Raw genomic sequence first — 72089 nt, 5'->3', positions numbered from 1 at the left:
AAACTACACTTGACCTTCTAGAACCCGTTGTCATTATATACTGTGCCAGGTGGTATGTATCTTTATTATTTGATCATCAAGGATTTTTGACTTCAGCTTTAAATAGATTGAATTAAAGGAAAATGTATTTTATGATTGCCAAGTTTTCAGGGACTATTATATTTTCATAACCATGCATTAAAGTCATATTTTCACTGTCCTTCCCCAGTTTGTCCAGCAAACAGAGCACAAAATTTGCCCTTAATCCTGACAAGAACAGATATCAATTCAGATATTATTTATGTCACCCTTCCTTTTGGAAGAAAAATACACTTGTATTTTGAAAATGGTATCAAATATCAACTCTAATGGAACCAGATGTCAAGTTTAGTTAATATTTGACATCAAGAAGCATTTTTACCTGAATTTTATGAGAGCTAATTTTAATGTTGGTATTTTTAATATCCTAGCAAATATTTGTGCTTGAAGATTTGTCAGAGCTTTACATCTAGATACCTCTTCTGTCTTTAGTTTTGGAATTGGAACATTTCCTGAATAAGTGATATTTCTCTCATCTGTAATTCATAATTACCATCCCAGGAGAGGTGTTCTAAATTTATGACCAGCATCCCAAGTGCACATGCATACTTGGTGAGAAACAGAGAAACCTCGAAGAGGAATGGCAGACCCTGCAGATTAGCACTATGCAGGCTATGGCTGAACCACGTCCACCAACTGTTCACCACGCCCCAGGGCTGCATCTCCCAGAAACAGGGCACACTACCACTTCCACTATATTCTGCCCCAGAATTACAAAATAACCTACCCATTAGATCTGGCCTAGGAAGAATGCCTATAAACTGTACATATAATTCAGCACATTAGTCCTAAATATTATAGGACCAATTTTCATTCATTTAATCCAACAAAGAGCCACAATGTAAATGATTCTGTTTGAGAGTCTCTTCTCTAGATAATAAATTCTTGAGGCCAAAGACATGGTATCTTTCACATTGTCTCTCTACAGCCTGGCACAGAGAGTAGGAGTTCAGGAAGTATTTGTTCTCTCAATTATGCCTGGCCACCTCATGTAGGAACTGAGAGACTCACTACCTACCTAATGTACTCTACTGCCTTCTCAGAAACCACACTTGCTCTTCCAGGCAAGCCAGAGACTCTTTTTTCTGTACCTGCTTAGGTATCCAAACAGATTTCCTTTTACAGTAGATTATCCCCTTGCTTTCTTATCCAACCTGTTCAATTGATTTGGGCCTTTCAATGTTCTGGTAAAAGATGAAGATAGAGGACTTAATCTGTCTTCTGACCTCTGGACTTGTTCCCTGAAAGTCAAGCCAAACAAGGGATTTAGCAATCGCCGAGCACACTCCCATCTCTGCAGAAACGTTCTGTGCTCTTCTGCTTACAGCTTCCAGAATCTTTGTGTTGCTCTGGCCATTGGCCAAACTTCAGCAAAGTGTAAAGGAAAAATAATTGCATAATCTACAAATTCTTCAGGATATGTGTAGGAAGCCTCTGCATAGTAAGCAGATGCCTAGTATCTATTAGCCAGTTACAATTTCTTGTCCTCGGTAGAATTTTTTTTTAATACATGAATTCTTTAAAGTTCTTCGCTGTCAAGCATTTAATGGAAGAGGATATATAAGTTAAAATTGAACAGGCACCATTGACAAGTTACCCTAAAGTGAGGCTTGCTTTCCAGAGTGGTTTCATTCAGATAGAGGGTTTGGCAATAGAGGGGGCACTGCTCAGCTCTACCCCAACTCAGGCACACTGTGCTAATGCTGTTGCAGTGTCTCCAGGCTACAGGACCCCTGGAGCTATATACTTGCTGCAAGTACCAGAAGTTTCTCAGAACACAGAAATCTGGACGTTGGTAGCCGAGAGTTGCTCAGGGCTCCACTGCAGGACTTGGAGAACATTTACCTTCTTCTTTCCTTGTTCTCATTTTAGCATCCAAACCCTTCTCCTCCACCCCAAAGTACAAACTCTACACCCCAAAGGGCATTGATGAACAGCCATGCAGAAGAACCCCACACAAACTTATAAACTAATGAGTGCAAGGGCAGGGAAAGATATTTCTTCTTCAAACATACCCTTATATAAGAACATATGGTAGCCCCTTCCCAATCCATCTTCCCTCATGGTCAGAAAAATCATCTACAGTCATCTCTCATAGGAAGACTAGCTGTAGGCAGATTCATTATGAGGAATGATGTAAGGGGGATTGTTTTGTTCAGTTCTTAGTTGAAAAATGGGCCTTTTCTGATGTTAATCTGCTCAGTAGGGACTTCTGAAAATACAGCAAAACCTTCAAGTGACAGTTAAACTAATGTATCTTTGCTTGACTTAAGTCAAAGCACATACATTGCTGAGAGCTATAGCTCCAGTGCCGAATCTGTTTCTGGAAGCCCCTCATCAAGCAACTACAGAAAGTACCAGGCATGCTTCCTTCGATGACCTCACTGGTACCCGTAGGAGAAAAAGTCTCCTGGAATAAAGCCAGACACAATTTTTATATCTATACCATTGTGGAATGTTCCCAGTGGACGAGACAACTGAGTACTCTAGGCCCCTACAACTTGAGTGCTGTTGGCACAGAATGTGGACTTAAGCTCCTGACGATGTTTAAAAAGAAAAGAATAACAAAGCAGAAAAAAAAAGCATTTAAAGGCTACAAGAACTCAGAAGACTCAAAATTTAGTAAGCTCAGGATAGGGAAGTGTGACATGAGATCATGCTGCAGGATAAACAGCTAAGCCAAACAATCCATTAGACAGAAATTAAAAAGTAAGAAAAATCCCAGAAGTCCAAAAGAAAGATAGAATTAAATATATGTCACCAAATATTTAGGAGAAAAAGTTTATTTTTTTCATGAAAAAATTTTGTATGTTACCCTCAAATAAACTTTATTTTATTTACAACTTATTTTCTAAATATACCAAACTTGTTATTTTTATGACCAAATGAATTGTTAACCACAATTCAGTTAGTTAGACTAGGGGTTGGCAAACTACTCCTGAAAAGAGCTACCTAAACCTAAAAGAGTAAATATTTTAGGTTTTACGGACACACTGTCTCTATTTCAACCACACAACTCTGTTATTTTGGCACAGTAGCATCCATAGACATTTGTAAGCAAATGGCATGGCTGTGTTCCGGTAAAACTTTATTTACAAAAACAGATAACAGACTCTTTGGGCCTGTGGGCTACTGTTTATGGACCCTTGAGTTAGAACAATAATTCAGACCTGTACAAATAACACCAGAAAGTATATATTTAAATTGTTTTCAGTATTCACATATCTCTAAATATCCTTACTTCCTCTTTTTTTTTCCTTTGAGTATAGGTGACACATTGTTATGTTAGTTTCAGGTGTGCAACATACTGATTCTATGAGTTCATACATTATGTTTTGCTCACCACAAGTATAGCTACTCTCTATCACCATGCAATGCTGTTACAGGATCAGTGACTAAATTCATAATATCCTGCCTTTTATTCCCATGAATTATTCACTTCATAACTGGAAGCCTGTGTCTCCCACTCCCCTTCACCCATTTTGCCCATCCTCTCACTCACTTCCCTATAGAAACCATCAGTATGTTCTCTGTATTGTAGGTCTGATTCTGCTTTTTTTTTAATTTTTTTTAACGTTTATTTATTTTTGAGACAGAGAGAGACAGAGCATAAATGGGGGAGGGGCAGAGAGAGAGGGAGACACAGAATCTGAAACAGGCTCCAGGCTCTGAGCTGTCAGCACAGAGCCCAACTCAGGGCTTGAACTCACGGACTGTGAGATCATGACCTGAGCCGAAGTCGGACGCTTAACCGACTGAGCCACCCAGGCGCCCCGATTCTGCTTTTTTTAGATCCAAATATGACTGGAGTCATAGAGTATTTGTCTTTCTCAGTCTGACTTATCTCAATTAGAATACCCTCTACGTCCATACAGTTGTTCCTAATGGCACGATCTCATCTTTTTCCATGGCTGTGTAATATTCCATTGTATATGTATACCACATTTTCCTTATCTAGTCTATCAGTGGACACTGAGATTGCTTCCATATCTTGGCTATTGTAAATAATACTGCAGTAAGCATAGGGGTGCAGTGTCTTTGGTATCAGAGTAATGATGGTCTTGTAAAATGTATTTTGGGGATTTCCTTACTCTTACTTTTTTGGAATACTTTGAGAAGAATAAATATTAACTCTTCTTTAAAAGTTTGCTACAATTAACTTGTGAATCCATCTGATCCTGAACTTTTTGGGGGGTATTTTTTGGATAACTGATTCAATACCATTACTAGTAATCAATCTATTCAAGTTTCTATTTCTTCCTCATTCATTTTAGAAGATGGTATGGTTCTAGGAATGTGTCCATTTCTTCTAGGCTAGCTAATTTGTTGCGTGTCATTTTTCCTAGTATTCTCCTATGATCTTTTGTATTTTTGTGGTGTCAGTTGTTACTTCTCTCTCATTACTGATTTTATTTATTTGGGTCCTTTCTCTTTTTTTCTTGGTGAGTCTTGCTAAGGGTTTATCTATTTATCTTTTCAAAGAACCAGCTCTTGGTTTCATTGATCTATTGCTTTTTTAGTCTCCAATTCATTCATTTCTTCTCTGATTTTTATTATTTTCTTCCTTCTACTTGCCTTGGGTTTTCATCTTTTTTTAGTTCCTTTAGGTATAAACCTAGATGGTTTAGGCTTTTCCTTGTTTCTTAAGGTAGGCCTGTATAACCGTATGTTTCTCTCTTAGAATTGTTTTTACTGAGTCCCAAAGATTTTGGACCACTGTGTTTTCATTTCCATTTGTTTCCATTTGGTTTTTTTGGTTTTGGGGTTTTGTTTGTTTTTATTTCTTCTTGATTGCTTCATTGCTCCATTTGTTGTTTTTTTACAATTTATTTTTTTTAAGGTTTACTCATTTCTCAGAGACAGAGAGACAGAGCATGAGCGGGGGAGGGGCAGAGAGAGAGAGGGAGACACAGAATCTGAAATAGGTTCCAGGCTCTGAGCTGGCAGCACAGAGCCCAATGCGGGGCTTGAACTCATGGACCTGATCATGACCTGAGCTGAAGTTGGATGCTTAACTAACTGAGCCACCTAGGTGCCCCTGCATTGGTCCACTTGTAGTTTAATATCATGTTTACCCTTCATGTGTTTGCATTTTTTCCTTTTTTTTTTTTCCTTTTACCAGCTAAATAATTTAATTCAAGTTAACATATAGTATTCAAGCTAGTTAAATTAATTGACATATTTAACTTAAGGTTAAATTCAAGTTAGTTAACATATAGTGTAGTATTGGTTTAATGAGTAGAATTTAGTGATGAGTCACTATCACTTACATATAACACCCAGTGATCAACAAGTGCCCTCTTTAATGCCCATCACCCATTTAGCCCATCCCCCCCACTAGTACCCCTCCAGCAACCTTGTTTGTTCTCTATATTCAAGAGTCTCTTCTTATTTGCTTCCCTCTGTTTTTATCTTATTTTTCCTTTTCTTCCCCTATGTTAGTGAAATCATATGATATTTGTCTTTTTTTCTGACTTATTTCACTTAGCATAATGCACTCTAGTGCCATCTAGTTTTTCTTGTGATTGATTTCTAATTTCGTATCATTATGGTCAGAAAAGATGTATTATTTCAATCTTAAATTTCTAGAGGCTTGTTTTGTGGCTTAACATGTGATCTGCTCTGGAGAATGTCCCATATGCACTTGAAAAGAACGGGGTTCTGTTGTGTTTGGATGGAATGTTCTGAATATATATGGTATATCCAATTAGTTTTATGTGTCATTCAAAGACACTGTTTCCTTGTTGACTTTCTACCTGAATGATAGAAATTATCTATCCATTGATGTCAGCAGGGTGTTATAGTCCCCCGCTCTTACTGTACTGTCAACAGTTTCTCTCTTCATCTCCATTAATATTTGCTTTATGTATTTAAAAGGTGCCAGTGCTGGGTGCGTAGACATTTAAAATTGTTATATTCTCCTGTTGAATTGATTTCCTTTATCATTATGAAATACCCTTTTTTGTCCCTTGTTACAATCTTTGTTTTAAAGTGTATTTTTTTATCTGATATAAGTATTGCTACCCCAAATTTATTTTTGCTTCCATTTTCATGGTAAATATTTTCCATACTTTCATTTTTAGTGTGTATGTGTCTTTAGGTCTGAAGTGAGTCTCCTGTAGGCAGGATATAAATGGGCCTTATATTTTTATTCATTCCACCAACCCATGTTTGTTGATTGGAGCATTTAGACCACTTACATTTAAAGTAATCATTGATAGATATGTACTTATTTGCATTTTTTTTCTGGTGGTTTTTGTAGTTCCTCTCTGTTCCTTTACTCTTCTTTGAGTTGGATGAATTTCTGTAGTGTTATGTTTGGCTTTTGTTCTCTTTATTTTTTTGTATCAATTATACATTTTGCATTTTTGGATACCATGAGATTTATAGATAACATCCTAAGTAAACAGCAGTCTTTATTAAGTTGATGGTCACTGATCATTTAAGTTAAAATACATTAAAAAAAACTTCCTTTTTTTTTGACTATCTCCTCCACATTTTATGTATATGCTGTCATACTTTATATTTTTATTCATCATTTTCTTACATTTATTTATGGTCATTTCTTTTCCACTTATAGAAGTGAATTTAACATTTCTTTTAAGACTGGTTTAGTGGTGATTGTCTCCTTTAACTTTTGTTTATCTGAGCAACTCTCTCTCCTTCAAATCTGAATGATAACCTTGCTTGGTATTCTTGATTGTGGGTTTTTTCTTTCAGCACTTTGAGTATATCATGCCACTGCATTCCAGCTTTCAAAGCTTCTGCTAAAAATTCAGCTAATTACCTTCTAGGTTTTGTCTAGTAGGTAACTTTTTGCTTCTCTATTGCTGCTTGTAATATTCTCTCTTTAACCTTTGACAGGATGTGTCATGGTGTGGACCTCCTCAGGTTCATATTGTTTGGAACTCTTTGTGCTTTTTGGAACTGGACATCTATTTCCTTCTCTAGGGAAGTTTTCAGCTATCATTTCTTCAAATAATTTTATTACCCCTTTCACTCTTCCTCTGAGACCCATACAATGTCAATGTTTGATGTTGTTCAAGAGATCTATCTTCATTTTTTTATGTTTATTTTGAGTGAGAGAGAGGGTGTGTGTGTGTGAGCAGGGGAGGGACACAGAGAGAGAGAGAGAGAGGGAGACACAGAATCTGAAGCATCTCCAGGCTCTGAGCTGTCAGCACAGAGCCTGACTTGGGGCTTGAACTCACAAACCATGAGATCATGACCTGAGCCGGAGTCAGATGCTCACCTGACTGAGCCACCCAGGTGCCCCTATCTTCATTTTTAAAAATTCTTTTCTTTTTGCTCCTCAGCTTGTGTGCTTTCCTTTACGTTGTCTTCCAGATTGCTGATACATTCTGCATCCTCTAATCTACTGTTGGTTTCCTCTAGTAGGTTTTTCATTTCAGTATTGTATTCTTCAACTCTGATTTGATCTTTTTAGTATTTCATCCTCTTTATTGAAGGTCTCACTGAGTTCTTCTACTCTTCTTTTCATCCCATTAAGTGTCTTTATGATCATTACTTTAAATTTTTATAAAGCATATTGCTTATCACCATTTCATTTAGTCATTTTTTAGAAGTTTTTTTCTTATTCCTGGTTTTGGAATATGTATCTCTGTTGCATTTTGTCTCTTTGTGTTTTTTTCTATGGATTAGGCAACAAAATAATTCTCCTAAATTTATTTTTTTAATATGAAATTTATTGTCAAATTGGCTTCCATACAACACCCAGTCCTCATCCCAAAAGATGCCCTCTTCAATGCCCATCACCTACCTCCCCTCCCTCCCACCCCCCATCAACCCTCAGTTTGTTCTCAGTTTTTAAGAGTCTCTTATGCTTTGGCTCTCTCCCACTCTAACCTCTTTTTTTTTTCCTTCCCCTCCCCCTAATTCTCCTAAGTTTAAAGGAATGGTCTTGTGTTTGGCCATTCCCCATGTAGACTGTGTATGTTTAGTGACTTTTCCTTGCTAGCTGGAGTTGTGGCTGGTGTGGGCTGCAGGTCTTGGGGACTTACAGGTAATGGGCACCATGTCAGGACAGCTAAAGCTGAATTCAATGCAGGCTATGGTGTCCCAGGGTTCTATGTATTGAGGGCATCTTAGCAGGACAGATGAAGCTGAAATAAGTGCAAACTGGGGTGTCCTAGGGTGCTCTGTGGAGGAGGTGCCTTGACAGGGTAGCTGATGCTGAGGCAGTGTGTGGGCTGGGAGGTTCCTGAACATTCTGTGTTGAGGGTTCCCTGGCAGTATAGTTGAACCTAAAGTGGGTGCTACCTGGGGGGACCCAGTGGTCTGCAGAGGGTGGGTATAGCTGAAGTGGGTATAAACTAGGGGTATAGATGGCTCTCCACACAGAGGGTGCCCTTAAAGGGTGACTGGAGCCAACATGGGCACAAGTCAGAAGGTCCTAGGGCACTCTGCACTCTGTGCAACTAAAACTAACATGGGTACGGTCTGGTATGAATTGTGGGCTCTCAACACAAAATGTGCCTGGCAAGAGAGCTCAAATAGTTGCTAGCCAGGTTGCTCTTGGTATCTTTCCTCTGAGGGTGACATGGAGGGACAGGTCAAGCTGTACTGGGCACAAGCCATGGCATCCTAAGGTGCTCAGTACAGGGAGTGCCTGCTGTGGTGGCCACACAGGGCATGTCAAAGCAGGAATACTGGACCCAAAACATGTCAGGTGGGAGGTTCCAGAGTGCTGTGCATAATGGGTGCCTTAGCAAGCCATTGGAAGTCAAAGTGATGTGGGCCTGGAGCGTTCCACTATGCTTTGCACCTGTGTCACCTTGGCACAAAGGCTGGGGCTGTAGTGAACACTAATTAAGGGTGTCCTGGTGTGTACCACCCTGTGGACACCTGGATAAGATGACTGAGACTGTTATGGGTCTAGGGCTCACTGAGGCAGCTGTCCAGTTCAGATACCCAGCCTGTACAGTAGTCTCTACTTCCAATGTGAGGGAAGGTGGGGAGCACAGACCATGTCGGTCAGCCCCTTCTACCCAGAAAGCTTTCCAGGAGCTCCTCCGCCTCTTTGGCAGTTGGGTTCTTTTATATGTTAGTTGTTCTTGTAAACCAAGACCTTTTAAAGAAAAAAAAAAAAGCAAAAAAAAAAAGTGGTTTTTTTCTGTGCCACAGAGTAACCAGGGCTGGTGTGGGTTTATAGACCCAGACAGAGCTCACTTAGGCAGCAAGCTCTTTATGGCATCTGGATCCCCCCATGTGCTTTTAAGGTGGAGGGGGAATGTAAACCCTGTTTTTCTCCAGTCCTTCTGACCCAGAGAGTGTTCCTACAGTTCCTCCAACATTTGGCAGAGTTATGGTGCTGGCTCTTTTATAAGTTAATTGCTCTTTTAAACCATGGCTGTTTTTCTGTGCCCAAGGACAGAGGAATCTATTCCCTATCCCTCAGTACTACACCCCCCACCCACCCCCGCATCCCATTGTGATTCACAGAGATATATGCCATCCACTTTGTGGTCCTCGAGTCAAGAGACCAGCAAGCAAGGAAAGAGTGAGTGATAGATAGATAGGGATGATAGACTGTGATTGTCATTAGGAGATAGAACTGCTGCCACACAGTAGGGACAGATATCTGACACCCAGGTAATCCACCGATGTATGTCCAAATCCTCCTTGCCCAGCATTAACAGTAAATAGACTGTTACAGCAACCATGTCATGAGACAGGTATGGTCAGAGGCTCATACCTCTCAGGGATAAAGGTCTGTGTCACCCTACTGGGTATGTCACCTAGGAGAGGTGAGGTCGTAGCCAAACAAAGGAAAGGGGAATAAGTGAGAGAGGTGGAGGTGGAGAGTATCAGTACAGCCTGAATCTAGCTGTAGCAGCAGGAGATTAAGTTTTTCTGAGTACCCACTCCTTCTAAGTTTTCTCAGAGAAACTGATGTACCAGAATCATAGAGGAGCAGTTCTCAGATGGGGTGACCTTATATACAAAACAAGTGGATATGAGAAACGTAAGAAGGAGGCTTTAGCGGATGCTGTAGTATGCCACCCAGACTCTATCTTCAGAACCAGTGTTCATGTTGCCAGCTATTAAAAGTATTGACAGCTGATGGCTCACAGCTGAGTTCAGTAATTGTTATCAATTCAAGGCAGCAAGTGGCCTTACCCAAGATTACATCCCCTCTTTCAGAGCAGTCCACATCCAATGGCTAGTTGATGTAGGGGACATAGGCCTTGTCCCCTTGCCTTATGTGAAGTCTCAATGGCCATCCCGATTCCAAAGCTCTCCATGGGGTCACCTAAGGTCTCTATTGCAGCTCAGCTGCCACTGTGCCCAATTCTGTTCCCACCCATCCCTAGTGGACCTTCCTGGGAGCACTCTTCAACAAACTTCTTACAGAAACATTTCCACTCAGAGTTCTTTCCCAGGGAATCCACCATAAGTCAGCAAATGTATGTGGTGATAATTCATGTGACACTCTGTTTTTACAGGAAATGAGGGGATAACAATTTCTACCTCATCACATTGTTTTAAGAAGTCAAGAAGCAAAATTAGTGAAAGAGCTGTGCAAACTTTAAGGTGCAGTATAAGTTTAACATGGCATTATAATAATTAGTATCTGTGCCTGGGTGGCTCATTTGGTTAAGCATCTGATTCCTGATTTCGACACAGGTCATGATCTCACGGTTCATGGGATGGAGCCCTATGTTGGGCTCCACACTGGGCATGGAGCCTGCTTAAGATTCTCTCTCACCCTGTCTTAGAAAATAACATAATAGTAATAAGTATAATTAGTACTTCTTGGTCTCAGGATGTCTTCACCAAAAAGAGATTAGTGGTCTTGCCATGCTTGTCCTCAAGAAAGAAATTTTTAACATAACATTAGTGAATACCTTGTAGCCTGACATTCTGACCTTGGCCTCTAAATCCAGACAAACCTTTATCTCTATTTTATTGAATAAAGATACTAGTGATTGGAGACTATCACATGATGCTTTTTATCTCTGAAACATTTTATGTTAGAATTAATGAAAGAGCTACTTTAAATTTTATTAGCCATGGATTTTTGTCATGGATCACTTCTATGTCTATGTTGTATAAAGAAATTGGTTAAGGTATTTCTAAAACTTGTTGACATGTAGAATCTGACTCTTCTGAAACATGTTAGAGTCATGAATGTCCGTGGTTTTCTGCATCATATCATACAGTGATCCTCAGTCTACTGACAGCATGAACAGTGCTGCATTTTGTAAGAAAATTCACAGAGAACAAAAGACACACGGTTTCTAGTTCTGCAGACCTAGCTTACTTTTAATTTAAAAGTTAACTTAAAAGTGTTGGGAATGATGCTAAATCTGTCTGATATGCCTCCTTTCTCACCACCTCCACAACTATTTGCTTCATGGGAGTTAAAAATCCCACTATCCCGTCTGGGATTTTCTTCCCTAAACTTGGCACCCATTCTGCAAGTTTTCAACCTGGCACTGTTGATGTTTATGACCAGACAATGAAAACTGTCATAAGATTCCATCAATTTGAAGATGCAGCATGATGTCTAAGAAAATAAAATGTAAAATAACGTTTGCCTCAGAATCAATGAAATAGAATAATCTCCCTAAAGCTGTTTCCTTTCATCTTATGTAAAAAGATAATGGTACCTGCCTCATATGTATGTTGTAAGGGCTAAATAAGATAGAGAGGGTGGTTAGCATGTCTGGAATATAGGGAGCATTTAATAAGTGATATTTGCTATTACTGTTGTTAAAAAGTATTAGTTAACTTCAGCTGAAAGATGCTTGTCCATCAGTACCATGTATTGGTAAACTGATGATGAATAGCTGAAAATTGTTACCTAATGACTGATTTTTATCTCTCTTATGAGTTCTTGGGATCTGCTTTCTCTAATTTGGTTTCATCCCTAATATAACACTCTTCCCCTACCAGTCCTGAAATTCTTACCATTCTAAGGAAAACAATGAAAATAAGGGACTGAGTCTAGAAGACCAACACACAGGTGCCCACCAGAGCTCTCTCATTAGCTAATAAGATCAATATTCTCCTAGAGGATTAAGGGAAATTCAAAATAAGAACATGTGTTTTTTCTGAGAGCTGAATTTAAATTTCTGTACCATTACACATAAAATTTTCATATCAAAGATAGAGCCTTGAAGAATGTTCAAATCATATTACATGACCCCATTATTGATTTAAAAAATATAGTTGTGGGGGTACCCCACAACTGACAGTGTGGGTCAGTCAATTGAGCATCTGACTCTTGATTTTGGCTCAGGTCATGAGCTGATGGTTTGTGGAATCAGGTACTGCGTTGGGCTCCACACTGACAGCAGGGAGCCTGCTTGGGATTCTCTCCCTACCTCTCTTCCCTCTCTCTCTCAAAATGAATAAAAAATATAGTTACCAAATATGTATGTATTCCAAATAAGAGGAGAAAAAGCTCTTGCCATCACTGTTTCAACTCTATACCTACCTCCATGACCAGTGATATTCCTATTATTTACAGAAGCCAGAAAATTGTGGGTTTTATTCTGTCTGATTATAACTCCAAAGCCTCTTTCTTCCTTATACATTTCCTATCCTTCCTGTCAAAGATTGTAAAGCTTCCAGCAATCATTTTTAAATACCTCAATTTTACAAATAATCAGGGCTACATATCAGGAAATACAAACACTAAGAAATACCATCTCTTTCCAGATTCAGAACAAAGCACATACAAAATCCAAATTTTATATTTCACAAATAGGATTTTGTAGGTGACCATACATACCAAACACTACATGGAATATCAGATTCATTTGCCATATACAGGATGACACCTGTTGTCAATTAGATGCACAAGATTTCATGTCCTAGTCATGTATATGAGCTGTGATCACAAAATTCTGAGACAGATTCCATAAAACATACATGAAAATAGGAACATACGTGCACAAATATGAATATATTTACAGTAGCTTGGATCCAAATTCCACGTTTGCTTATTACCAAAATGGCATAAGACATATTGTGAGAGTTGCTTCCTCTCCCTTATCCTGTCACCTATCATAGAACCATGTAACATCTTCCTATTGTCATATTCTGTTCTATTTCTGCACACAATTAAAAAGGAAGGAAGTCATGAGTTGGAATATGTCAGAAGTAGTTTGGTTAATACTTGATATTTACCAAATCTGTAATATTAGAGACCATGTAAAAGGCCCAATCAGTGCCTAAATGGTACTGGAAATAGCCTACAAAGTCAGTGATACTGACTCCATGACATTCATTTTATGCTCAAAAAATGACTTTGTCTGAATAAATTCCACATGCAATGTAAGGGCCTGGCTGGTGAAGCAGGCTCAAGCTTACAGAACCAGCTCTGCAAATAGGCCTCTCAAGAAATTGGCTCACCAGTAATAGATGGCTAAAATTGGTCTGAAGGGCTGGCCTTTAAATACCCAGAGAGAGAAAATGAAACTTGAATTACCCAGTTAGTCTCAAAGAAAAAGGGGAAAAAACTGTGAATTATGATATTACTCATAGAAAAGCACATTAGTCAGGAGGGTGACCCAGAAGAGGTGCAGTCCTGAAACATGGAGAGCACAATTCGCTCTCCTTCCTGAGAAGGAAAAGGGTCATTTTAAAGGCAGATGCTGCTACTGCAGCCAGATGGAGATTAGCATGCTAGATGGAAAAGGGGGAAATCAAGCAGAGCTTTACTGGCATTTGAAATTACTTCTATTACAAAGTGCCCATTTCTCTCACTGGCCCTGACTTATACAGGTCTGATCCATTCATTTACATTCAGATTTAGAAACTTAAATTTGGATGAGGTCACCAAAAGAGAGCTATAAGGAAATGGGACCATCTTATTGCAATTCTCTAAAAATTAAACAAAAATGATAATATTTGAAGAATGTAAACCATTTTTTCAGAGTGCTTTGGCCATAAAGGATATCATTTTGCCCTGAGTTGTTGCTTAAAAGCATGTTACTCATATACTACTACCTTTAATCCTTGAAAGTGATTCTCTTTAAGACAAGCTTTATTTTAAAGAAACACTCTTCATCTCCCTGGATATCCATAAAGAAGAGTTTTATCCAAGTTTGCACTTTCCCAGCCTTATCTGTCTGTGTGAAGAGTTAATGATAGGTATTCTTTCTCTCAGTGTCTCCACAGGGCTTCATTATGTTGTTCTCAGCATCAGGGAAGTGGGGCATAGTCTGCAGTAATTAATAGTTCCACACCCAGGGCTAGATAAAGGGTCACAATTCTTGGTGGCTCCATTGTCTTGATGCTTGTTGTCTTACATGTCCAATATCTGAACAAAGGTTTCAAATCTATTGGAAAGAAATGCAGGAGGAATGCAACAGATCCATTTTGGTTATTTTGGATAGTTGATAAAGCCCTCCCACCACCTAAGTGGAAAGTCAGGGGAGAAGCTTGACAGCTTTCAGATTCCACATGATGTGCTGATTCTGCATCCGTTAGTACTGCAGATGCACAGAAGGAGGAAAACCCCATCTTGCCCTGTACAACTTGGAAGGGCATTTGAAATGTCATTGGGAGAAAATGCTTAGAGAAACAAACTAACCAAAGAACACCTCTCAGAAAGCCCAGCACTCTTTACAAAGAAAGGGGCTAACAACAAGTCCTAAGGGCTCCAGAGACCTGGCAGACAACATACCCAGGGGAATGTGGACTGGCCATGATACAGTTAAGAGGGTTGGGGATAGTGGCAAATGGAGATCCCATGCTCTATCGACAGGGACCTCTATTTGGCCAAGCCAATAGTTGCCATCAACAGCGTTATGGATATTCTGCCTTTTTCAGAGATGCCAGACATGAAAAGGTGTGTGTGTGTTGACAATGAATCCAGACAATATTGCACAGGCCAAATAAAAATATCTGTGCCCCAACCTAGCCTATCAGCCTCTAGTTTGTAACCACAGGAGTTTCTAAAAAGATATGTATACAAAAGATGGATTATAGTAGGAAAGAAAAATACAGACAGTTGCTATCATAGATATGTCATCTATTTCTCCAGGCTCACAAAGATGGGCATATTTATTGAGATATTTGCTAGCTGCCATATCAGGTGAGGCTTGAAATCTTTGTGACTTAACACAATGAAATGACATAAAATAAAAACAACACAATTATTTCTTGCTCACCTTACAGTTCAATTTGGTGTTCTGTGTGTGGGAGGGAGGGTGCTCTCTAGTAGGCATCTTTTGGAAGGCCTGCTGTCTTCACCACATGATTGTCTAGGTTGCCCTGAGGAGAGGGGCTGAGAGCTTGTCTCCATTCAACCAGTCAGAAAGGGAAGAGGGATTGATCTTGAAAGGAAGTTTCTATAGGCCACTCATAGAAGTGATATACATTACTTCCATCTATTTTCCATTGGCCAGAATTAAGTCCCACGACTCCACCTAAATGCAAGTATAATGGATATATCTCAAAAAATAAAGAGGAAACTGGTTTGAAGAATATATATCTGCCACTACTAGTAGCAAACTGGGTTTTCTCTCTCTCTCATCCCTATTTGTTGCTGTGAACCTTCGCTCAGAATATTACCCACTTCTGGGAGTTTTATCTTTCCATAATTACAAATAATTATCTAAATTATCGAAGTCTATTGTGCTCTGACATCCCTTCCTTCACATTCATGATTATGATTTAAAACTTCCTAAGAATATTCAGGCTTCCTTTGCTCCAAAGCATGGCATTCTGACTCCATCAACTTTTCCAGTCCTGGGCCATGTGTAACAAGCAGATGGTACCTCATGGTCACCCTAGCACAATGTCAATTCAGGTGTTCTGGACTTACTAATGAATACCTCATTAACCTGAGGCTGATTTTTCACTACAGCTGGAAGCCTTAGAGGTAGAAGCTTTAGGCAATTCATCCCATGGCATTGTCTTCTGCTCTGTGGTCCTCCACTTTATCCACACAGAGTGACAGCAATTACCTTCCAGAGTTGATACTATAGGAATCTGCCTAGAACCATGGCTTCTTAAGACTGGGGCACCCTGAACGCCCCATTGCTAGGACTGTTGGGCTCATAGCTGCTCCTTTCTCCAGCAATCACCCTCAATAAAGGAAGGTGCCTCACCCCAAATTAAACCCCCTCTCTGTAGTATGCATAAATGACTGATTACGCAATATGCAGAGTGCAAGGGCCCAGCCCCTTTGCCTCAATCTGGGAGGCTCTAGCAGGAAAACTATCCCAGCTCTAGAGCCTCCCCAAAGGCTCAGACAAGGACTTCAAGGCAACTTCATTACAGCCCAATTTCCCCTGCTGCCCAATCCTACCTCCATTACCCCCTCACAGGAGTGTTTCTGAAAGCACTTTTCAGCAAACCTCCTGCAATCCAATCTCAAGAGTTCTTTACCAGGGAACCTGACCTAAGACAAAAGATGATACGAAATGAGGATTCAGCATGAATGTGATAATACCTTACCTTGACAATATTTGATTCCTCTTGTCATTCGGTTCAATTCATATAAATATGAATCAATGGGTAAATGTGTGTGTGTACAGTGTACTGATTATTTCGTATAGCAAGGCACCTTTCTAAATGCTTTTCTTATACTAACTCCTTTAATATTCAAAACAACACTATGAATGTGGTGCTATTATTATCCCTATTTCTGAATAAGGAAACTGAGTTAATTACCCATATCATGAAGCAATAATTGAAAGAGCCAGGATTTAAACCTGACCCAAAAGACTCACACAAGCATGTAAAAACACTGAGGGGCTAGAATAAGGGCCAAGTGAGTGTGCTGCTTTGTGGGGCAGCATCACAGCTTCTGGGTGATTAAAAGTTCTGTACATCTCTTTATTTCTGCTTTGTCCTCTAGATTCCCAAAGGAGTCCTGATGTGGACAGGCAAAGCTTTCCATTAATGTAAAATTATGCATTTCACTTCTGAAGCCAGTACCACTAATCCTATCTCCCTTGCTGACATTTGGTTTATGAATTGTTATGCTGGGTGATGCTTGATCCTGGGACATAAGAAAAGGTCTCTGGGGGCTTCTAGAAAGCATTTGTTGATAATAAAAAGACAAATGAAGAAAAGGAGTCTTTTCATCTGGATGTTGTTTTGTGATATGATCTGGCAACCAGAACAACAAGGAGCCACCTGTGATCATAAGGAATGACAGCTTCAGGATAAAACCCAACAGGCTAAAGGGAGCAGAGAGTCAAGGTAGAAAGAATGTCGGCCTCTGGCATCTTGTTTAGATGGTAACTTAACTGATTACAGATTCATCATTACCTGAAGACTTAATCTTATGTGAAATAATAAAGTTATGTATTGTTTTAGTTGGAATCCATGTTGGAGATGGAAGGGTTGCTTGTAGCCAAAAACATTCTAACTGTAGAAACCCTGTAAGGCTTAAATAAGAATATTTGAGGATTAATAAAATGAACAAATATCAAAAATATACAGTAATAAATACATGACAATAAATGAGTTGGGAATGAAAACTAGTAGAAAAGACTAAGAAAGTAGGATAAATGATGAGACAGAAAGAAAAAGTTCAAATATCACAGTACTAAAGAATGCAATGAATTTTGCAAATCTTTATCGAATATTGAAACTGCCCCATCACAAAATTAAATAGCATAGTAGAAAGTAATTTATTTCCAAGATCCTTTTATCATTTGCATATCTTTGTAATCTTGATCCTTCAAGAAATATCCTGCTTAAATTTACAGAACATGTTTTGTGTACCAATAGTTTTATATTTATTGTCTCACTTGGCATTGTTTGCCCCACTTTTTAAAAGAGATCACTGTGGGTTAGAGAGGCCATAGTTGGGTGGATATGACTCTTCAATTTACTGGTAACAGAAACCCAACTTGAACACAAGAAGACTGACTTAAAATAGATTCCCTTATCTCAAAGAAAGAAATTGTCCTGCACAAGAGATGTGAATACAAAGTACTCATACTATCCAATGCAATTATAAATAAAGATTACCAAAGGAAACTTTAGAAGTAGTGGAGAGGGAACAATCACCCTGGATCTTAACATCTATTCATTAAGTAGGGTATAAATGATCTGCATGCACCAAGGTGAAAGTTCCAGTACTGAGGAGGCTTGCTCCCATAATGCTCTATATGGTCATAACGCCAGTGGTCAGGGAACATCTATGTGACTACGTAACATTGGGAGATTGGGGTCACAGAAATGGCCTTGTTAGAAAGCAAGAGACTCTGAGTTCAGATGGGCATGCTCTCCTGTTATGGTAACTCAACCCTTCTAAGCCAGCTTTCAGCTATGCAATTAAAATGGGGGATAAATGCATATCCAGAGCCATCGAGGTTTAATGTGTTGGCAGAAATGTGGGTGGGTATTGAGAATAAACTAAGAGCGGGTCTTTAGTCTATCCATCATCTCTTGTTACTCTCTCTGGGCCTAGTTTATAACAAATGTGTACCTTTTACATCTCCATCCACAACGGCAAAAAACATGGCTGCCTTCAGCTCCTGAGTATACATGTTATGGTCCAGCCATCTGGAGAAAGACTAAACCTACTGCAAATATCTGAAAGAAGACAAACAAATTTATGGGCCAGGATAGCATCTATTGATCCTGTGAACTATGGTAAGGAAATTGGGTCATATCAAATGTATATGGGGCATCTGTTACAATCTTGGGAATAGGTGCTAGACAAATAATCCAATATGCTTCTACTACAGACAGACTGAATAATTTGCAAGTGGTAAATGTTAGAACCCAGGTTTGAAATTCAGTCTTATAACTCAAAGCTCTGTGATATTCACTAGTGTTAAAAGATGAATGAACTGAACTTGGAAACAGCCCACCAAATTATTCATATGCCCTTTTGGGTGTTTATAAATCCTCAGAAATATTTGCCTTTTAAAGTTTTTTAGCCAAGACGTTATCTATACTTGCTGCAAAAACTATTTTGAGGTTGTCATTCATAGGAAAACTCTGAATTCGCCTCCTCCCCTGCACACACCAAATTACACCTATTAGAACTATTCCTACTGAAGAAGTGAGGGCTAAGCAGTTACTGAACAACCAAATATTGACAGCAAGAGAGATGTAGACATGGTAAGGAAGGGAACTGTATCCCCATTACTAACAGCAGTGGGGAGAGATAGTACTAAAGGACCAGAAACAAATCTTTCCATCCTTGGGCACAGAAAAACATCCACAGTTCAAAAGAACAACTAGTATATAAAAAAGACAACACTGGAACTCTACCAAGTGGCAGAAAAAAACTGTGGGAAAGCTATCCAGATGAAATTACATGGTTTACATTCCCACTCCACCTTAAAAGCCTAGACTGAAGCAGGGACACCATTACAGGTGAGTCTTGTTATCTTAGTGAGCTTGCAACTTCAGCAAGCCCAGGGTTCACAAGCTCACAACCCTAGTTGTGCTGGGGCACAGGAAAAAAAAAGGCCAGGGTTTAAAAGAAAATAAGCTCTCCCCTTCCACTTTAAAATCCCAAATGGAAGTAGGATCCAGTTTATAGTAAGCTTGCAACCTCAGTGATCCCAGGGTCTACAAGCCCAAACCAGCCACCCTGTGATGCCAGGACACAAAAAACAAGCCACAGTCTTGAGTTTTTTTCTAATTTTTTTCTTATTTTATATTTTTCACTTTGTTTTTCTATTCTTGTTCTTTTTATTTTCAAAGCCATGGTTTAAAAGAGTAACAAGCATATACAGCCACAGTTCCAGCCAGCAAAAGTCACAAAACATCCACAGTCTGCATAGGAGACACCATACACAAGACCATTTCTCCAAGTTTAAGTAGCCTTTTAGCCTGATCCATAGAAACAAAAACAGAAAGTCAAGCAAAAGGATGAGACAGAGCAATATGTTCCAAAAGAAATAACAAGAAAAAAACGCAGAAAAATAACTAAATGAAACAGAGATAAGCAATATGTGTGATAAGGAATTTAATGAACATAAAGATACTCACTGGGCTAGAGAAAAGAGTGGAAGAATTCAGGCCTTCAATAAGATATGGAAAATATTAAAAATTACCAGAGTTAAATAATACAATAACAAATTAAAAATTCACTAGAGGGAACCAACAGTAGATTAGAGGATGCAGAAGAACTTATCAGTGATCTAGAGGACAGGATAATGGAAGGCACATAAGCTGAAAAGAGAAAAGAATTTTTTAAATGAGGATAGACTAGGATATCGTTTGGACAAACATCAAGTGAACATTATTTGCATTATATGGGTCCCAGAAGAAGAGAGAAAGTTGTAGAAAAATTATTTGAAGAAATAATAACTGAAAACTTCCCTAACCTAGGGATGGAAATAGACATTCAAGTCCCAGAATCACAAAGAGTTCCAAACAAGATGAATCCAAGAGGTCCACACCATGGCACATAATAATTAACATTTCAAAGGTTAAAAATAAACAGAGACCTTAAGAAATGCAGGAGAGAAACAAAAAGTTACCTACAAAGGAAACCTTATAAGGTTAGCAGCTGGTTTTTCACCAGAAACTTGCCAGGCCAAAAAGCAGTGGCATGATATATTCAAAGTGCTGAAAGGAAAAAACATACAACAAGAATACTCCACACAGCAAGATTATCATTCAGATTTGAAAGAGATAAAAAATGTTTCCAAAAAATAAAGAAGTTATCATCACTAAAAGAAATTCCTTTAACATTTCTTATAAGTCAATTTAAGTGGAAAATAGACATAATTAGACATAAGAAATCTATGAATAAAAATATGTAAAATGACAACGTATACATAAAATGTGAAGAAGGGAGTAAAAAGGGAAGAAAAAGGGAAAAAGAAGATTATTTTCCCTTTTCCAGTTTTCTTTTTATAAGAATGTATTTGAACTTAAAATACCATAAATTAATAGGGAAATTTATTTACTTAAGATGTTATTTATGAATGTCTTGGTAACCACAAATCAAAAACCTGAGATAACCACACACAAAAACTAAAAAACCCAAACAAAACACAATAGATACTCATCAATCACAAAGAAAGAGAACAAGAGAAGTAACAAAGAAGAACTACAAAAGCAACCAGAAAACAAATTTTAAAAACGGCAATAAGTGTGTACCTATAAATAATTACTTTAAATGGCCTGAATGCTCCAATCAAAAGACAGAATGGCAGAATAGATAACATCCATATATATGGTGCCTACAGGATATTCACCACAGATCTAAAGACTTAAGCGCTAAAGACACATACACACACATTTACATGCACGCACACACGCACACACAAAGGATGTGTTTCCTGAAATCCATTGAATTCTGCTTAATACATCAACTAAAACTTGAATGCACAATAGTTGTCCAGCTAATGAGTTTTCTGGTGAATCACAAAGAGTTTCAAGCAGGCTCATGTTCCTTTCTAACTACCAGTCTTGGATTCGTAAAATGAAGGAATTACTCTTTCTTATTCCTTAGTTCCTTGCCATTCAGAGTTGTGTACATTGTTATAGATTAGAGCTTCGTACCTTAGATTTGAAAAGTATTTTTATACACTACCTCTTTCATATAGAAGGCAGAGATTATCATCCTAAGAAATGAGTTACTGGTATTTTTCTGCAAAACTGTTACATGTTGGAACAATCTGTTACACCTCTATTTATAGAAATAAACTTTGCAGATAAAGCAAAAAAGGAAAAATTAAAAAAAGTGAACAGATGAAGAAACAATGACCATGCAAATGAAAGCAAAAAATAAACTGGTATAGCAATACTTAGACAAAAGAGACTTTAAAACAAAGACTGTATATAATAAGAGACAAGGAAGAGCATTACATAATAATACAGGGACCAATCCAACAAAAAGATATAACAATCATAAATGTCTATGCACCCAACATTAGAGCAACTAAATATATAAAGCAAATACTAATTGACATAAAGAGAGAAATTGATGGAAATACAATAGAAGGAGACTTTAACAATCAACTTATATCAATGGAGAGATCATCCAGACAGAAAACCAATAAGAAAACAATGTCTTTGGCACATTGGAGCAGATGGACATAACCAATATACATAGAGCATTGTACTTCAAAAACAATAAAATACACACTTTTTTCCAGTGTACATTGAACATTCTCCAGGATAGATCACATATCAGGCCATAAAACAAGCCTCATAAATTTAAGAGTATTGAAATCAGACCATGCATTTTTTGGACCACAAAAATGGAAAAAGGAAAACGACAAATACATGAGACATAAATAACATAATCCTAAACAACCAATGGAGTCAATGAAGCAATCAAAGAATAAATTTTAAAAAAATGGAGGCAAATGAAAACTAAAGGGCAACAGCCCCAAATCTCTAGAACATGGCAAAAGCATTTCTAAGAAAGAATATAGCAACACAAGCCAAACTCAAGAAATGAAACTTGAACAAAGCCCAAGAAGAGTAGAAGGAAGGAAATGATAAATTATGTAGAAATTTTAAAAACAAATATAAAAAAATCAATGAAACCAAGAGCTGGTTCTTTAAAAACATTTTTAAAAATTCTTATCCAGACTCATTGAGAAAAAAAGGACCCAAATAAATAAAATCAGAAATGAGTGAGAAATAACAACTGATACCATAAAAATACAAAGGACTATAAAATAACATTATGAAAAATTATATGCTCACAAACTGAACAAAATAGAAGAAATGGATAAATTCCTAGAAACCTACAGTCTTACAAAACTGAACCAGGAAGAAATAGAAAACCCTAACAGACTGATTACAAGTAAGAAAATTTAATTGGCAATCAAAAACTAACAAAAAAATAAAAATCCAGGACCAGATGGAGTCACAGGTGAATTCTACCAGACATTTAAAGAACAGTTAATACCTATTCTCCTCAAACTATGACAAATAAGAAAACTTCCAAATACATTATATGAGGCAAGCTTACCCTGATACCAAAATCAAAGACACCACACATACATACACACACACAAACTACAGACCAATATTCCAGATAAACATAGTGCAAAAAACCTCAAGAAAATATTATCAAACCACATAAAACAGTACATTAAAAAGATCATTCATCACAATCAAGTGGCATTTATTCCTGGGGTGCAAGGATGGTTCAATATGCCCATATCAAACAACATCATACACCACATCAACAAAATGAAAGATAAAAATCATATGTATCTTAACACTTGCAAAAAAGCATTTGACAAGATTCAACATCCATTCATAATAAAAACTCTCAACAAAATGGGGTTAAAGGGAACATATCTTCATAATAAAGGCTATATATGAAAAAAAGAAAACAGCAAATATCATACTTAATGGTAAAAAACCAAGAACTTTCCCTCTAAGGTCCAGAATGTGACAAATATGTCCACTCTCACCACTTTTATTCAACGTAGTATTGGAAGTCCTAGACACAGAAGACCAGAAAAAGCAACACAAGACATCCACGTCAGTAAAAAAGAAGATACACTGTCACTATTTGCAGCGGACGTGGTATTATACATAGAAAATCCTGAAGACTTTGCCAAAAAAATACTAAAAGAATTCAGAGGATGCATAATTCATACACAGAAATTGGTAGCATTTCTATACACTAATAATGAAGTTGAGAAAGAGAAAGACAATACCATTTACAATTGCACCAAAAACAATAAAATACCTAGGAATAAAAATGAGAGGGATAAGATCTGTACTTTAAAAACCATAAAACACTGATGAAAGAAATTGAAGATGACACGAACAAACGGAAAGATAATCCATGTTCATGGATTAGAAGAATAGTGTGAAAATGTCCATATTATCCAAAGCAATCTACAGATTCAACGCAATCACTATCAAAATACCAACAGCATGTTTTATAACACTAAAACAAATCACACTAAAATTTGTATGGAACAGAAGCCACAAAATAGCCAAAGCAGTCCTGAGAAAGGAGACTAAATCTGGATCTATCACAATTCCAGATTTCAAAATACACTACAAAGCTACTGTAATCAAAAAATATGATACTGGCACAAAAACAGACACATCAATGGAATAGAATGGAAACCCTAGAAATGAACCCACATTTATATGGTCAATATATGACAAAGGAAGCAAGAATATATAATGGCTGAGTAATATTCCATTAGGGATAAACACCTCTTTTTTTTAACCAATTAATCCACCAAAGGACACATAGGTTGCTTCCTTAATTTGGCTATTATAAATAAGGCTGTAATAAACAGAAGTCTGCATATATATTTTCCAATTTATTTGCTGTTGGTAAATTCCCAATAGTGAAATTACTGGATCATATGTTAATTCTAGTTTTAATTTTTTGAGGACATCCATTATGTATTCCACAGTGGCTGTATCAATTTGCATCCCCATCAGCAATTCACGAAAGCTCCCTTTTCTCTACCACCCCCGGCCCCGTGAATGTTTGTTTCTTTTTTTTTTTTTTGATGATAGTTATTTTGACAGATGTGAGATGATATCTCCTTGTGGTTTTTAAGTGCATTCTCTTGATGATTAATGATGAGCATCTTTTCAAGTGTTTGTTGGTCATCGGTATGTTTTTGGAAAAATGGCTATTCAGGTCCTCTGCCCAATTTGTCAGATTATTTCCTTTGTTGGTGTTGAGTCCTGTAAGTTCTTCATGTATTTTGGGTATTAACCCCTTATTGTATATATCATTTGTAAATATCTTCTCCCATCCAATAGTTGGCCTTTTCATTTGTTGATGGTTTCGTTTGATGTGTAAAACCTTTTTATTTTGGTACAGTCCCACTACATTATTTTTCCTTTTGTTTCTCTCGTCTGAGACATATCTAGAAAAATGTAGATCCAAAATCAACACCCAAAAAACAAGTAATCCAGTGAAGAAATGGGCAAAAGGCATGAATAGACACTTCTCCAAAGTAGACATCCAGATGGCCAACTGACACATGAAAAAATGCTCAACATCATTCATCATCAGGGAAATACAAATCAAAACCACAGTGAGATCCCACCTCACACCTGTCAGAATGGCTAACATTAACAACTCAGTAACAAGAGATGTTGGCAAGGATGTGGAGAAAAAGGAATCCTCTTTCACTGCTGGTGGGAATGCAAACTGGCACAGCCATTCTGGAAAACAGTATGGAGATTCCTCAAAAAATTAAAAATACAGTTACCCTATGACACAGCAATTGCACTGCTAGGTGTTTTTCCAACAGATACCAAAATGCTGATTTGAAGGGGCACATGCACCCCCATGTTTTTAGCAGTAATATCAACAATAGACAAATTATGGAAAGAGCCCAAGTGTCCATCGACTGACAAATGGATAAAGAAGATGTGGTATATATGTACAATGGAATACTTGGTAGTGAAAAAGAATGAAGTCTTGCCATTTGCAACAACGTGGATAAAATTAGAGTGTATTATGCTAAGCAAAATAAGTAAGAGAAAGATAAATATCATGATTTCACTCGTATGTGGAATTTGAGAAACGCAACAGATGTACATAGGAGAAGGAAAGCAAAAATAAGATAACAACAGAGAGGGAGGAAAACCAGAAGACACTCTGAGGGTTGTTGGAGGGGAGGTGCGTGGGGGAATGGAACAAATGGGTGATGGGCATTAAGGAGGGCACTTGTTGGGATGAGCACTGGATTGTATATGTAAGTGATGAATCACTAATTTCTACTCCTGAAACCATTATTACACTATATTTTAACTAACTTGGATTTAAATAAAATTTTTAAAAAAGCAGAAAGAAAATTGTGGGTAGGCCAATGTAAAAAAAAAATACGGCCTAGGCTTTATTCTAGGAGTTTTATGGTTTCAGGTATCCCATTTAGGTCTTTAATCCATTCTGTTTATTTTTGTATATGGTGTTAGAAAGTAGTCCAGTGTTCCCAGAACTGATTTATTGAAGAGACTGTCTTTTCCCCATTGTATATTCTTGGCACTTTTTTTGATGAATTAATTGACTGCATAACCATAGCTTTACTTATGAGCTCTATTCCATTCAATTGACCTATGTGTCTGTTTTTTTCCTAGGACCATACTATCTTAATTATTACAGCTTTGTATTGTATCTTGACATCTAGGATTGATTCCTCAAACCGTGATTGCTTTGGCTACTGGGGATGTTTTTTTTTCCAAAAAATTTTTAGATTATTTGTTCCAGTCTTGTGAAAAATGTTGTGGGTAATTTGATAATGATCTCACTGAATCTGTAGAAGGCTTTGGGTGGTAGGGACATTTTAACAATATTAACCCTTTTGGCCTTTTGGCCATTGGCTCATGGCCAATCCATGAACATGTATTTCCTTTCCAGTTGTTTTGTCATCTCCAATGAGTTTCATTGATGTTTTATACTTTTCAGAGTACAGGTTTCACGTCCTTGGTCTTATTTATTCTTGGTATTTTATTCTTCTTGGTACAATTTAAAATGGAATTATTTTTTAATTTCTCTATTATTTCATTATTAGTATGTCAAAATACAACAGTTTTCTGTATATTAATTTTGTATACTGCAACGTTACTAAATTCATTTATCACTTCTATTAGTTTTTTGGTGGTCTTAAAGGTTTTCTATATATAATAGCATGTCATCTGATAATAGTGACAGTTTTAATTCTTTCATAGCATTTTGGATACCTTTTGTTTTTCTTGTCTAATTGTTGCGGCCAAGACTTCCAGTAGTATGTTGAATAAAAGTGGTGAGAGTGGACATCCTTATCTTATTCTTATTTTAATATTTATTTTGAGAGAGAGAGAGAAAGCATGAGCAGGGGAGACAGAGAAGCCCCAGCAGGTTCCACACACTGTCAGTGCAGAGCCCGACTTGGGGCTCCGTCCCACAAACCATGAAACCAAGAGTCAGACACTTACCCAACTGAGCCACCCAGGCACCTCATTTTATTCTTGACCTGAGAAGAAAAGCTGTCAGTTTTTCACCATTGACTATAATTTTAGCTATGGGTTTTTCATATACTGCCTTTATTATGTTGAGGTATGTTCCATGTACAACTAGTTGTTGAGAACTTCTATCATAAATGAATGTTATCATAAATGATTTTCCTGCATCTATTGAAAGAATTATATGATTTTTATCCTTAAGTTTATTAATGTGATATATTAATTGATTTGACAATATTCAACCAGTATTTCATCTCTGGAATTAATCTCACTTGATTGTATGAATGATTTCTTTAAAATATTATATGAGGTTTATTAATATTTTGTTGAAAATTTTTGCATCTATGTTCATCACAAATATTGTTTTATAATTTTCTTTTTTGTACTGTCTTTGGTTTGGTATCGGGTTAATGCTGCCCTCATAGAATGAATTTAGAAGCTTTACTTCCTCTTCTATTTTTTGTAATAGTTTTAGGAGAATAATTATTAACTCTACTTTAAATGTTTGCGGGTATTCATCTCTGAAGCAACCTAGCCCTGGACTTTTGTTTGTTGGGACAAATTAAATGAATTGAATTGAATTAGTATTTATTAGCCTGTTCAAATTTTCTGTTTCTTCACGATTCAGTTTTAAAAGGTTATAGTTCTAGGAATTTGTCCATTTCTTCTTGAATGTCCAATTTGTTGGCATATAACTTTTTAATAATATTCCTATAATCCTTTGTATTTTTATGGTACTATCTGTTGTTTCTCCTACTTCATTATGATTTTGAGTACTCTTTTTTTTCTTAATGAGTGTGGATAAAGATTTATCAATTTTATCTTTTCAAAGAACTACCTCCTGGTTTCATTGATCTATTGGGATTTTTTTGGTTTGTTTTTTTGTTTAGTCTCTGTTTTGTTTCTGCCCTTATCTTTATTATTTTCTTTTATCTATTAGCTCTGGGCTTTGTTCTTTTTCTAACTCCTTCAGTTGTAAGGCTTTGTTGTTTGAGATTTTTCTTATTTCTTGAAGTAGGTCTGGACTATTATAAACTTTCCTTTTAGACCTATTTTTCTGAATTCCAAAGAGTTTGGACCATTCCGTTTACATTTTCATTTATCTCCAAGTATTTTTTGATTTCTTCAATTTCTTGGTTTATCCATTCATTATTTAGTAACATATTATTTAGCCTCCATGTATTTGTGTTCTTCCCCAGATTGTTTTTCTTGTAATTAAAGATTAGTTTCATGTGCCTACTGGCAATCTGGATGTCTTCTTTAGAGAAGTGTCTATTCATGTTTTCTGACCATTTCTTCAACTGATGAGTGGATAAAGAAATTGTGGTTTATATACACAATGGAATACTACGTGGCAATGAGAAAGAATGAAAAATGGCCTTTTGTAGCATGTGGATGGAACTGGAGAGTGTGATGCTAAGTGAAATAAGTCATACAGAGAAAGACAGATACCATATGTTTTCACTCTTATGTGGATCCTGAGAAGCTTAACAGAAGACCATGGGGGAGGGGGAGGAAAGAAAAAAAAATTAGAGAGGGAGCCAAACCATAAGAAACTCTTAAAACCTGAGAACAAACTGAGGGTTGATGGGGGGTGGGAGGGAGGAGAGGGTTGGTGATGGGTATTGAGGAGGGCACCTGTTGGGATAAGTACTGGGTGTTTAATGGAAACCAATTTGACAATAAATTTCATATTAAGAAAGAAAGAAAGAAAGAAAGAAAGAAAGAAAGAAAGAAAGAAAGAGAAAGAAAAATTAAAAAAAATATTTTAAATTAGTTTCATACTTTTGTAGTCACAGAAAATGCTTGATAAGAAATTTAAGACTGAAATCATAAGGCTTCTGTTGTGGCCTAAAATGCAATCTATCTTAGAGAATGTTCCATATGCACTTGAAAAGAATGTGTATTCTGTTTTGGCTGGAATGTTCTGCATATATCTGTTGGGTCCATCTGGTCCAATGTGTCATTCAAAGCCACTGTTTCCTTATTGATTTTCTGCCTGGATAATCAACCCATTGATGTAAGTTGGGTCTTTCAGTTTCCTGCTATTATTGTATTACTGTCTATTTCTCCCTTTCTGTCCATTAATAATCACTTTATACATTTAGGTGGTTCCATGTTGGGTGCATAGGTATTTATAGTTGTTATATGCTCTTGTTCAATTGTTCCCTTTATCATTATGTAGTGCCCTTATTTTTTATCTCTTTCTACAGTCTTTGTTTTAAGGTCTATTTTGTCTGGTATAAGTTTTGTCATCACAGCTTTTTGTTCTTTTTGGTCTCCATTTGCATGGTATATGTATTTTCCTCTCTTCACTTCCAGTAAACATGTGTTTTAGGACTACAGTGAGTCTCCTGTAGGTAGCTTATAGATGGGTCTTATTTTTTATCCATTCATTAACCTTACATATTTTGATTGGAACATTTAGTTCATTTACATTTAAATGGTGATTAATAGGTATGTATTTATTGCCATTTTGTTACTTGTTTTCTGGTGGTTGTAGTTCTTCTCTTTCTTGTTCTCTTGCTCTCTTCCTTTGTGGTTTGATGACTTTCTTTAGTGTTGTGCTTGGATCCCTTTCTCTTTATTTTTTTGTATCTGTTATAGGTTTTTGATGTGTGGTTACAATTAAGTTGATATATAACAGTTTATGTGTAGCAGTCTATATTAAGTTGATGGTCAATTAACTTTAAACACATTCTAAAAGCATGAAATTTTTTATCCCCCCCAAGTTCCATTTTAGGTATATGAAGTCATACTTTATACCTTTTGTGTATCCCTTGACTATTTTTTGTAGATATAATTTATTTAACTGCTTTTGTGCTTTCACTGCTTTTTGTGTTTTATAAGTGATTAATTTACCATTTTTATTATATATTTACCTGTGAAATTTTTCCTTTTAATAATTTTCTTACCTTTAGTTTTAGACTTTTTTTTACACTCAAAGAATTCCCTTTAATACTCTAACAAGGCTGTCTTAGAATGGTGATGCACTCCCTTAGCTTTTTTTTTTGTCTGGGAAACTCTCCTTCTATTGTGAATGATAACCTTGCTGAGAAGAGCATTCTTAGTTGCAGGGTTTTTCCTTTCAGCACTTTGAATACATCACACCACTTCCTTCAGGCCTCCAAAGTCGCTGCTAAAAAAAAATCAGGTGATAGCCATCTAGAGTTTCTCTTGTATGTAACTCTTTTCCTTTTTCTTACTGTCTTAAAATTCCTCTCTGTATCATTACTGTTTGTCATTTCAATTGTGTCTTAGTGTGGACATCCTTGGATTAATTTTCTTAGGGACTCTCTATGCTTCCTGGATCAGGATGTCTTTTTCTTTCCCGAGACTAGAGACAGTTTTTGCCCCTTCTCTCCCTCTCTTCTTCTGGGATTCCTATAATGTGAACATTATTATTTGATGATGTTGCTGGGTTCCCTTATTGTTTATAATTCTTTGGTCTTTTGCTGTTTAGCTTGGTTACTTTCCATTATTCTGTCTTCCTGATCATGGCCCTGTTCTGCCTCCTCTAATCTATTATTGATTCCGTCCAGTGTATTTTTTAAGTTTATTTATTTTGAGATATAGAGAGTGCAAGCAAGAGAGGGGCAGAGAGAGAGAAGCCCATGTAGGCTCTGTGCTGTCAGTGGGGAGTGGATTATTGAAAATAAATTCAAAGCATACAGAGACAATATAATCACCAAGATTTAACCAATGAATACAGGGATCACAGGAGATCATACAACTTGCACAATTATCAAATTCTCCTATTTTTCAAGTAATGATTAAATGCTAATAAAAATGGTAGGAACGGCATTTCCGCAAACCATTTGTTAAACAATTTCAATGTGCATTGCTAGCTAGTATCCCACATAAACACAAAAAAGTTAAGGTACTTATTTCAACAAATCTTCACAGAGACTGATTTTCAGTGTTTTAAAAATATTTGCAGGACTTTTGGGAAGATGCAGAGTAGGGGGACCCTAAGCTCACCTTGACCCATGGACACACCAAGATAACAGCTATATCAGTACAATTTACCCAGAAAACAACCTGAAGACTGGCCAGACTTACACAGTAAATCATAGAGAGGAGGCCACACTGGAAAGGGTAGGAGGGACAGAAACATGATACAGAACCCAACATCAACACTAAACACAAACAGAAGGGATACCACAACTACAGAGAAGCAAGAGGAACAGACCCCACACCAGGGACATGAGTTCCAAACTTTGGTTTTGAAAACTGGTAAGACTTACCTTTGTGAGTTTTTTACAATCAGTGGGGCTTCATTTCTGGTATTTTAAAAATCAGTGGGCTTAGTTCTGGGAGAGCTGGGGTATAAGTAGGAAATGGAGTCTCCACCCGTAAAGAGCCAGCATAACAAATAACCCAGCCAAGACACAGCATAAAAGTGGCAGTTTAAAAAGCACCTGGGTATAAACAAAGGAGATTTATTTACTAATCTTAGAATATGCATTGGAGGTGTTGGATCTTTAGGAGACTTCTCCAAGACCAAAAGAGCTGGAATTACCCATTCCCACCCCACCCTCCAAACAGTCTAGATAGCTGAACACTTGTGGGAATCAGCGTAACACTCCCCACCTATCTTGCTAGCACAATATGCCCTACCGCATCCAACCCCCATCAGGCCAAGGTGGCTCCTGATCTGACATCCCATGCAAACAACTCTGGCAGGGAACAGCACCACTCCAAAGTGACTTCTGGCCTTGGGAAAGGGGAAAATAACCACACACACAATAGTGTACCCCCAGTCTCAGTAGTCAAACCTTATAGCTGGCAACATAGAGAGAGCACCCTGCCTATCAGTGTGCCCAGCAAGGACAGCTTCTCAGGGAACAAGTTAGGGAGAGCACCCTGCAGTTTGGTGTGACTGAAGCCCCAGCAGAGAGATTCAGGGCAGGCATTTGGTCTGACTGCTGACAAGGCCCATCTATAAGCACCTCAAACATGCCCCAAGTAGCACAGGGACCAAACCCTGCCCAGCATGCCCACAACAGGTAAAGTGGGCTATTTCAGCTGACTATATTGAAAGCAATCAAGGCTTAGCCATACAAGTAAGGTACATGCAGCCCACTTAGGAGATACCCCTGAAGCATCTGGTTCTGGTGAACAGGAAACTTTGTGCTATAGGACACCACAGGACCTCTTCTTCATAAGACCACTACTTTCAAGATCAGATGTAGCCGACTTTCTTAATAGAAACAGTTAGACAAAGAGGAGACAAGAATATGTTCCAAATGAAAGAACAGAACAAGGGTACAGAAAAAGAGCTAAGATAAGCAATAAGCCTGATAGAGAATTCAAAGTAATAGTCATAAAGATGTTTATTGGACTTGAGAGTGGAGAATCTCAGTGACACCTTCATCAAAGACATAGGAAATATTAAAAAGAGCCAATCAGAGATGAAGAACTCAATAACTGAAATAAAAATACGATAGAATCCATAGCAGAACATATCAGTGACCTAGAAGACAGGGTAATGGAAAGTAACCAAGCTAAGCAACAAAAAGTCCAAAGAATAATTAAAAACAAGAATTTCTTGATGAATGAAATTGAATATGACAAAAACAAATGTAAAGATACCCCATGATCATGAATTGGAAGAACAAATGTTGTTAAAATGTCTATAATACCCAAAGAAATCTACAGGTTTAATGCAATCCCTATCAAAATACCATCAGCATTTTTCACAGAGCTAGAACAAATAATCCTAAAATTTGTATGAAACCAAAAAAAGACCCTGAGTAGCCAAAGCAATCTTGAAAAAGGAGAACAAAACTGGAGGCATCATCAAAACAATATGGTACTGGCACAAAAATAGACACATAGATCAATGGAACACAATAGAAAGCCCAGAAATAAAGCCATGCTTATATGGTCAATTAATCTATGATAAAGGAGGCAAGATTACACAATGGGAGAGTCTTTTCAACAAATGGTGCTGGGAAAACTGGACCGCTTTCTTACCCTATACACAAAAATAAACTCAAAGACTTAAATGTGAGACTTGAAACCATAAAAATCCTGGAGGAAAACATATGCAATAAGTATTTTGACGTGGCCTTAACAACATTTTTTTTAACGTTTATTTATTTTTGAGACAGAGAGAGACAGAGCATGAACAGGAGAGGGGCAGTGAGACAGGGAGACACACCTCGAGATCGTGACCTGAGTTGAAGTCGGAGGCTTAACCGACTGAGCCACCCAGGTGCCCCATCATTTTTTAGATATGTCTACTCAGGCAAGGGAAACCAAAGAAAAATTAAACAACTAAGACTACAAAATAAGAAGATTTTTGCAAAGGAAACGAATAAAATATCAAGGAAACCTGAATGGGCAAAGATATTGCAGGTGATAAATTCGATAAAGGGTTAATATTCAAAATATGTAAAGAACTTATATAATTCAACACCAAAAAAATAATAATCTGATTAAAATGGACAGAGGAACTGAGTAGACATTTTTTTTAAAAAAAGACATACACATGGCCAACAGACATATGAAAAGTATTCAACATCACTCATCACCAGAGAAATGCAAATCAAAACCACAATGAGGTATCACCTGACACCTGTCAGAATTGCTAAAATCAAAAAGGCAAGAAATAACAGATGATGGGATGGAGAAAAAGGAACGTTCATGCAGTTTCAGCAGGAATGTAAATGGGTGCAACCACTGTGGAAAAAAGTATGGAAGTTCCTCAACAAATTAAAAATACAATTACCATAAGATCCACTAATTCCACTACTGGGTATTTACACACAAAAAAATAAAAACACTAATTGGAAGGGATATATGCACCATTGTGTTTATTGCAGCATCACCTATAATAGTCAAGATATGGCAGCAACCCAACTGTCCATTCAGAGATGAACAGATAAAGAAGAGGTCCTATATTTTTACAATGATATATTACTCAGCTATAAAAAGGAATGAGATCTTGCCATTTGCAACAATGTGGATGGACCTAGAGCGCATAATGCTAAGTGAAATAAGTCATCCTGAGAAAGACAAATAACATTTGGTTTCATTCATATGTGGAATTTAAAAAAACATAGCAGATGAAGAAACCAAAAAAGAGAAATTACAGACTCTTAAATACGGAGAACAAATTGGTGGTTGCCAGAGGAGAGGTGGGTGGGGAATGGTGAAAACAGATAAAGGGTATGAAGAATACACTCTTATTGATAAGCAGTGAGTAAGGTAAAGAACTTTTGACTCATTATATTTTATACCTAAAATATAAAAAATAAAACTGTTCTAAAAAATTAAAATGAGCAAAATACACTAGCTTAAACATGTATTCCACCTACACTCCCTTCCCAGCGTCCATTAAAACACCTCTCCTATCGTAAGAGCAGCAGGTTCAACTAAGCCAAAACAACAGAACCCAGACAGGTTAGGAGCCACAGTCGGAAAAGCCCTCTGGAGGAGGAAGATGTCATATGGGTCGGAAGGGAGACTGAAGCAGTGAGGTTGGGTGCTAGGTACTGAGGTTTCAGGGTTATGCATCACACCTGGATACTAATTTTTCTAAACTTTGAGCTTGATGACCACATCAAACTTACTGGTTGTCTCACATGGAGTAGGAGTGATGCTATTGCATGTGTGTGATGAAAGATGAAGGGAATAGTGTTGAACAAAAGAGCAAATGGTAGTAGTACCATTCACGAAATTGTTCTGTTTATTCCCCACCAAGGGATGAGATAGAGTTGCACCCTCCTTCCCCCCTTGTGGTTGGAAAGGGCCATGTGATTTATTGTGACAGATAAATGGTAAGAGGAAATGCTGTGTGTTTTTTTTAGGCCAAAGTTCTTAACTAGATGATGCACAAACCTCCAGAGCTTTCTTTCTCCACCTTGGTTTGGCAGTGATCAATTTCCAAACAAATGGCTGACTAACAAATAAGAATAAAATTCTCTGTACACCCACAGAAGACATGGAACATAAGCAAGAAATAATTCTGTATTTGTTTTTATCCATTAATCTTTGGACATTATTACCACAGTATCATCGAAGCTATCATGTTTGATAACACCTCCTTCTGGTAATTTAAGCACTTCCCTGGACTTTGCCAAAATGAAGCTAGCAAGATTTTATATGTCTGCCTTGAACTACTGTTTACTTCATTTGCCTGTGGTTTTTCTCATTATAATGTCATTACCCCATGATGTGGGCCCGTGAAGGGGTGCCTGTGCAATTACAACCTTTACTGATAACTTACTGCTACTCACTTTATCACTCACTGGATCTTGGCTCACCTTACTCTTTGTGGCAAGAAGGCAATCACTCAGTAGTTTTCCTTTCATAATATTCTCCATACCTATGTATTTATCAACTGTATGTCTATCAGGTTACATATATTTCTGTGTATTTTTATCTATCATCCATCCATCCATCATCTATCGTAGCCACTTGTACAGCTCTTCCAGGGAGACTGTAGGATCCAAGATGGAGGCATCTCTCAGTGAGGGTCTATGCTGACAGTAAGCTGAGCCTGAGTCTTCCACCAGCACTGGGGAGCAAGTCACACCCTTACTTAGGTTAGGACTGAGTACAGCAGAAGACACTGGGAAAGCTTTGAGCAAGCATGGCAGCCGGTGGCCAGCGGTAGAGTTGGAAATCAGGGTGACCCTGCAGCAGCTTTGGGCATCCAAAGAACGAAAATGGTTTTCCCAGAATCAGGAGGAGGAATTATGTGGGTAGAAAAATAAGGTACTCTCATAAGTGGCTGTTGCCCAGTGAGAAAGCTGGTAACATGTTGGCTATTAATTCATTATATTAACTCTACTCTTAGACTAGGACCTAGGAGTCAGCTAGATGGGTTGAGGCTGGCTCCTTTTAAGGACCCATCCCTTTTAAGCTATCTTCAATGTCCATTTACAGCTAAGTCTTCACTTGAAGGGTAAAAAGAGATCAGATTTTATAAAGCAAAAAATTCTGCCTACCACAAAGCACTCATTGGAATTTCGACATTTAAGAAAATAACTCATGTGAAGCTAAACAGAATGTTAGTAATATACATTCTTCTGTTTTGAAGAAATGTATCCACCCAAGGAGATAAATAGGCCAGTGTACTTATACACTGACCCTGAATTTTATGAATATCCAGGAATGACTAATGTCTGTGTGACTCTTCTTCAACTTAACTCTTCTTTGAAGAAAGAACCAATGTCACCAGTTCTATAACTATGATTGAAGTCAGAGAAAGATCTAACTCAATGCTCACATTTTACAAAGAAATTTTGACTCACAAAGCTACTAGAATCTGAATCAATAGTTCCCCCTCCAAACTGTTGAGCTTTCTTATTTATTCAGAGTAGTGCTAAATCTGAGAATTTTTTTTTTAATATCCTTATGCTCAAGGGCATTTATTTCAAATTTCAGAACAGAATTAAGCTATAACATTGGTATTATTTTTCTGACCATATTATTATCTTTAAATGGTTGGTTCTTATTTTCCTTCAGGCAGGAAGCTTCACTATTTAAAAACTCAAAGCAAGTTCCATTCCAAGAAGGAAGACCCTGAACTCACCTTCTTCATGAAATACACCATATTACACCTATTTACAGAACAATTCCTGTGGAAGAGTAATTGAGGGCCAACTGAACAGCTTCTGCACAACAAAAGAGAGAAAAGCAAAGATACAAAGACAAAATAACAAAGAAAACTCCTACTCCTGCTGCTGTGAACTTACAGTTGGGAGAGATAGCACTGAGGCATCAGAAACAAATTCCTCTGCCCTTGCAACCAGCATATAAAAGATACAGCACTAGATTCCATCAAGCAGTTGGGGGGAGAGCTGCATGAACACTCTTTGGGAGGGAAGGGCTAATATATACAATCTGTGCTTCCCCTCGCTGCCACTAGAAAGTTCAGTGCACAGTCCAGTCACCCTAACCAGTCTACCACCTCGGTGAACCCAGAACCCATGCCAATACCAGCCCCAGCCATCCCACCAATATGGCCACAGGGTGGTACACACTGGGACACCCCTGGTCAGCAGTCAGTACAGCTACAGCCTTCATATCAACATGATACAGGCACAAAGCACCCTGGGACACTCTAGGCCCATGCAACTTTGGCCTCAGATGTCTTGCCAGGGAACTCCTAGTGCAGAACAGTCCAGAACCTCACAGCCTTGCACACACTTTAGCTTTAGCTGTCTTGCCAGCCACTCCCGATCTATATGTTGCCTACATGAGACTCACTTCAGACCTAAAGACACAGACTGAAATGAAGGGATTTAAAACATTTGCCATGCAAATGGAGGTGGGAAAAAAAACTGGCAAGAACTACTTACATCAGACAAAATAAACTTTAAAATAGACTGTAAGAGAGACAAAGAAGGGCATTACCTAATGATAAGTCAACCCAAAAGAAAATAAAACAATTATAAATATGTACCCATTCAACAATGAGCACCTAAATACACAAAGAAAATATTAACAGACATAAAGAGAGAAGGTGATGGTAATATAATAATAATAGAGGACGTTAACACTCTACTTACATCAGTGGATAGATCATACAGATAGAAATCAACAAAGAAACAGTGACAGAGTGGACCAGAGAGACATAACAGATATATAGAGAATATGCCATCTGAAAACAGAATACACATTCTTTCAAACACACATGGAACATCCTTCAGAATAGATCACATTTAGGCCACGAAACAAGGCTAAATACATTTTTGAGGATTTAAATCATACCATACATTTATTCTGATCATAATGGTATGAAACTAGAAACCAAGCACAAGAAAAAAAACAGAAAAACACAAACACTTGGAAACTAAACAACACAATACTGAACAACCAATGGGTCTATGGAGAAATTAAAGAAGAAATTGAAAAATACATTGATATGGATAAAAATGAAAACACAATGGTCCAAAATATTCGGGATACAGCAAAAACAGTTCTTGGAAAGATACAGAAATACAGGCCTACCTAAAGACACCAGAAAAAGCTCAGATAAACAATCTAATCTTATACCTAAAGTAACTAGAAAAAGAAGAGCACACAAATCCCAAAATGAGTAGAAAGAGGAAATAATAAAGATTATTGCAGAAATAAATGACACAGAGATTAAAAAAATAGAAAAAAAATCAAGAGTTGTTTCTTTGAAAAGATAAACGAAATTGATAAACCCTTAGCCAAACTCATCAAGAAAAAAAAGAGAAAGGACCTAAATAAAAACACAAATGAGAGAGAGGTAAAAACTTACACCACAGAAATACAAAGAATTATAAGAGAGTACTATGAAAAAATTATATGCCAACAAATTGGACAATCTAGAAGAAATGGATAAATTCCTAGAAACATAGAATCTTCCAAAACTGAACCATGAAAATACAGAAAATCTGAACAGACTGATTACTATGTAATTGACTCTGTAACTTAAAAAGTTTTAAAAACTTCCAACAAAGTCCAGAACAAGATGGTGAATTCTGTCGAATATTTAAAGAAGAATTAATACCTATTCTCTGCAAACTATTTGAAAAAAATAGAAGAGGAAGGAAAGCTTCCAAATACATTCTACAATGCCAGCATTACCCTGATGCCAAAAACAGACAGAGACACCACAAAAAAAGAAAACTACAGGCCAGTAACCCTAATGAGACACCTAAAAATGTCCTCAACAACACATTACAAAACTGCATTCAACAATGCATTAAAAAAATATTCACCACAATCAAGTTGGATTTATTCCAGGGATACAAGGATGGTTCACTATTTGCAAATTGACAGGATACAACACATCTACAAAATGAAGGATGAAAATCATATATATGATCATCTCAATATATGCTGAAAAAGCAGTTAATAAAATTCATGATCCATTCATGATAAAAACTCTCAATAAAGTAGATGTAAAGGAAACTTACCTCAACATAATAAAGACCATGCGTGAAAAAAACTCATGGCTGACATCTTAATGGTAAAAAACTGAGGGCCTTCCCTCTCATATCATAAATTAGATAAAGATGTCCACTCTTACCCCCCTTACTCAAGATAGTACTAGAAGTCCTAGCCACAACATCAGACAAGAAAAAGAAATAAAAGCAATCTGTATCAGTAAAGAAGACGTTAACTTGCCACTAACTGCACATGACATGACACTAAACATAGAAAATACTGAAGACTCTACTTCAATGTTTTTTTATTATTTATTTTTGAAGGAGAGAGAGACAGAGCATGAGTGGGGTAGGAGCAGAGAGAGAGGGAGACACAGAATTCAAAGCTGTCTCCAGGCTCTAAGCTGTCAGCACAGAGCCTAATGCAGGGCTCGAACTCACGAACCATGAGATCATGACCTGAGCTGAAGTTGGACGCTCAACTGACTGAGCCACCTAGGCACTCCTGAAGACTCTACTTCAGAATTTAGAAAATCCTAAAGCTACCAGAAGTAATGAATGAATTCAGTAAAGTTGCAGTATACAAAATTAATATATGAAAATCAATGATATTTCTATATACTATTAATGAAGATAAATTAAGCAGAAAGATAAATTAGCAGAAAGATAAATTAAGAAAACAATTATATTTACAATTACACTAAAAAGAGTAAAATACCTAGTAATAACCAAGGAGGTGAAAGATATATGATCCAAAAACTGTAAAATACACACATTATTTTTCACAGAATTAGAAAAAATAATCCTAAAACTTGTATGGAACCACAAAAGCCAAATAACCAAAGCAATTCTGAGAAAGGACAGAGCTGGAGGCATCACAAATTCAGATTTCAAGATATACTACAAGGCTGTAGTAACCAAAACAGTATGGTACTGGCACCAAAAAAGACAGACGCACCAACAGAACAGAACAGAAACCCAGAAGTAAACCCATGTTTCTACGGTACATCTATGACAAACAAGGCAAGAAGATACAAAGGGAAAAGACAGTCTCTTCAGCAAATGGTGCTGGGAAAACAGTGACATTGTAAAAGAATGAAACTAGACCACTTTCTCACACTATACATAAAATAATGTCAAAACAGATTAAACACCTCAATGTGAGACTGGAAAACATAAAAATCTTAGAAGAGAATGCAGGCATTAATTTTTCTGACATTGGCTAGAGCAACATTTTTCTAGGTATGTCTCCTAAGATCAGGGAAACAAAAGCAAAAACAAACTATTGGGATTATATCCAAATAAAACGCTTTTGCACAGGAAAGAAAACCATCAACAAAATAAAAAGGCAGTTTTTATCAATGAGAATATTTGCAAATATTAATACCCAAAGCATATACTCACACAATTCAATGCCCAAAAAAATCCAATTTAAAAAATGGCAGAGGACCATTTTTCAAAAGACTCACACTTTTCCAAAGAAGACATACAGATGGCAAACAGACACAAGAAAAGATGCTTAAAATCACTAATAATCAGAAAGCTCAAAAGCCACAATATCACCTTACACCTGTTAGAATGGCTAAAATAAAATAATAATAAAAACAAGAAATTAGAAGTGTTGAAAAGGATGTGGAGAACAGGGAACCCCCATTCATTGTTGGTGGAAATATAAAGTGGTATAGCCCCCTGTGAAAAACAGTATGGATATTTCCCAGTAAGATAAAAATTGAAATACCGTATGATCCAAGAGTTCCACTACTGAGTATTTACCTGAAAACAAAAACACTAATTTGAAAAGATACATGCACCCCTATTTTTATGGAAGCATTATTTACAATAGCTAAGATATGGCAGTAACCTGGCTGTCCACTGATAGACAGTTGGATAAGAAAGATGTGATACACACATACACACACAAAATGGAATATTACACAGCCATAAAAAGGATAGGATCTCGCCATTTGCAACAACATGGATGAACCTAGAGAGTATAATGCAAAGTGAAATAAATCAGCCTGAGAAAAACAAATACCATAAATATGTGGAATCTTAAAAAAAAAAAAAAAAGGAACAAAAGCAGAATCAGATCTAAGAGCAAACTCATGGTTGCCAGAGAGGAGAGAGAGGAGGCGGATGTGGAGGTGGACAAAATGGGTTAAGAGGGAGATACAGGCTTCCAGTTATGGAATCAATAAGTCACAGGAATAAAAGGCATAGCATAAGGAATATAGTCAATGATACTGTAATAGTGTTGTAGGTGAAAGACAGTTACACCTATGGTGAGCATAGCATAAAGTATACACTTGTCGAATCACTATGTTGTACATCTGAAACTAATGTAACATTGTATATCAACCGTATTCAAAAAATTATTTAAAAACAACAGAAACTCAAAGCAAAGAAACACCTAAGTAACTCATACCCTAATTTCTTGCTCAAAAATTACATTCCCAGTTCACATTGTAATTGATTTTTCTGAGTCAGTGATTTTTTGTTTGTATTCATAGTACTGAATGAATTTTATTCTGAAAAAAATAATTACTTTGAAATTGTGTTATCATGAAATAGAAATTAAATTCATAGGCATATCTGCTGGGCTTCTTTCTTCCTCTAAATGATAATTTCTTTGTGTCCCCAGTTTCTAGCAAAATGTGTAGAACTTGGGAGTTCAATACAGATAAAGAACTACTTACAATGATGGCTCCAAGGCCACAAATACTAACATTTAAGTGCAGTGTACGTCCATTTTCTGATATCAGTGAGTTTTCTCACCACCTTGGTCTGGTCCACCATCATCTTTTACTTGAATTAAGACAGTAGCCTCCCGACTAATCTCCCTACTTCTTTTCTTGCTCCCTATAATCTCTTCTCAACACAGTAGACAGAATAATGCTGTTAAACATGTTTTAGGTCAAGTTACTCCTAAACAAAACCTTCCAATGGCTTCCCATTTCCTTCATAGGAGATAAAAACAAAGTCATTACAATGGCCCATAGCCCTCCCACTACCTCTTTGCTTCATATCCTACTATTGCACTTCCTGCTGCAAGCGATGAACATTGTTTCATTCACGTTTCATTGCTTAAAGCAAGTTATATTCCCATGCCCAAAATATAATTATACCTTGTGCCTTAAAGCAGAAATAAAAATTTTAATGAAAAGCATTAATGGCTACTACAGAGTTTGACATTTCTTTATATGTTGTCCATTGTCCATGATTTGTATTTCTCCTCAAGTGGATGGTCTATTTAGTTTCTTCATCTCTCAGGATCTTTAGAATTTTAGCAATACTTAGTTCATTCTTAATTGTAAACAGATCCCTAGTGAAGAATACTTCTAACCACAGTCCCCAATCAATTTATATTTATTTATTTTGAGAAAGATATCACAAGTGCACAAGCCAGGGTGGGGGGCAAAGAGAGGGAGACAGAGATCCCAAGCAGGTTCCACACTGTCAGCACAGAGTCAGACAACGGGCTTGAACCCACAAATAGTGAGATCATGACCTCAGCCAAAATCAAAGTAGTCTGAAAATTACAAACTGAGCCACCCAGGCACCCCCCCCCCAACGCCCACCCCGACTCACTTTCAAACAGCTCTCTTATACCCTAAATTGGGGGCTCCTTTTCCTGATTTCTCTTTCCATTTTTATAGCCCAGTACAGAGATCCAATAGTCGTGGGTTTTTTTGTTGTTGTTGTTCTCTTGATTCTATATAGACAATTAATATAGCCGTCCCTCATAATTTCTGGACCTCCACTAAAATCCCCCAAGTTTCCACATTAATTTCATCCTTCCCCATCTGCGACACTTCTCTCCATCTCTAAACCAGCAGCTCATCTTTGTGACCAGAGTGTTGCCCTTTGCAGGTCTACAAATCCACATACTTTGTAAAGAAAGTTTCTTGACAGATATCTAAGAGTGTTTTGGTACAGCAATGACAGAGATGATGATAGGATGCCCACTGCCTTCTCACTCACTGGTCTTCAGTCTCTGCATCACTTGTAAACCTAATTTGCTAAAGCAACAGTAAAAGAAAATACACCGACAAATTCCCAATACAACATTTCATTTATTTTCTGAGTATTTTCCAAATGTTGTAAAAGTGCTAGCCCTATGCTGCCACATAGTAGGTAGTCAATAAATTAAACCTGAATCAAATAAGAAGTGGAACCACACATACAGCGTTCATGAGAGGAGATATTTTAAATGAATCTTTGATTATCCCTAACACTTTTGGATATTCAGAACAATAAAAAATTAAAAACAGGAACTTTAATACTTTAAGCAGTCTTGAAACATTCTTCATTTTTCCTATCTTGTGACTAACACTATTTTGGTGAACATTAAAACTGTGATACAGTTTACGTAATTAAAGCAAAAACTATCACCTGCTTAAAAGTAGCCGCAGGTGGGAGGAATTAATCTGCTAAGCAAAATGTTTGCTTAGTTGCAGAGTATAAACCTTTCATTACAGTTTGCTCAGATGTCTGTTATTCAGAGACTTGGTTATTTTCTAAGGGAACGGTAAAGGAATATAGATCATCTCAAACTTCACATGATTTCTTTTTATTCCTATGGTACCACATACAGTGGATGTACATATTATCCAGGTATTAGCCATTAGAACAAACAGAAGATTGCATATGCCCAAAATTATCCCTTGAAAATCCTTTAGCTCCCTAGTGAAGAGGTTAAAATACACCTGCTATTTTAAAAAGAGTTTTAAAAAGAATTTCAACAATGTTTTTCACAGCCTAGGGATCCTTGCAGTCTAAAGCAGAAGAAACATTTTTAAATCAATGTCACTTTAAATAATTTAAATCAACCAAGGTAATACACCTTTTGGCTTCATAAATTGTTATTTCTATTTCTTGAATCTTTTATCCCCTTGGCTGAGCAGGTATTATTAAATTCACATAAATTAAAGGTACATATGATGTAGTTCTGTAGATTCTTTAAAAGACTTATGAGTGTAACTATATGCAATACTAATAATTTTATTATTTATTTAAACTTCTATAAATTGCATAATGAAAAATCATAGAAAAGTTTATAAACTGTAAATGAATTCTAAGTCTGGGATCTGTAGAATCATGGCATTTTATTTCATACTTGATTGATTTATTAAAGGTCCAACTTTCAAAAAGAATATAGCATTCCTTTTCAAAAGCAGTCAGTGGGAGCATTAATTGGAGCACATGAAAGGCATTTAAATAAATATTAGTCAGCAATTGACTGATTTATACAAACTGAATATTTAAACGCATCAAGAGTCATACTTCAGCCAAAATGTTCCATATTCTGCATTTTTAAGGTGTAGCGTTACCAAGAGTAGTGAAGCTATGAATGTTCTCAAAATTTTTCTAACTTGTCTTTACAACAAAGATCCTGAGCTATATAATTCCTTCTGTGATATAGCTATTTACAAGTGTTCTATGTGTACAAAGGGCAACCCTACTGAAATCTGCCTAGGGTTCTGAAGAAAAGCTCCCAAAATAATATACTTTTAACATTATAATTGTCTGGTTTGAGGAAACAAAAACCTTGACTACTGTATTTTTAATGCTACCATTACTATATTTTCTGGTTGAGAGTTCTCTACACTTTATTCACCAGGATTAGCAATATTAATACCAAAGTAGAGAAAATCATTAAATGGAATATTTTTTTTCTATCAGTTATTCTTCTAGAAATACATATACAAATCTAAAAGGGAAACACTCATCCTAAATGTATTACTCTGCTTTTTGATTTGGTGAGAAAATATTACAGTGCAACCGTATTAAAAGCATTTTGTCTTTGAAGATGCAATATACTGTAGAAGGTTGAGGTCATTCTGAAATGATGTTAAAAACCAACTCTCATTACACCAATACGGGTATGTAGATTCTTGGGTTAACTGTGTACTGACCCCAAGACAAACACTGAAATATATTTTTTTAAATAGATAGTTGATAACTTCTTGTTTTCTTGGAGTTTGACTCTTATCAAATTTCTAAAATACCTCTTCCTAGAAATCAAAAGTTTTGATTAATAGTGATCTGGTATTAGAAAAAAGCTATTGTTTCCTTTACAATAAAACAGACCCAAAAGGGAATTCACATTCAGTCAATGAGAGTAATTGATACCACTGGATTACTTAAGAGTTTCTCATAGTGGGATCAGCCCTACTATGAAGACCTTTGTTCTTTTTTTTTTTTTTCGAATCACTGAATTCTTAAAATGATTTATTTATTGAGGGCATACTATACAACAAGTATTTTGCTAGATACTATATTTACACTTACTATTTTATTTTTTAACTACAAATTCATAATCTCTATTTTATTGATGTGAAGTCTTTTTTTAATTCCAGTATAGTTAATATACAGGGTTACATTAGTTTCAGGTACAATACCGTGATTCAACAATTTCATATGTTACTTAGTGCTCATGAAGATAAGCACTTTTAATCCCCATCACCTATTTCACCCATACCCCAACCCACGTCCTCTCAGGTAACCATCTGTTTATGCTCAACAGTTAAGAGTCTCTTTTTTTGGTTTGACTATCTTTTCTCCTTTGTTCATTTGTTTTGTCTCTTGAATTCCACATATGAATGAAATCATATGGTATTTGTCTTTCTCAAACTTATTTCACTTGGCATTATACTCTGTAGATCCATCCACATTGTTGCAAATGGCAAGATCTCATTCTTTTTTATAGCTGAATAAAATTCCATTGTATACATATACCAAATCTTCTTTAACCATTCATTTTTATATGGATGCTGGGGTTGCTTTCATAATTTTGTTATTGTAAATAATGTTTCAATAAACATAGGGGTGAATATATCCTTTAAAATTAGTGTTTGCACATTCATTGGATAAATAGCAGTAATGAATTTCTGGATTATATGGTAATTCTATTTTGGAAGAATCTCCGTACTGTTTTCCACAATGACTGCACCAGTTTGCATTTCCACTAACAGTGTACAAGGATTTCTTTTTCTTCACATTCTCACCAACACTTGTTTCTTGTGTTTTTTATTTTAGCCATTCTGACAGGTGTGAGGTGATATCTCATCGTGGTTTTGATTTTCATTTTCCTGATGATGAGTGATGTTGAGCATATTTTCATGTGTCTGTTGAGCATCCAGATGCGTTCTTTAGAAATGCTCATATCTCCTGTCCGTTTTTATTTGGATTATTTGGCAGGTTTTGGTTAGTTTGTACAAGGTCTTTATGTAGTTTGGATACTAACCATTTATTGGATATGTCATTTGTAAATATCTTCTCCCATTCTATAGGTTGTCATTTAGTTTTGTTGATTTTACCTTTGGTGTGCAAAAGCTTTTTACTTTGATGTACTCCCAATAGTTTATTTTTGCTTTTGTTTCCCTTGCCTCAGAAGACATATCTAGAAAAATGTTGCTATGACCAATGTCAGAGAAATTACTGCCTGTGCTCTCTTCTAGCCTTTTTATGGGTTCAGGTATCCACTAAGATTATTAATCCATTTTGAGTTTATTTTTGTGTATGGTATAAGAAAGTGGTCCAGTTTCACTCTTTTGCATATAGCTGTCCAGTTTTTCCAACACCATTTGCTGAAAAGACTTTTTCCCATTGCATATCCTTGTCTACTTTGTCAAAGACTAGTTGATCATATAATTGTGAGTTTATTTCTGGCCTCTGTATTCTATTGATCTATGTGTCTATTTGTGTGCCAGTACCATACAGTTTTGATTACTACAGCCCCTGTAATATATCTTGAAATCTGGGATTGTGATACCTCCAGTTTTATTCTTCTTTTTTTCAAGATTGCTTTGCCTAGTCAGGGGGGTCTTCTGTGGTTCCATACAAATTTTAGGACTATTTGTTCTACTTCTGTGAAAAATGCTTTTGGTATTTTAAAAGGTATTGCATTAAAACTGTAGAGTGCTTTGAGTAGTCTGGACATTTTAACGATATTAATTCTTTCAGTCCATGAGCATGGAATAGACTTCTACTTGTCTGTGTCATCTTCAATTTCTTTCATCAGTGTTTTATAGTTTTCAGAGTACAAGTCTTTTGCTTCCTTGGTTAAGTTTATTCTTAGGTACTTTATTCTTTTTGAAGTAATTCCAAATAAGGATGTTTTCTTAATTTGTCTTTCTGCTACTTCATTATAAATTTATAGAAATGCAACAGATTTCTGTATCCTGATTTTGTACCCTGGGATCTTACTAAATTCATTTGTCAGTTATAGCAGGTCAGGGTGGAATCTTTAGGGTATTCTATACAGTTTCATGTCATCTGCAAATAATGAAAGTTTTACGTCTTTACCAATTTGGATGCCTTTTATTTATTTTTCTTCTCTGATTGCTATGGCTATAAGTTCCAGTACCATGTTGAATAAAAGTAATGAGAGTAGACATCCTTCCTTGTTCCTGATATTAGGGAGAAAGCTCTCAGTTTTTCACCATTGAGTATGATGTTTGCTCTGAGGTATATACGGCCTATAATATGTTGAAGTATATTCCCTCTAAACCTACTTTGTTGAGAGTTTTTATCATGAATGAATGTGTACTTTAAGTGCTTTCTCTGCATCTGTTGAAATCTTCATATAGTTTTTATCCTTTATCTTGTTGATGTGATGTGTCATATTGACAGATTTGTGAATATTGAACCACCCTTGCATCCCAGGAATAAATCCCACTTGATCATGGTGAATCATTTTTTTAATATATTGTTGGATCTAGTTTGCTAATATGTTATTGAGGATTTTTGTATCTATCTCTCTCAAATATATTGGCCTTCACTTTTTTGTAGTGTCTTTATGTGGTTTTATTAACAGGGTAATCTTAGCCTTATGGAATGAATTTGGAAGATTTCCTCTATCTTCTATTTTTGGAATAGTTTGAGGAGAATAGGTATTAAATCGTTAAATGTTTGGTAGAAGTCACCTGTTAAGTCTGGTCCTGAACTTTTGTTTCTTGGGCATTTTTGCTTTCCTAATTCAATTTAATACTGGTCATTGGTCTATGCAAATGATCTATTTCTTCTGATTCAGTTTTTGGAAGTTAAAGGTTTCTAGGAATTTATCCATTTCGTCCTGGTTGTCCAATTTGTTTGCATATAACTTTTATAACATTCTCTTATAATCCTTTGGATTTCTGTGGTTTCAATTGTTTTTTATCCTCTTTCATTCTGATTTTGTTTGAATCCTCTTGTTTTTATGAATGTGGCTAGCTTATCAATTTTGTTGATCTTTTCAAAGAATCAACTCCTGGTTTCATTGATCTGTTCTATTGTTTTTTAGTCTCTGTTTCACTTATGTCTGCTCTAATCTTTATTATTGCCTTCCTTCTTCTGGTTTTACATTTTATTTGTTCTTCTTTCTCTAGCTCCTTTAGGTGTAAGGTCAGGTTGCTTGAGATTTTTTTTTTCTTGCTTCCTGAGGTAGGCCAGTATTGCTATAAACTTCCCTCTTAGAATAGATTTTGCTGCATCCCAAAGATTCAGGACAATTGTGTTTTCATTTTCATTTGTCTCCATGTATTTTTTGATTTGCTCTTTCGTTTCTTGGCTGACCCATTCATTTTTTAGTAGCATGTTATTTAACCTCCAGGTATTTGTGTTCTATCCAGATTTTTTTCATGTGGTTGATTTCAGGTTTCATAGCATTGTGGTCAGAAATGATGCATGGTATGACTTTAATCTTTTTTAGATTGTTGACACTGGTTTTGTAGCCTACTATGTGATCTAATCTGGAGAATGTTCCATGTGCACTTAAAAGGAATGTATATTGTGTTGTTTTAGGATTGAATGTTCTAAATATACCTGGAAATCCATCTGGTACACTGTGCCATTCAAAGCCACTGTTTCCTTGATTTTCTGTTTGGATGATCTGTCCATTGATGTAAGTGGCATGTTAATGTCCCCTACTATCATTTTATTACCATCAATTACTTCCTTTATGTTTGTTATTTGATACTTTATGTATTTGGATGCTTCTATATTGGGTGCATAAATATTTACAATTGTTGTATCTTCTTGTTGGATTGTTCTCTTTTTGATTATATAGTGTCCTTCCCTTCTTTGTCTCTTGTTACAGTCTGTTTTAAAACCTGTTTTGTCTGATAGAAGTATTCTTACCATGACTTCCTTTTCACCCCCATTTGCATTATAAATGCTTTTAGATCCTTTCACTTTCAATCTGCATGTGTCTAAATCTGAAATGAGTCTCCTGTAGGCAGCATATAGATGGGTCTTGGTTTTTTTGTCCATCTGTCACCCTATTTTTTTTATTGGAGCATTTAGTCCACTTGTAATCAAAGTAATTATTGATGGAAGATATGTACTTATTGCCAGTTTGTTACTTGTTTTTGTTATGGTTGTTTTTGTAGCCATCTATTGCTTTTTTCTCTTGCTTTCATCTCTCATGGTTTGCTGGATTTCTTTGGTGATAGCTTTGGATTCTTTTCTCTCTTTTTTTTCCCATATCTAGTACTGGCTCTTGATTTGTGACTATTTTAGGTTCATATGTAACATCTTATACATCTGGCAGTCTCTTACTTGAGCTTGAACCTGATTTTTACTGTTCTACCCCCGCCCCATGTTTAGGTATATTACATCATACTTTATATACTTTCATTTTGTGAATGGCTTGACTGATTTTTATAGATATACTTAATTTTACTACTTTCTGCTTCATATTTTTCCTTACTCATACTTATGATATTTCCTTTGTACTCAAAAAGCCCCCTTGAACATTTTTGGTAGGGCATGTTTAGTGGTCATAAATTCCTTTAACTTTTGTCTTGTAAACCCTTTCTCTTTCCTTCCAGTGTGAATGATAGCCTTGCTTGATAAAATTTTCCTGGCTGCAGATTTTTCCCTTTCAGTATTTTGAATGTATCCTCCCTTCTGGCTTATTTTCTGAAAAATCAGTTGATAGCCTCTGGGTTTCCCTTGTATGCAACTGTTTTCTTTTTTTCTTGCTGCTTTTAAAATTCTCTTTATCATTACTTTTTCCATTTTAATTACTGTGTATCTTGCTATGGATCTCCTTGGCTTGATTTTGTTGGGGGAATCTCAGTGCCTCTTGGATGTGTATTTCTATTTCATTTCCTAGAGTCAAGAAATTTTAACCTTTTATTTCTTCAAAAAAATTATCTGGTCCCTGTTTTCTTTCTTCTGGAATCTCTTTAATATGAAAGTGATTACACTTGATGTTACTACATTTCCTAAGTCTAGTTTCATTTATTTTTTTCCTCTTGCCTTTTTTTTAGGGAAAGAGACAGAGACAGAGACAGAGAGAGAGAGAGAGAGCGCACATGGGTACATATGGGGGAGAGAGGCAAAGATAGAGAATCTCAAGCAGGCTCCACACTCAGTACAGAGCCTGATGCAGGGCTCAATCCCACACCCAGGGATCATGACCTGAGCCAAAATCAAGAGTCAGACACTCAAGTGACTGAGCCAACCAGGAGCCCCCAATTTTTCCATCTTGTTCAGCTTTAGTGTTTTCTATTACTCTGTCCTCCATGTGACTGACCCATTCTTCTGCTTCCTCTAGTCTACTATTTATTCCATCTAGTGTATTTTTAATTTCAGATATTGAATTTTTGATCTATGCTTGGTTCTCATTTATGTTTACTAACTCTTCATTTAAGGTCTCTTGAGGTCCTCCACTCTTTTCTGAAACCCAGGGATTATCTTTATGACCATTACTTTAAATTCTCGATCAGGCATACTACTTAGATCTGTTTCATTTAGCTCACTTGCTGTTCTTTTGTCCTGTTCTTTTATTTGGGACATATCTTCTGTCTCATTTTGTCTAACTCTCTGTGTCTGTTTTTATGTATTAGGAAAGTCAGCTATAGCTCCTGCTCTTGAAAGCAGTGGCCTTATGAAGAAGAGGTCCTGTAGTGTTCTGTACTGCAATATCTGATGTTCACCAGAATCTTCTGCTTCAGGGGTATCTCCTATTTGTGTTTTATGTGCCCTACTATTATGACTGAGCCACTTTTGCCTTCAGTCAAGTCATCTGCAATGGTTCCTTTGCCTGTTGTGGGCAGTGTTTGGTCCCTGTGATGTTAGAGGGCTAGTGTGGGGCCACCTTGGGCTTGAGTTGAGCCAGACCAGGCATTTGCCAGACATGCAGTAGCACTGACCTACAGAATGCTTCCTCTGTGTTGTTTCCTGAGAAGCTTCATGGTGGGTAGGGTCTGCAGTCAGACTAGATACCTACCCCACCCCAGTGTTGGGGCTGCAGTTGGATTGGTGTGTGTGGTTATCTTCCCCTTTCCCTATAGCAGGAGTCATTTGGAGTGGTGGTATCCCTTCAGAGTTGTTTGCATACTGCCGTTTGTGGCTCTGCTTTGGATAGGCTCTGGCAAGGGTGTATTGGAAGTGACAGATAGGAGAACACAGGGCTGATGCACATAATGTTAGCAAGGTTTATGCAGGTCTCTTTTGGGAGAGGAACCAGATCTTCTTTAGAAAACTGCTGCCACGGGGGCTGGAGGATCTGCAGAAGAGTGCAGGGGTAGGTCTGCTGTGGGAGGAGACCCCAAGCTGAGGCCTGGATGGATGGAACAACTTCACAGGAGAATATAGGAGGTGGGACACAGTGTTAGCAGTCTAGGTGGAGAACGCCGACACTGTGTCATTCCTGTAGGTATCTGTGTGTCTAGGCTGGGGTAGGATAAGGAATGTCACTCTCCAGCTCGTTTGTCCCTCGAGAAGTCTCGTAAAGATCCCTGCTTTTCCAGTACTCTCTGAGATTAGTAAATAATCCTCCTTCTTGTATACCCCTGGCATTTTCCAAACTGCTGCTTCTATGATCTCAAAGGGGCTGTCTGTTGTGCTGTCTCTTTAAGGGATTGAACTCAGTTTCCCAATATTTTCCAGCTCTCCCAGAGCCAAGCACTGATTTCTAAAATTCCAGATGTTATGCCTGGAAGTACTCATTGTAAGTACTTACTGAATTGTAAGTTCTCATGAAATTAGGGCCCTCTGGTCCTCAAAGCCAAATGTTATAGGATTCATCTTCCCATGTGGGTTCCCCATGCCTGGAGTGCTTGGTGTGAGGGTCTGTTTCTCTCCCCCTCTCTGTGCCTGTGGCACCTCTCCCTCCCACAGTCTTGAAGGTCTGGTTAGCTCCCAACTGTGTCTCTGCCCTTACTAAATTCCTCAATGTGGCTTCTTCTCTACATTTAGCTGTGGCGAGTCTGCTCAGCCAGTCTCTGGGTCATTTTCTGGGTTATTTACACTGATATGGTGACATCCAGTTGTATCTATAGTACGGATCTTCCTACTCTGCCATCCTCCCCAGAAGTCCATCCACGACCTTATATATATTAATGTAACTCTCTCAAACCACTCCATGAGGCTGATCTATTATTAAAACCATCTCATAGGTAAGACAACTGAGGCACATCGAGTTTAAGAATTGGTTAATAAATATTGAAGTTTCTACTAGGCGACAAGCCCAGTGCCAGACTTTGTGACTATCACGATGGCACATTACCTAATGTTGATACGTTCTAGCCTGGCAGTCTTTGCTCTGGTAGGTTTGAAACCCAACTGCTCTGGGAACTTCCTCGGAGAATAGGCCATCACTTAGTCAGTCACATTTCCCAGCAGAGGAGAAATGGAGTATGTGTTCAAAACATATCTGCTGAAATAGCAAGGCCTATTTCAAAAAGGGAGATATCAAATCTGATGGCAAGCCTGAGGAAAATATGGAGAGATAAGAGTAAAATATAGAAGTTGTAAAAGGAAAATACTGAGGAGTGAAAAAGGATGTCCCAGAGATATTTTTCCTTTTTTGGCTGGGAAGATATACAGGAGACTGAAATCCTTCTATGGAATAAGGTATGCCACCCCGGGAGCCAATGAGCAAGTAGGACTGAAGAGCCGAGTTTAGTGGGCAGGAGCTATACTGAGATAAGGTTTGGGAAGGGGTTCACATTTTCTCAATACTGTGCCCAAGGAGGTAGGGTAGAGGAAAGTTCAGAAAAGCTTAACTTCATTTAGTAGCTTTAAGGAGTCAGTGGTCAGGGAAACAACAGGATCAATGTTTTGTTTTGATTTTTAGAAAGAACACAGCGTAGGGGGCACCTGGATGGCTCAGCAGGTTGAGCATCTACCTCTTGATTTCACCTCAGGTAATGATGCCAGGTTCATGGGATTGAGCCCTGCAGCATCAGGCTCCACACTGAGCATGGAGCCTGCTTAAGATTCTCTCTGTCCCTCTCCCCTGCTTGTGCTCTCTCTCTCTAAAATATTTTTTTAAAAAAAGAGCACAGTATAGAAGACAGATTTCCTTGTCTATATTTTCCTGCTTGCAAAGATTTTTTCCAGCTTCAATATTTTTGCTATTATCCTAATTCAGCAGAAAATTGGTCCTTATTCCAATTCCACATAATCAAAGCTATTCCCATAGATGTGTTCCATAAGCTCTAATGACAAAGCCCAGAAACTGTAATGATCTCAGGCATTTGAAGTTGTTGAGAGATACTTAACAAGAATATCAAGAAATAAATTCCACCTTTGAAAGTTCACAGTCAATACATTTTCATTATGAAGAAGAAGAAATGTGCACCTGCATGATCAGCAGGAAAGAAGAAATCACAAGCTGCGCTTAGTTGGGGTAGAGTGTGAGATTACCCTGCATGTAAACCCAAGGATTCACACACACTGGAAATGCTCATCTGAGCTTGCTGATGTGATAATAAGCTAGAGGTGTTTTAACTATTTTTTTTTTTGTTTTTTTTCTGTCAGACAATTTTCCTACTGACAGGAGAGGGCTTGGCAGTCCCACAAAAACACACTCCTGATTTTGAAGTCACCAATGTGTTTCTCACCACTGCCAAATCCAATAAATGTTTTCCTATCCTCACCCTCCTGACCTCATTGAACACTGTTGACCATACCCCTGCAAAGTTATCCTTTCATAGGCCTCTATTTCCTACTTCTCTGACATTTTTGACAATGTTTTATTATTACTACCTCTTACAAATGCATCTCTTCCCATACCTTCACCATCTTGTTCTTAGCCCTCTGTTTCTTGCTTTAAACCCTAGTTTAGTGCTCAATGCAAACTTACTAAGGCTGACCAAGAATAAATAGATGCCCGTCTCCATCTAAAGATTGCTTCTATAATTAACTCAAATGGTTTTGCAGAGTTAATAGTGGTCAGTTTCTGGTCAACACTGGAAAAACAATGTCAAAATCTTCTTAATTTCATGTTCTCAGATTCCTTGAAGTTTACCATCTCTGTCTTTATGACACTGTTTCTCAGATTTAAAAATTATGGACTCCTTTCAAATAAAAAATATTCCAGTAGATTAAATGTTGATGTGAATTAGTGGTATTTTATACTCAACATATAAAAACATAAAATTGGGTATAATTCTTAAATCTCTTAAAAAACTATAAAACCAAAATGAATTAAATATAACAAAATTACAAAACTGATAAAATTCCGCTTAACACTATTTAATGTAACAGATAATCTTGTTTTGCTGAAAATAAATCACTGTTTATAGCAGGAAGAGGGAATGATCTGTTACTGTCCACGTTCATTGGAGTTGGTATGCCTATAATTAATGCTACAGAGAAATATACCTTTGTCTATAAATTCAGGTGTAAAAATCATTTTATTCATCATTTCCACGACTCAATTTAATTTCTCTCTTTAGCTGTCATCTGCCAGGACAGTAGAAACTTAATCTCAGAGTTAATTCAGGATTTGCCTTGCTTCTCCCCCTGATTGCACCTAAGTTCTGTGGTTCTTAGATGGTACCAAAGCGCATGACAGAGATGAAAAGAGACAGGGGGTTGGTGGGACAGGGAATGTAACTATCTGATATTCAAATCCTCTGTCCACACTAGTGTTTGTGGACTAGTTAATTGGTAGCACACGTGGGTCCCCAGGAAGAATGCCCTTGTTTCTATCCTTTTGCTCCTTCAGTCTTCCAGCACTTTCCTCCATATCTATGCCTGGCTGACGCTCAGGAGACCCCACTGTACTGTCAATGACCCCATTTCCCAGCTATACTCAACAGTCAAAATGAGTATGGATCTTGCCACCTTCATTAGGCTCTAACCCTGGGAGCAAAGTAGAGATGCCTTCTACTTCTGGATGCCCCAAATATATGTAAAAGTTTTCCACCTCCTACATGTTCTATTTATGTATCAGGATGCAAAATAAAGTCCATGTAGGAAAGGACTCCTCTAACATCTCTGTTGTGAACAGTATGGACACAAAGAATTTGTTAGGAGACTTGTAGTCCAAGATGGTGATGAAGGAAGACTCTGAACTCACCTCCTTCATGAAACACACCAAATTACACCTATGTATAGAACAATTCCTCCTGAAGACCTGAGGGCTGACCAAACAGCTTCTATACGACAAAAGACGTAACAGTAAAAGAGAAAAGGGACTGAGACAAAGTAACTAAGGGAACCTCTAGCCCTGATGTTGCAAACTGCATTGGGAAGGGGTAATACTGAGGGACCTGAAACAATTTCCGCTTTCCTTGGGCACAGAAAAAAAGCCACAGTTTAAAAAAGCAACTAGCATATAAAAGAGCCAGCCTTAGAACTCTGCCAAGTGGTGAATGAGCTGAGTGAATTCTCTCTGGATCAGAGAGACTGGAGCCCAACGTGATTTATGCTCCTCCTTCACCTTGAAAGCACAGATCAGAGCAGGGTCAGGATGCCAAAGCCAGCTCACCACCTCAGTGAGCTCCAGATTCACTGGCCCACACCAGCCCTGGTCATGCTGGGGCACAGAAAAAAAAGCTGTGATTTAAAAGAGCAACTAGTATATAAAAGAGACAGCCCTAGAACTGTGCCAAACAGGGGGGAGCTGCCAGAATGCCCTCCAGGTGGGAGAGGCTGGCAGACACAATTTACATACTCCCCCACCCCCACCTTAATAACATGAAGAGGAGCAGAAACCATGCATACTAGCCAACCTGCCACATCAGTGAGCCCCAGATCCGATGGCCCACACCAGCCCTGGTCACCCTGGGGCACATAAGAAATACTGTGGTTTTCCCAACTAACATTGGGGTGCCTGGCTAGCTCAGTCGGCTAAGCATCCAACTTTGGTTCAGGTCATGATGTCACAGTCTGTGAGTTCCAGCCCAGCGTCAGGCTCTATGCTGACAGCTCAGAGCCTGGAGCTTGCTTCGGATTCTGTGTCTCCCTCTCCCTCTGCCCCTCCCCCATTCGTTCATTCTCTCTCTCTCTCTCTCTCTCTCTCTCTCTCTCTCTCTCTCTCTCAAAAATAAGCATTGAATAGAATAGAATAGAAAAATTAGCATATAACAGGGCCAGTCCTCCAACCTGTGCCAAACAGCGGATGGAGCTTCTGGAACACTCTCAGGTGGGAGAGGCTGATGGATACAATCTATACTCCATCCCCAACTTGAAAGCACAAACCAGTGCACAGTCTGAACATCCTAACCAGCCTGATTCCTCAGTGAGCTCCAGACCCCCAGCCTACCCCAGCCACCAATCCCATGAGAACACCCATGATCAGTGTTTACCACAGTTTCAGCCTTCATGCCAATGTGACATAGGTGCAAAACACATGGGAACACTCCAGGCCCATGCCACTTCAGCTCCAGATGGTTTATTAAAGCACCTCCAGTGCAGAACATTCTAGAAACTCCTGAACAATGTCTCCTTCAAATCCAGCTGCCCTAAGTACTCACTACATGAAGCACCCCAGGAACCCCAAGTCTGTGCTTGCTTCAGTTCCAGCCACGCTTACAGGGCACCTCCTGCACAGAGTGCCCCAGAATACTCCTGCCCACACCAGCCTCATCTCCAATTATCTAGCCAAGACAATCCCTGCACTAAGTACCCTGGAACACCTGGCTTGCACCAAATTCAGCTTCATCTGTCCCACCACATTGCCCTCAGCGTGGAGAGTCCTACACATTACCTCAGTTCTAGCCATTCTGCCAGGATTCCCTCTGCACAAAGAGCCCCAGGACACCCCAGAAACTGCTTCAGCTTCAACTATCCTTTCTAGGTGCTTTCTACATGCAGACCCTCAGGACATCCCACCGTGCACCTACTTTAACTTTAGCTATCTGCCAAGGCACTCACTGTGTGGAGAATCCAGGGACCCCCGTACACACCAACCACAGCTCTAGCAGACAGCAAAAGTCATCAACACAAATAGTCTACATAGGGGACAACCATACATGAGACCATTCCTTCAAGTTTAAGAGAAGTAGCTGTTCCACTTAATCCACAGAAACACACAGTCAAGCAAACTGGGGAGACAGAGGAATATGCTCCAAAGAAAGAATAAGAAAACACACACACACACACATACACACGCACGCACACACACAGAAAAAGAACAGAAATACAGATAAGCAATATGCCTGATAAAGAATGTAAGTAATGATTGAAATGATGCTCACCAGGCTGTCCACACTAGCGTTTGTGGACTAGTTAATTGGTAGCATATGTGGGTCCCCAAGAAGAGTGCCCTTGTTTCTATCATTTTGCTCCTTCAGAATGAATCAACACAGTGAGACCTTCAATAAAATGATAAAAAATAATAGGAAGAACCAGAGTTGAAGAATACAATAACTCAAATAAAAAATACAGTAAAGGGACTGGACCAGAAGAATATAACATATACACAACATTCCATCCAAAATCAACAAAATATGCTTTTCAAGTGCACATGGAACATTCTCCAGAATAGATCACATTAGCCTACAAAATAAGCTTCAATAAATTTTTGAAGATTTATATCATCCTATACTTCTATTCTGACCACAACAGTAGAAATCAAACTAGAAATCAATCACAAGGAAATAACTAGAAAAAAAACACAAATACATGGAGACTAAACAACACAAGACCAAGCAACCAATTGGTCAATGAATCAATCAAAGAATAATTTTAAATAAATACAAAGAGATGAATTAAAATGAAAACTCAATGGTCCAAAATCTTTGGGGTACATCAAAAACAGTTCTAAGAGAAAAATATATAGCAATAGAGGCCTACCACAAGAAACAAGCTCAAACAATTGCCCTTACACCTCAAGGAGCTAGAAAAATAACAAAGTCCCAGGTGGGTAGAAAGAAGGAAATAATAAAGATCAGAGTAGATATAAATGACACACAGACTAAAAACAAACAAAAACAAAAACAAGTAAAAAACAAAAACAAAAAACAAACAAAAACAGAAAAAAAAATCAAGTGAACCAAGGACTGTTTCTTTGAAAAGATAAAATTGACAACCCTTAGGCAGATTCATCAAGAAAAAAAGCAAAATGACCCAAATAATTAAATCAGAAATGAAAGTGAATAAATGACACCACAGAAATACAAAGAATTATGACAATACTATGAAAAATTATTACATGCCAACAAACTGCACAACCTAGAAAATAAATTCCTAGAAACATACAATCTTTCAAAACTGAATCTGGAAAAAATAGGAAATCGGATCAGACCGATTATTAATAACAAAATTGAATTGATAATCAATAAAACATCAAAAAATAAAAGTTCTGGGACCAGGTTGTTTCACAGATAAATTCTATCCAACTTTTAGAAAAGAGTTAATACCTATTCTTCTCAAACTACTCCAAACAGAAAAGAAAGGAAACCTTCCAAATTCATTCTATGAAGCCAGCATTACCCTGATACCAAAACCAGATACAACACCACAAAAAAGGAAGCTATACATGATACAATGTTCACAAATCAGTTGATACTACAACACAACAAGAAAACAAAGGATAAAAATCAGGTTATCATCTTAATAGATACAGAAAAAGCATTTGAAGAAATTCAACATCTATTCATGATAAACTCTCAACAATGTGGGATTAGAGGGAATGTATCTCAACATAACAAAGGCCCTATATGAAAAAACCACAGCCAAGATCACACTCCAAGGTGGAAAACACAGCATTTTCTCTAAGAAACAATGCAAAGATGTCAAGTCTCACCACTCCTATTCAACAGAGTACTAGAAGTCATAGGCACAGCAATCAGATAATAAAAAGAAATACAAGACATCCAAATTGGTAAGGAAAAAAATAAAGCTTACACTATTTGCAGAAAACATGATACTATATGTAGAAAATCCTAAAAAAAAAAAACTACTAAAAGTAATAAATGAATTCAGTAAAGTTGCAGAATAAAAAATTAATATTCAGAAATTGGTAGCATTTCTATACATTAATAATGAAGTAACAGAGAAATTAAGAAAACAATACCATTTACAACTACACTAAAAAGAATAGTTAGAAATAAATTTGACCAAGAGGTAAGATACATTTACTCTATAAGAAATTGATGAAGAAACTGAAGATGACACAAATGGAAAGATATTCCATATTCTTGGATTGAAAGAATTAATATTGTTCAAATGTCCATACTACCCAGAGCCATCTACAGATTCAGTGCAATCCCTATCAAAATAACAAAAGCATTCATCACAACACTATAACAAATAACCTTAAAATTTGTTTGGAACCTAAAAGACCCTGAATAGCCACAGCTACCTTGAGAAAGAACAATCTTGGAGTTACTACAATCCCAGATTTCAATATATACTACAAAGTTGTAGTATTCAAAGCAGTATGGTACTGGTACAAAAATAGACATATAGGTTAATAGAACAGAGACCCCAGAAATTAAGCCATATTTATATAGTCAGTTAATCCATGACAACAGAGGTAAGAATATACAATGGGGAAAAGACAGTATCTTCCATAAGTTGTGCTGGGAAAATTGAACAGCTGCATACAAGGAATGAAACTGAACCACTTTCTTCTACCATATACAAAAACTCAAAGTAGATTAAAGACCTAAATGAGAGACCTAAACCCACAAAATTCCTAGAAGAAAACATAGGCAGTAATCTCTTTGACAGTAGCCACAGAGACATTTTTCTAGGTGTGTAACCTTTAGCAATGGAAATAAAAGCAAAAATAAACTATTGTAACTACACCAAAATCAAAAGCTTTTTAATAGCAAAAGAAACCATCAACAAAATGAAAAGACAACCTACTGAATGGTAGAAGATATTTGCAAATTATATAACTAAGGAGTAATATCCAAAATATATAAAGAACTTATCCAACTCAACCCCCCCCCCAAAATAATAATATCCAAAAATAGGGAGATGACCAAAATAGACATTTTTCCAAAGAAGACATATAGATGGCCAGCAGACACCTGAAAAGATGCTCAATATCACTCATGAGGGAAATGCAAATCAAAATCACAATAAGATATCAACTGGGGCGCCTGGGTGACTCAGTCGGTTAAGTGTCCGACTTCAGCTCAGGTCACAATCTCACGGTCCATGAGTTCGAGCCCAGCGTCGCGCTCTGGGCTGATGGCTCAGAGTCCGGAGCCTGCTTCGGATTCTGTGTCTCCCTCTCTCTCTGACCCTCCCCCGATCATGCTCTGTCTCTGTCTCAAAAATAAATAAACGTTAAAAAAAAAAATTAAAGTTTAAGATATCAACTTATATCTGTCAGAATAGCTAAAATAAAAAAGTAAAAAAATACAAGTGTTGGTGAAAATATAGAAGCAAAGTAACCCTCATGCACTGTTGGTTAGGAATGTACATGGGTACAAGCCACCATGAAAATCAGTATGGACATTCCTCCAAAAATTGAATATAGAAATACCACACGATCCAATAATTCCACTAATGGGTATCTACCTAAGAAAATGAAAACACTAATTTGAAAAGATATATGTACCCCTATGTTTATTGCAGCATAGTTTGCAGTAGCATGGAAGCCACCTAAGTGTCCATCCATATAAGAACAGATAAAGAACATGTGGCATGTGTGTGTGTACACACACACACACACACACACACACACACTGAAATATTATACAGCCACAAAAGAGGTGAAATAATGCCCTTTGCAACAACATGGATAGACCTAGAGGGTATTATGCTAAATGAAATAAGTCAGAGAAAGGCAAATACCTTATGATTTCATTCATATGTGGAATCTAAAAAAAATTTTAAAAGAAGAATCGAACTTAGAAACATGGAAAACAAACTGATGGTTGCCAGAGGGGAGGATCTGGAGGTATGGGAGAAATGGGTGAAGGGGAGTGGGAGATAAAAACTTCCAGGTATGTAATAAATAAGTCACAGGAATAAAAGGCACATAAGCATAAGGAATATAATCAATAATATTGTAATATGTCATATGGTGACAAGGGGTAGCTACACTTGTAATGAACATAGTATAATATATAAACTTATCAAATCACTATGTTGTACACCTGAATCTAAAGTGATATATTTTAACTATACTCAAATGAATTTTTTTAATAATCAGTTAATATTTTTTTAAATGTTATTGAGTTACATTGTCATGTGCTGTGTGTAACTCAATTCTTCCACCACATTTATCTACTCAAATTCTTACTTCAGCACACCATGGCACCATTTGGTTCTCAATTGACATGAACATTTCATTTTCATATTTAATCTACCCATTTTTCTAACTGATAGCAAACCCAGGTACTGAAATGAAGGAAATATCCTGTCATCTTTCCATATAATATTGTGGTCATACAAATAATCCAAAATATCCATTAGTTGAGTTGAAAGGGTGGTCACTTTGTCATCATAGTGAAAATATAATATCTGAAAATTCTTTCATAGAACTCTCAGACACCCCAGAATACATCCTAAGATCTCTGGGGTCTGAGAACCCCAGTTTGTAAACACTGTGTTACAACAAACCTCTCTTCTTTTCAACTCACCTTCCTGACAAGAGAGAAGTTCAGCAAATGGTTATGAATTGATTATCTTTTAGTTTTACTATCACATGTCATTATGTGGATATATCTTATCACCAGTGAGAAACCCCTCCAAATCTCACTTCCACATACCTTACTTGTGGGAAAGACCACTCTTGGGTCCTCCAAACCCACCTGGTGCTACTGTCTTCTCTTTTTGCCTCTGCCCACAAAGGAGAGTATTTGGCTCCTCTCTCCATGGAGTATAAATTTTATTAATTCAGCCTTCTAATTTTTGGCTGTTGTTCCTTAGTCTTCTTTATTCCATTTGTTACCTTCTGTCTATCAACTGCATTTTGCTAGCTCAAGTCTCTATTCCCAACAATTAGAAATTTTGGTTGAAGATTCTGGAAACATAGGCCAATATCACCAAGGTGAACCTGTGATTAGCACTTGCTGGCGCATACAAGGGAAAATATTGTTTTGGGGTAAATAACTAACATTAATTACAGCCTTAAGAAAATGATTGAAGAAAATTAGCTAATGATCCTTAACCTAATTCTGCTGTTTAACTAATTAAAATCTATTTTCTCAAGTTCTGACATGGTATGTAACACCCTGAAGAAGAAAAACAGATTGTTGTTTATCTTACCTGTGCACCCCAAGCACCAGAATCTTGGCTAAAGTTGTTTGTTGAATTCTTCTCATCCAGGTATCAATTGATAACAATGTCAAAAGGTGGGTATTCTTTAACTTGGATCTGCATAAAGATAACAAAAACTTAGTTACAGATTACTGATCTCTTTTCATGGGATGAGATCCATTTTTCCATTCATTTCTTCAGTATTTATTAGGCACAAGGTATATGCTTAATACTTATTCCTAGTTATTAACATAGTACATCTCTAAATATTGTAAAAAGCATTCCTAAATTTCAGGGGGTTTATAATATAGGAAACTAGTAAACAAGGCTAGAAAAGGATGTATTCATTAATTTACTAAACACACACATACATGTACACACAGAGAGAGAAAGAGAATTCACTATAGGCCAGTCAGTATTCTAAACCTTTTAAAAACATCAGACCAAGAAAATTTCATAATAACCCTGTTAGGTATTTAGTATCATCTCCATTTTTCCTAGGAAGAAACTGAAGTTCATAAAGGTGAAGTGGTCCAAGACCATAGCACTATTAGTGAAGGAATTGGGATCTGAACCCAGAAAGTATAGCTCCAAAGTGCTTACTACACATGCTGTTACCAAAATACATTTCCTAAATGTTGTTCACAGAAAGAGTTCTATGGGACAAGTCATTTTAGGAATACTTCATACTCTCTCCTATCTCTACAAAATTCATAATGCACATTAGCATATTAAATCCAACTATAACAAAACCCATTTAGCTTTAATTAAAACAAAGATGCTCAACATCACTATCAGAGAAATTCAAATCAAAACCAAAATGAGATATCACCTTATACCTGTCAGAAGGATTAGTATCAAAAAGACAGGACAAAAGACAAAGACTTTTGTCAAAAAGACAAGTGTTGGTGAGGATGTAGGGAAAAAAGGGAACCCTTGTACACTATTAGTGGGAATAATTGGTGCAGTCACTATGGAAAACAGTATGGGGGTTCCTCAAAAATTAAAAATAGAATTACTAGATAATCCAGTAATTCCACTATTGGGTATTTACCCAAAGAGAATGAAAACACTAATTTGAAAAGATTTATGTACCCCTATGTTTATTGCAGCATTATTTATAATAGCCAAGATATGGAAGCAACCCAAGTGTGCAGCCATACATGAATAAAGTTGGTGTGATACACACACACTATATATATATATAGATAGATATATATACACACACTATATGATATATATATACATATCATATATATGTATATGATATATATGATATATATGATATATATATCATATATATGATATATACACTATATATAGTGTACAATATATACATATGATATATGTATATGATATATACATATGATATATGATATAGTATCATATATGATACTATATGATATATGTATATACACTATATATATTCTGGAAACATAGGCCAATATGCACCAAGGTGAACCTGTGATTAGCACTTGCTGGTGTATACAAGGGAAAATATTGTTTTGGGGTAAGTAACTAACATTAATTACAGCCTTAAGAAAATGATTGGAGAAAATTAGCTAATGATCCTTAACCTAATTCTGCTATATATATAGTGATCCTTACTATATATATATAGTAAGCTAATGATCCTTAATCTAATTCTGCTACACTATATGTATATTCTTTTCTGTGGCTGAGTAATACTCCATTGTATATATGATATATATACATGTATATATATCATATATACAATGGAGTATATATATATATATGTATACATATATATACATGTACATATATATATGTATACATATACATACATGTATACATATATATACATGTATATATATCATATATACAATGGAGTATTACTCAGCCACAGAAAAGAATGAAATCTTGCCATTCACAACAACAGGGATGAACCTTGTGGGTATAATGCTAAGTGAAATAAGTCAGAAAGATAAATACCATATGATTTTACTCATATATGGGATTTAAGAAACAAATGAACAAAGAAAAAAATGTAAAACAAAAACTTAGAGAACTAGTGGATACTAGAGGGGAGGTAGGTGGGAGGATGGGTGAAATAGGTGAAGGGAATTCAAGACAACACTTATCCTGGGTCACCCTGGGGGGCTCAGTGGATTAAGTGACTGGATTCAGCTCAAGTCATGATCTCATGGTTCATGGGTTTGAGCCCACATTGGACTCTATCCTGACAGCTCAGAGCCTGGGACCTGCTTTGGATTCTGTCACCCTCTCTCTCTGCCCCCTCATAGTCCCACTTGGACTATGTCTCTCTCTCTCTCTCCCCCCCCAAAATAAATAAAACATTAAAAAAAATTAATAAAGAGTACACTTATCTTGATGAGCACTGAGTAATGTATAGATTTGCTGAATCGTATTGTATACCTGAAACTAATACAACACTATATGTTAATTATATTTTAATAAAAAAAATACCCAAGTGTTTTCACTTTATTTACATTATGAAGACTTCTCAAAAGGCAAGATAATAATCAGAATGAGTATTTTTAAGTGTCTTCCATGTGCCTGGAGCTGAAAAGCACAGCACCACACCAATTTAGGGAATAATCTCTACATCCAGAATGCCTTAGTTTAAACCCCAACTCTAACACACTGTTAGACAGTCTAGGTTAGGCTATGATGGGCTAATAAATAAACTCTAAAATCTCAGAGGCTTGATTCAGTGAGGAATTATTGCTCATCATGCAAAGCACAATGTAGATTTTTCTCATGGGGCAGCTCTGCTGGAGTTCTTCCCAAAGGGATGACTCAGAGACTCATGTTTCTTTAATCTCACAGCTCTGCTACCTTCAACAAATGACCTCAGTGTGATCAAGGGAAGAGAAAAAGGGAAGGTGATGGTTTGTGGCTGTATTTTATAGGCAGGCCAAGAAATAATATCCATCATCTCTTCCACACTTCATCAACTAGAAATCAATCAGACTACCCTCTACCTAACCACAGGGTAGACCAGGAAATGGAGCTTTTTGGTGTGGTTGAGAAAGAGTTCATGACTGTCAGTGAACGTGTAATATTGCTAACCATGTAAACTTGGGCAAGTTACTGAACTCCTTTGTGCCTCAGTTTCCTTATATATAAAATGGGTATAAGTTATCTCATTGGATTGTTATGAAGGTTACATGAGTTACTATTTTTAACCACTTAGAATCACATTTTAACCACAGGTATCTGATTCAAATGTGCAATCATATATAATCCTAATTCTGAAGGGCAAATATCACCATATTTAAAGAAGAGGAAAGAGAGCCTCAGAGAGACTAGGTGACTTGCCTAAAATCACCCAGGTGCTGTATTAGCCAGCTGTTTTGTTTCTTTAGAGAAATAAAAACAATAGGATGTATATATACATTTATAGAAACAAATCCATTGTAAAATATTGGCTCATGTTATTATGCAGACTGGTAATTACAAATCTGCAGTATGTGCCAGTAGGCTTGAGACCCAGGAGAATTAATGGTACAAATGAAGTTCAGAGTCTGGCAAGCAGAGGAAGATCAGTTTTTGTTCAAATCAGGCCTTCAACTAGTTAGATGAGGTCTACACACATCATAGAGGACAATCTACTGTATCAATTAAAATGTTAATGTCACCTAAAAACAGCCTTGCAGAAACACCAGAATAATGTTTAACCAAGTAGCTGGGTACCCTGTGGCCCAGTCAAGTTAACACATAAAATTAACTATCACAGCAATCCCTATCAAAATAACACCAGCATTCTTCACAGAACTAGAACAAACAATCCTAAAATTTGTATGGAACCAGAAAAGACCCCAAATAGCCAAAGCAATTTTGAAAAAGAAAACCAAAGCTGGAAGCATCACAATCCTGGACTTCAAGATGTATTACAAAGCTGTAATCATCAAGACAGTATGGTACTGGCACAAGAACAGACACTCAGGTCAATGGAACAGAATAGACAACCCAGAAATGGACCCACAAACATATGGCCAACTAATCTTTGACAAAGCAGGAAAGAATATCCAATGAAATAAAGACAATCTCTTCAGCAAATGGTGCTGGGAAAACTGGACAGTGACATGGGGTAAAATGAACCTGGACCACTTTCTTGCACCATACACACAAAAAAATGGATGAAAGACCTAAACATAAGACAGGAAGCCATCAAAATCCTAGAGGAAAAAGCAGGCAAAAACCTCTTTGACCTCTGCTGCAGCAACTTCTTACTCAACATGTCTCTGGAGGGAAGGTAAACAAAAGCAAAAATGAACTACTGGGACCTCATCAAAATAAAAACCTTCTTCACAGTGAAGGAAACAAATTAGCAAAACTAAAAGGCAACTGACAGAATGGGAGAAGATATTTGCAAATGGCATATCACATAAACGGTTAGATCCAAAATCTATAAAGAACTTACCAGACTCAACACCAAAAAACAAATAATCCAGTGAAGAAATGAGCAAAAGACATGAATAGACACTTCTCCAAATAAGACATCCACATGGCCAACCAACACATGAAAAAAATGCTCAACATCACTCATCATCAGGGAAATACAAATAACAACCACAATGAGATACCACCTCACACCTGTCAGGATGGGTAACATTAACAACTCAGGCAACAACAGATGTTGGCGAGGATGTGGAGAAAGAGGATCTCTTTTGCACTGCTGGTGGGAATGCAAACTGGTGCAGCCACTCTGGAAAACAGTATGGAAGTTCATCAAAAAATTAAAAATAGAACTACCCTACAACCCAGCAATTGCACTAGTAGGTATTTATCCAAGGGATACAAGTGTGCTATTTCGAAGGGACACATGCACCCCAATGTTTATAGCAGCACTATCAACAATAGTACTTTCCAAAGTATGGAAAGAGCCCAAGTGTCCATCGATGGATGAATTGATAAAGAAGATATGGTTATGTATATATAATGGAGTATTGCTCAGCAATCAAAAAGAATGAAATCTTGCCATTTGCAACAATGTGGATGGAACTAGAGGGTATTATGCTAAGTGAAATTAGTCAGAGAAAGACAAATACCATATGACTTCACTCATGAGGAATTTAAGGTACAAAACAGATGAAAATAAGGGAAGGGGAACAAAAATAATATAAAAACAGGGAGGGGGCCAAAACATAAGAGACTCTTAAATATGGAGAACAAACAGAGGGTTCCTGAAGGGGTTGTGGGAGGGGGGATAGGCTAAACAGGTAAGGGGCATTAAGGAATCTACTCCTGAAATCACTTTTGCACTATATGCCAAGTAACTTGGATGCAAATCAAAAAATAAATAGATTTTAAAAATGTTTTGAATTAGTAAAAATTTTATAGAGTGAAAAAATAAATTAACCATCATAGTTGCCAAATATCAAAACATTCAGAACCTTTCTTGAGTCTTCTGATCCATCCATAGTTTTAGGGACTTGTTGGCTTACATAGAATCTAATCTATAGAAGATTCTTTCATCCATTCAACAGTTTTTTCTCAATCACTTAAACTTTTCAGGATGTGGGAAAAAGAAGGGCAAACAAAATGACCCAGACTCTGATCTCAAAAAATTTATAGGTAATGAGAAAGTCATTTATTTGTACAACAATTGTGTCATCACCCTATCCATCCGTGTTGTCACATATACTTACAAACATGCACAACCATATTCTAGTAGGAATCTGACTGCAACTTCCTACTGAATGTCTCAGATATTACCCAACATCCCCAAAGGCTCAAACACCACACGAAACACAATGATGAAGAAGGCATTTGCTTCATTCTTACAGGAAACAAGGTTGGTTTCTATGTACCTATTCAAGCCTGAAAGGTCATATTTTGGTCTTTATCACTGCTTGGTACAACCAAAAATTTCCTAAACTAAGCACACTTAGAAAATGAGAACTTAAAAGGTCTATAGGTTATTTGGTACCAGGCTGGTTCAGCTAGATCACAAATACCTGTAATTGGCATTTACTCTCTTATGTTGATTTTTTCTCTTAGAGCCACATGGTACCCCCAAAGTGTACAAAATGAATTCTATCATTGCCCTGGTAAGCAATGCAAAGGCAGAAGTTATTTTCAGTCTAAACCTTGCAATTGAATAAGCAATGATCAGAACTGATTTTAATCTAACAAAAAATTATGCCTAATATATGTGTTTGTGTCATTTCTGATGTAAACTCAAATCTCCTGGAGAAGGATAACCTTGTCCAATTTGCTTTTATAGGCAAAGCGCAACTCTAAGAAGAAAGAAACATTTGATAAATACAGGTTGATTCAGAATCAACAAACAGTACTAGACATCTATAATGTGAACAGACACCATATTTTCCATTATAAAGATTAGGATACATCATCTAGTACATAAACAGTTTGAATTAAAAGTTTATGTGAAAATCTTACAAACGAAGAAAATGATTTTGCATATAGTTTCATATTTAATGAAGTATTATTACTGAAAAGGGAAGAAAAGAACACATGAAATGAGATTGTCTCAGAAAATCCTAGACAGTCTCTATTACTATGGTCTGTCCTAGACATTTAATGTACAGTGTCTCATTTTGAGATTAGTTAAAAAATTAATGATTCCTGAAAAGATTAAATAGGGTCAATAAATGATAGGAAAGAAAGAATCCAATTCAACATTTAGTGACCATTTAGTGACCAGTTAATAAGAAGTATATAAAAATAGGCAAATAGACTTTAACGTCAAGGAGTGTAAAACTGAATGATAGGAGACATACTCAAGTAATAGTGACATGAGGCAGATTACGGTGAGTGCCCTTGGAAGTCTCCCCAGTTTGAGTAATAATCATTCCTGGTAGATTTGGGGAGCCAGGCTTGTTGCCACTTTAACAATTCCCCAACGTTCAGACAACAGATCAGGAAAGTTCTAAGTGAAACAGATTTATTAAGGATTTTTACCAACCAACCAACCAACCAACCAACCTTTTTACAGAGACTGTTTTGATGTTAGATGCAGAGTGTGACACTTAGGTTCCATTGCTCTTGTGCCCAAGTTCACAGAACTGGGCTGCATATCACTGTTTAAGCTCATTTGATGAACTCCTCTCTCCTCCATCCTCTAAGCTGATCAAGGTTTTCCTGCACTAAGTGACCGTCTAGAATGGTCACTAAAACTCATCCCCTTTCTTACCCTCTGCCTGTTAATTATCAATGGGGAACAGATCATGAGAACAAATAATGCTAAAGTCCATGGGCTTAGCTGCATCCACCCTAGAGGTGAGTGTAAATGCAGAGTCTGGCGTTCCCGTTCTGGTCTAGCAAAGGCCAGAGGAGAGGATGTGTAAAATGCCTGTGAGTTCAGCAAAGGGAAACAACAGAGAGTTTTTGTGAGACAGATGGAATTTGAGAAGGTGTTGAAAAGCTGGTAAGAATGGGGTGAGGGGTGTTAGAGGAGTGCTTTCTAGGCAGAGAGAAGGGCCAACAAGCATCAGGAGCAGGAAAACATGACCAGGGAATTGTGAACAGACTCGTCAAAATAAAATGTAAGTTTGTAAGTTCCCCCCTCGCACCCCCCCCCCAAAAAAAGAAGAAAAAACTAGAAACATTGACTCAAGCACCATTCTACAGGGCTTCATACTCAGTTTGAAGGCTTTAACCTAATTTTGTGTGAAACTTCATCTCAGTCCACAAACTTCCATGTGTAAACAATATAACTTGGTTTCAATCATTCAACTTCATTTCTAGTTTAAGCCCCACTCTGCTGAACTGGGCAGAAATTTGAATCTCTTTTTTTCAGTATTCTTCCCTTTTTCTCCCCCTGAATGAGTAAGTTCAGGGTTTGCATCATGCCCAGGCATTGGGAAGGCATTGGCCTACTGGATCTTTGAGTCTCCCATCCAGTTTACTGCACAGATGTTTCCTTCCTAGCTTGCCAGCCCCTGAGGTTCCTTCCAAAGGCCAATTATTGCCCTATCTGTCTAATATAACATATGGTCACCCCCACAACCCCAAATCCCCAGCAGTGATACTGAGAAGCCCAAATTCCCTCTCTAGAATTCCACAAACTTCTCTAAGTCTTTGCAATTACTGGTTGCACTGGTTAGAAAGTGGACCATATCCTTACTATTACCACCATCACCACATCACCACACATCTTTTCCCTCCAGCACAGACTGCAACTGCTCTTTAGTCTGGGACAATCTTGACTCCTGCAGGTTTTTTGATCAAGAAACTGTTAACAACCCAAGCTCTCATTCTGTGTTCAAGGGCTCTGTCTTTTGGGAAAAAAGTGTATGAACTCCCTGATTATTTCCATTTTTAATTCTACTTCATCTCTGCCCTGAGACAATGAACAGGAAGACTGGCTAACTGATGGAATGAAGAGGATGTAATAATCAAGGGAAAGGAAAAAATATTTAATGTATAAAAATATTATTCCATTAAATATATATGCAATGGAGGGTGTGGGAGACATTGTAGGTTTGAAGAGCATTATAATAATTATTCTGGAAGCAGAGTGCAAGATGGCTTGGAGGAGGTCTAATATAAAATGAAGAAACAAAAATATTATAACTGGTCACATTGAGGCAGGCCAGTGGCAGTGAGGATGGAAAAGGGAAGACGAATATGAGAGATTCCAAAAAGCTGAGACCACTGGGACTTAGCTTATAACCTAATAAATGTGACAAGCAAAGAAAATGAAGCAGCTATTAAGAGGATGCTAGAGGGAATAACGATGGCATTCTGAAGAAGAAAAATCAAAAAGTGAAAGAGCTTATTTACAGGAGAAAAATAAATTCCATTTTGACAATACCCAGTTTCAGATGTCAATATCATCCCTAGATGAGGATTCCCTGGAAGTGTTTGGAAATCAGAATCATGGCTCAGGAGAGACATCATCCAAAGTGCCTCAACTCTTTTATGGAACCAAGTCATGTGAATCAACTAATTAATTTCATTCAAACAAATTATGATAGTCTCGAAGGGCAGAAGGGCATCTATGGTTGTAGGGAATGATTCTTTGCACATGGTAATGGGAAGAACATGTAAATTTGGAAGCTGAAGGAAAACAGGAGAAACAAAGAGCAGACATGAGAGAGAAGAAAGACCTAAGAAAGAGGGGTGGCCATTTGTGTCGAGAGCTTTAGAATCTTCTAAACCAGGAACCAAAGGAGAGTCAAAAAAAACGTGGAAATGTGAAGGTCACTGGAGGTTTTCCCAAGGCTGATGTCTGCTAGAGAGTGCAGCTTGGAGATATATTGCAGATTTGAACTTGCCTATATGGTGTGGGAACCTTCTTTCATAAAATCTAGTATCAAAGGGATGGAAGAAATGAGACTGTGAAGCTAATTCAGAAGGAGTGACACAATGAGAGAGACAAAAGAACAACTCCCAACTCTTCTACAAAGTCTTTGGACCTTGGTTAAACTAGTCCCTACTTTATAGCTTTGGGATCTTTGTAGACTCTGCCAGCTACCTGGAGTGCTCTTTCTTCTGTCCTTCCCTCCTTCATCTCTCTAAGTATCAGTTTTCCATTTGTAAATGGGGACTAATAATACCTACCTTTATCGTTATGAGGAAAATAAATCAAGCTGCAAATGAGCCTATATCAGTGCCTGACACATAGTAGATAGATATGTAGCAGTAGTATTTTACTAAGAGTTGTACTAAACAAAAATTATAATCCACACAAAACTACCATAGGGCAATAGAAAACTATTATTCATGACGTTAGTATTGGAGAGGCTATAACTGATACAGTGTCAGATTGCTTATATCTGGGAAGAAAAGAATTGCCTAAAAGCAGAGCCTTGCCCAAGGCAGACACAGTGAGAAATGGACCCAAGGAACTGACAACTCCAAGAGGTACTTAGGAGAAAGCAATGCTGGGGTACCTCCTCTATAATCTCCATTAGCTTCATCAAGCCACCTCCA

General features: G+C 37.1%; 1 long non-coding RNA gene across 1 annotated transcript; it reads right to left on the bottom strand.

Annotated features, from left to right (window-relative positions):
* Nucleotides 1–17375: 17375 nt before the first annotated feature.
* LOC125172959 (uncharacterized) lies at nucleotides 17376–62312 on the bottom strand. The gene is made up of 3 exons (XR_007154878.1): nucleotides 62211–62312; nucleotides 18503–18609; nucleotides 17376–17453 (listed from the first exon to the last, which is right to left on the bottom strand). It is a non-coding gene; the product is annotated as an uncharacterized LOC125172959 (long non-coding RNA).
* Nucleotides 62313–72089: the final 9777 nt, after the last annotated feature.

Source organism: Prionailurus viverrinus, chromosome A1 (assembly GCF_022837055.1).
Source record: "Prionailurus viverrinus isolate Anna chromosome A1, UM_Priviv_1.0, whole genome shotgun sequence".
Taxonomy (NCBI): Eukaryota; Metazoa; Chordata; class Mammalia; order Carnivora; family Felidae; genus Prionailurus; species Prionailurus viverrinus.
Note: the sequence above shows the minus strand (reverse complement) of the source record. Positions and strands in the feature narration are given on the sequence as shown.